At 48.6% G+C, this 71,683-nt stretch overlaps 1 long non-coding RNA gene across 1 annotated transcript; it reads left to right on the top strand.

Moving 5' to 3' along the window:
• Positions 1–18,223: 18,223 nt before the first annotated feature.
• On the top strand, positions 18,224–53,342 carry LOC116583361. The gene is made up of 3 exons (XR_004282695.1): positions 18,224–18,477; positions 51,699–51,988; positions 52,810–53,342. It is a non-coding gene; the product is annotated as an uncharacterized LOC116583361 (long non-coding RNA).
• The last annotated feature ends 18,341 nt before the right edge of the window (positions 53,343–71,683 follow it).

The following is a 71,683-nucleotide window of genomic DNA, read 5'->3' as shown; positions in this document are numbered from 1 at the left end:
GCTGCTTGGGCTCATGTCTCCTTGGGGACGCACTCACTGCCCTGTACCCATTAGTGCCACCTGCACCCCCCAGGTACCTGGGCCCTTCACGGTCTCCCTTACACTGTGGGTGTCACACATTTCTTGGGACTGAGAACGGCCTCATGCTTCTCATCAACACAGTGTGGGCCGTACTATCCATGCAATGCAAGTGAACTTGGCGGGAGTACTTCCCGAGACCCTATGAGGTCTCCCGAAAGACCAGTTATTAACCTCTGGTTATTACTATTTTCTAATATTGATTATTATTGTCTTCTGATTATATATTGATTTTTGTGGCCTTGGGAAATTCGACCTAAAACTTCCACTCGTTTTCTTTCTTGGCTGCAATACGGATATTATATAGGGAATCTCCTTCAAATGCTCCCAGGATTAGATGAGAGGATTCCACAGAGGAAGAGTATCCTCCCCGCCCTCCCCCAGAGTTGACTGCTTCTATCTTACTGGATTTACCCTCTTCGGGGAGGGAGTCATTCCCCTGTGCACCTTTGTTGTCACCCCAGGCCTGCAGCACTGAATCATGTTATCAAGTGTAGGCAAGAGGGGTGTGTCCTTGGGGGCAGGATGGGAAGGGAGTGCGCCCCTGGTGGATGACTGCGGTTGGGCGGGTCCCTGCCACTTCCACTTCCTACTGCCTCCTGCCTCCTGCCTCCACTCCCCTGTGACCTGCGCTGGAGAGGCCTACATCTTTCTTTCCTCCCGGTGATGTCAGGCATTTTAGTAAATGCAGCCCCCACCGACACAATTTGGCCTTTGGTTTCTTGCTTTTTTTTTTTTTTTTAAATCGACCTCACCTCTAAGATTGCCTAGAGCCAGTTTATTTTTAAAGTCCATGGGCGGTCACTTTTACTCCATGTCACTAATTTCATGGACTGTGTTTTTCTCATTTTTTATTTCTGGCAAAGCATTCCCCACCATCCTGCACCTTAGCCAGCCTGCCCGGGTGATTCAAACATGCTAAAATAATGAAATAAATATGATCTCGAGGAAGTGTAGCAGTAAATCAAGGCATTATATTAATTATTGTCATGATTGGAATTCTCTAGAGCTGAAAGGCAATAGAGATGACACATATTTTAACACCTATTTAATGTCAAACTTAGTGCATTTAAATCTACTCTGCATTTCATTTGAGTCCTTTCTCTACAAAGTTGCCCATGCCACGGATAGTTCTAGAACACCTAATTGGGAGCTATCTATCAGTTGCTAAATGCTAGGCTCACAGCAGGTTGCCAGCTGGTATGTGTCCCACCGTGCCCTAGGGGTGGGTGGCAAGTGGCTACGCTTAGCACTGCCTTCCTCATGCCTCAGCATGCATTGCAGCTACTGCCTCCTATCCTTCTAGCTTGGATGCCTTAGCCACTTTCTGGGTATTGCAGGTGTCATGGCTGCCAAAAAAATTACCTTCAAACTTAGTGGCCTTAAACAACCACTTATGCTCACAGATTCTGTGGATCAGGAATTTGGACAGAGCACAGCTTCCAGGAAATGACTTGTCTCTACTTCATAATGTCGGAAGTCTCGTCTGAAAGACTCAAAGGCTGGGGCTGGAATCTTCTGGAAGGTAGTACACTTACACATCTGGTGGCCGGTGCTGGCTGTTGGCTGAGATGTCAGCTGGCTCTGGTCTCTCCACGTGGTCAGGCTGCCTCAGAGCATGGTGACTGAATTCCAAGGATGAGTGTCTGAGAGAGAGCAAGGTGGAAGCCGTGTCCTTTTATGACCTAGCCTGGAAGTCATGTAGCATCACTCCTGCCGGACGCTGTTGGGGAGGGCAGTCATGGGACTGTACTATGGGCATCATTTGGGAAAATAGAGTTGGCCACACTGGGGCTGTCCTTGGGGAAGTCCTGGCCTCTCCCCTGGATGGAGACCTGCTGGTCATCATCTTCTGGCTGGAAGGAAAAGACTCTTGAGCTATCGCCCCAATTACATCCCATAGTGGCAGAAATACGCATCTCAATTCCATAACCAGACTTAAGGAAACTACCTGAATGTTGGTTTATAAACTCACTTCGGATGACAGCATTTTCCTGCTGTCTTCGTTTGGACTCCCATAACGAAGTACCATAGATGTGTGGCTCATACACCACAGGATTTATTTCTCACAGTTCTGCGGACAGGAAGTCCAGGGTCAGGGTGCCAACACAGTTGGGTTCCAGAGAGGGCTCCCTTCTGGCTTGCAGACACTGACTTCTTATGTCCTCACCTGGTGGAGAGAGGACAAGAGCTCTCTCAGGGCCCTTTTACAAGGCACCAACCCCACTGTGGGGGCTCCGTCCCCATGACCTCATCACCCACCTAAGATCCCCCATTCCCAATACTATCACACCAAGAGTTTAGGATTTCAACATATGAGTTGGCGGGGCACAAACATTCAGTCCATAACACCTGCTTACAATGCTTTTGATGCTTTCCCACTGGGCTTACTAAAAAAATGCAGGCTTTTCCGGGAGGCTTATGAGACCTACATCTTCAACCCTCTCTCTTCCTACTCACTGTCCCCCCCACCCTGAGCTCCACTTCGCATCTTCAAACCCACTATCTCTTGCCTGTGGGCTTTGAGCAAAACATTGCTTCTACAGAACGGCGCCTAAATGAACCCTAATCCTTCTCCACCAACTCCCTCCCTCGCCTGGATATTTAATTCTCAGACTTGGATCCATTATTTCCCTAGAGTATACCCCATGCCAGAAGAGTGGGGCCAAGAGAGGCTTGCAGCCACTGCCACAGAACAAGTCAGAACCCGCCCATCTTCCATGGCTTCCTTTCTTTTTAAAATATTTATATTTAAATTCAATTGATTAATATGTAATGGCTTATTAGTTTCAAGGGTAGAACTTAGTGATCTATCAGTTGCATACAACACCCAGTGCCCATTACATCATGTGCCCTCCATGCCCTTCACCCTGTCACCCCACCCCCCAAACTACTCCCCTCCAGCAGTCCTCAGTTTGTCTCCTAGAGTTCAGAGTCTCTTACGGATTGTCCTTCCGTGACTTTCTAGAACAGTGGTGCCAATAGAAATATACAGTGAGCCACAAATTCCAGCCAGGGGAATGATTTAAAACTTCCTAGTAGCCACATTAAAAAGAGTAAAAAGAAATGGGTGAAATTTATTTTATTAATATATTTAACCTAATAGATCCCAAATATTTTTCATTCTTTTTTTGTACACCAAGTCTTTGAAATCTGATGTGTATTTTGCACTCACTGCACATCTGTGTGAGGACTAGCTTCATTTCAAATGCTCAGTAGCCACACAAGGTCACTGGCTATGGTATTGGATGGCACAGATATAGGACATTTCTACCATCACAGAAACTTTCATTGGATAGTCTAGGTCTGGGGTATATTTGCTGTATATCAAACACAGAAGGAATATAATCTCAGATGTACTTGAATTTCAGGTATCAGAACAGTCCCTGAAAAGGTGAGTGTATTTTGCAGAATTAAATAATGCTCAAACACATTATACTCTAAAATACATCAGTCTTTCTTAAGAATATTTTCTCTTATGACCACAGTGCCATTATGAACAATATTGTCCCAATTTCAGTAAATTTATCAATATGCTATTTTAATCTAATTGACCATTCATATTCTCATTTTGTCAATTATGCCAGTAGCATTTCCCTCCCCTGTTAGGATTTAGGATAGCATCAGACACTGCCTTTAGTTGATATATCTCTTTCTTCTCCTGTGTGGGACGTTTCCAGGCCTTGAATAACACAAGTCTGAACCGCGTGGGTCCACATACATGTGGATTTTTTCGATAAATACAACACAGCACTGTAAATGTGTTTTCCTTAGGATTTTCTTTTCTTTTCTTTTTTTAAGATTTTATTATTTTTTGAGTAATCTCTACACCCAACATGGTGTTCAAACTCACGACCCTGAGACCAAGTGTCACAGGCTTCTTCCTGTGGAGCCAGCCAGGCGCCCTTCTTTACGATTTTCTTTTACTTTTTACTTTTTTTTTTTTATGGGCTCCATAATATTCTTTTTTCCCCCTTTTTAAAAAAAAATTTCTTTTCAGCGTAACAGTATTCATTGTTTTTGCACCACACCCAGTGCTCCATGCAATCCGTGCCCTCTTTAATATCCACCACCTGGTTCCCCCAACCTCCCACCCCCCGCCCCTTCAAAACCCCCAGATTGTTTTTCAGACTCCATAGTCTCTCATGGTTCACCTCCCCTTCCAATTTCCCTCAACTCCCTTCTCCTCTCCATTTCCCCATGTCCTCCATGTTAGTCTTACAATTTTCTTAATAACATTTTCTTTCTCTAGCTTAGTTGGTTGTAAGAAGACTGAAAATATTATACGTGACATACAAAATATGTGCTCCTTGACCATTTAGGCCATTGGTAGGGCGTCTGGTCAACAGTGGGCTCTTAGTTGTTTTGGGTTTTCTGTTGTCTTAGGTGGGTATGAGATAAGGGACCCCCTCAAAACCCTCAGCGCCCTTTGCCATTGGGGGGAAGGCCTCAAACTCTAGTTCTGAGAAAGGACCTCAGAATCCAGCCCTTCTGACTCTGGGGGACCGTCCCCTGAGCAGCTCACCTGCCGGAGGTGTCAGGTCCCGGCATCACGTGTTGCAACAGCCCCTGAGACCACAGGGCTAGCCGATCTATTGTCTCCTCTTTCCTTGCCTTCTTGGGGACTTTCAGGAGTGAGCCAGGGAGCCCACCAGGAAGGCAGGCAGTGGCTGGCTGGAAAGCTGACTTTCCCACCCTGTGATTTTAAAACCTGGCCCCTCCACGAGTTCACATAACCTCCCTTAACTGTCTAGATTGCAAAACCAGGCCAGATTTCCCCGAACTCCTGGGAGACCCACACGAATCCTCTCCTTCGCTCAATTATAGCGACGGACAGATCACAATGGAAGGAAACACTAAATTAACGGTGACAGCCATTAATGCGACCTCCTCGGTGGCAGTGATTGCATTGGGGGAGCGCAGATCCGATGGCTATAACATATTGGGGATGAGGCCGCCCGCGTTGGCTCCTCGGCGGGCCTTGAACTTGTTGGAAAAGACCAGGCCTGTACACAGGGCCCCGTAGCCATGGCAACGGGCTCTCGCTCAGCAAAACACATAAAGATGATTCATTTTGTTTTCCTTTCCTTTCTTTCCACCCAAATTTTCATGTGGGTTGGAATCTATTTTTAATTTCTTTCCTTGGAGGAGAGGCTATTTTTAATTTTGTTACCTCCCTCCTGGGGGACTGCCAGGCCCGGATTTGAATGACCCAGGGAGGTAGGCTGTACCAGGCCTGAAGTCCGGAAACTTTTCTGGGTTTTTCTGGAGTCGGGAGAAGGGGCGGGAAGGTACAGTCTGGGCTGGAAATGATGCCGGTGTGGCCTCGGTATTGAGGCTGGGACCTCATGTCTTGGAATTCGCCTGAACTCTTTCTCCCGTTGGTCTCTCTGGCTTCCTGCTGGAGGAAGGCATGTCCTTTCTCATGAGTTGGCCCTAAGAAGACCAAATATGCTTCTGCTCTGACTGGGTGCTTTCATATCCGTGTTCTTATTCCATCTGAGTGGTAGCTAGGTGGGGCAGAGACCTCAAGTGTGGCCCCATATCTGAGGGCCCTCCCTCCTGGAGCAGTGCCAGATGCCACTTCTCAACCCCCTGGCATCTAGGTGGGCACGGGAGTCGTTCCGTCCCACGGAGCAAGGCCTGAAGTGCCGTACACAGCGCCACTTCCAGGCCCCGTCCCTAAAAGGTCCTTTGGCACCCCTCCCTCGAATTCTGTGTTTGCTTGCTGCTTAAGCAGTGTCGGAGATCCCCAGAGGCCCTCGGGAAACGGTGGGGCCACCCACTCCACCAGAAGTTGCAAACCTGTCTGGCTGTAAACTTGGATGGGGAAAAAAAAATTGATCTTTATCTCCACTAACTTTCTAATGAGATTTAGCATTTCCTTCAATTATGAATGTAGGCAACAAACCACGGCGATATTAGCAGTTCCAGAGACCTTGTCTCCAAAAGAAATCACAGACATTTCATATCATATTACCGTTGTTATGCTTATCTCAAAATATCATTTCCACTTATCACTTCTTTGAAATTGCAAGTTATTAGACCTGCCACTCTATCTTATTAATTACTGCATTAATAAAGAAGCATATATATTATAATATCACAACTGTTTTTTTTTTATTTTGGTAACTACATTTCAGTGTAATTGGTTTTCTTTGTAATTTTATTTTATTTTATGCGTTTATAAACCTTGTGAGAAGCAGCCCATAGACATCACAGCGTACCAAAAGAGTCCACAGCACAAAAGGATAGAAATCCTGGCCCCATGGCCCTGGCTAGTCACATAAAACTAAGTTGTGAATGAATGATGACCTTCTATTGGGCTACGCCAGAAGCAGTTAGAGAGTGTTTGTTAAAGCAACTAGCATTCCTTACTTTGACCGATAAACCAGGACAGGAACAGCATGCTACCCAATTGTATAAATGGGGAACCATAGCTCACAGGAGGCAGGAGGCTTGCCGAGTGTCACACATTCATCAAAATGACACTGAGATTCAAATCTCACCCTCCCGACCTCAGTCCAGGGCTCCTTAAGACGCCCTACCTGGTCCCGTCGTCTTCATACCTCAGTCTCAGAACGCTTCTATGTAGAAGTGAATGAAGTAAGAAAACTTCTTCCCCAGCCTACATGTTGGTTGGCTTTCTCTGTCCGTAAGTAAAGTTTCTGAACAAAGCTCTAGAACTTTCTGTAGTGATAGGAATGTTCTATGTCTGCCCTGTCCAAAATGGCAACCCCCAGCTGGGCCTCATCCCCAGAGAGTCTGATTCAGCAGGCCTGGGGGGAGGGGTGGCCCATGAACCTGCCATTCTAATTAGGTCCCAGCTGTGGGTCACTTCTCACCCTCAACACGTCTGTCACTGGGCGTCAAATACATTTTTGTTATGGGGACAGTCCTGTGTTTTGCAGAGTGTCTTGCAGCATCCTGGCCTCTACCTAGTTAACATGAGAAGCATCCCAATACCTCTCCCTCACAGCTGTGACAACCACAGATGTCTCCGGGTATGGCTGATGTCTGGGGGGGAGCAAACTCCACTTCCAGGTGATAACCACTGGTGTAGACAGACTCAAAGACATTTTCTTTTAAACATCAGAGTTTGAGCAGATAACACTAAGAAAATACAGCTGACCCTTGAATAATGAGGGGCTTAGGGGTGCTGACCCTCTTTGCCATGGAAAATCCATGTATAACCTTGGACTCCCCCAAAACTTAACTAAGAGCCTACAGTCGACCAGAAGCCTTACCGAGAACATAAACAGTCAACAAACATATATTGTGTGGGTTCTATGTATCATATAGTGTATTCTTACAATAAAGGAAGCTAGAGAAAAGAAAATGTTGCTAAGAAAACCGTAAGGAAGAGAAAATATATTTACAACACTGTAGTGATTTCATGAAAAAAATCCACGGACAAGTGGCCTCACGTGGTTCCAGTCCATATTGTTCAAGGGTCCACTGAATTGAAATCTGAACTTAATTTCTTCTTACAGCTGCTCTAAAAGTACCCAAACCTGATTATATTCCAACGACACACCAGACTAGGTTGGGATTTTTTTTCCTTCAAAAATAAATCAATCGCGTCTCCTCTGCGCTGGTTGCCGTGCCTCGCGGCCCCCACCTTTCCTGCCCTCTTCCCTCCCGTCCTCAAGCTTCTCCCTCACTGTGTCCCCCCCCTCACTTTCCCCCTTTTCCCTTTTGGACTTCCTGAGGCTTCCCTATTTCCATGTCTTTCCCTTCTTCCCTCCACAGCCAGGGCTTCTCGGCCTCCCTCCCCGCATCCCCCCCTCCCTGCAACAGACACTTGCGCTCCCGGTGCTCTGTGCTGTTTAATCTCCATGGCTGTTGTCTCTGCCGGCTCTGGCTGGGTTTCCCCCGCTTTCTTCCTTTTATCTCCAGTCTGTGTTTGTCTTGCGCTGGCCAAGTTTGGCCTCTGGCCCCAGACAGTCTCGGCTCCATCTCTCTGCCCGCTCCCTGCCCCCTCCAGCCCCCGCTCCCTCACACAGAAGCAGCCCCCTGGTACCGCCGACGGTACCAGGCAGCTTGTAGACAGCAGAGGAAGGAAAGCCCGCGGGATAGGCTTTCTCGGCTTGATGCCAGAGTCACGTTATGCCACCGATCCAGAGAGGGCCAAGGATCTAGTTGGTACTTCTTTTCAAAAAAGCACTTAGAAATTGTTGTCACCCTCGTGGCTAAGAAGGGTAAGGAATGATCTGTGTCGGTGGGACAACGGCACGGGGCTTGGCATTTGTCCTGCGGAGAAGTCAAACATGTCAGAGGCTGACATTCTCATACGGAGGTGACATTAAACAAACAAGGTGGCGGGGAACTCTTTAAATCACCCGCAATATTGCGAGCAGTCTATCAATAGAGCAGTGACAGGCCGGGGCCACAGACTTGCCCATGACCGCTGGGTTTTGCGTCTCGCGGAAATGTGCTTGACAGGAACCGCGCTGCTAATTTGGGGCGGTAAGCCTGTCTCTCTACCTTGACTTTATCCCAGTGTTAGTGCATTTTTAAAAAAGTGACCTTTGAAAAGACACAGCCTGAAGATTATGTCTACTGAGCGCTCACTCACTAGGTGGGATTACTTGGAAATATCAGACTGTTGACTAACGCTTTCCGTTTTCAGCTGCCTCTCCAGGCCGCTGTCAGAGGCACTGTCTCACACGTGCATGGTACCAGTGATTTCAGTCCTTATTTATGAGCATAAGGCCAGGAGCTGGAGGGGCCCAAGCGAGGCTGGCTCCAAAGGAAAACCATGAGGCTATTGTAAATGCCTTGGACAAGACACGAAGTCAACCAGGCTTCATTCTACAGCAAGAGGTTAACATTTCAAACCCAGGTGCTCCCAGGAGAGGGGAAGGACCTGGGCTTGAATTCATGCTAACTTGTAAATCACTAATATTAGAAAGACGTTCTCAGCCCGTTTTTGATTGAGGAAGGCAGGCCTACCTGAGGGTTCTAACTGACCAAGGATGGGGAGACACGTGGGAGGGGAGAGCATCACACTGTTGACGATGGGAGAGGGTCTCACACAAAATGGGGACCCTCTCTGGTGTGAATACAGGCCTGGGAAAAACCACAGGGGCCTCTCTCCTACGTGTGTCTCAGTGTGGTGCGTAGCCCTCTACGGCCATCATGGAAACTGAGAATGTCAATGTTAGGAATGGCGGTGGAGAGGGCTGCTGGTGAGGCGCTAAAACCATCCAAGGGTAGGGGTAGGGGTGCTGGGTGGCAGAGGCAGGAAGCCAAGGAGAGTGATAGGGGCATGGACACTTTAATGAGACCAGTAGTGAGACAAAGGTTCTCAGGGACAGGCGATGGTCTCTCAAAGCATCGAAAGATTGGAAGGACCGTCTAGGTCTCTCTGTTGTCCGTTGTCCTCCCCAATAGGCCTGCCAAGGGGTCCTATTGCTTCTATTTGAGTATCTCTAGCAAAGAGGAGCTTATGACTTCTGAAAACTTGTTCCATGCTAGACAGATTTAATGGTGGGATCTCCCTTTCTCTCAAAAGGTCTTTGGACTCTAAGTGTTATGAAGAGTTAATCCAAATTCTCTTTTACAGGACAGCTTTTTAGCTGTTTGGTGACCACGTTTATGTTCTCTGTGGGTCTCCCGCCCCGTAAATAGTATTGGTGTCATTGATCATTCCTTATACCCTATGGCCTTGTGACCCTTCATGGTTCCCACTGGCCTCCTGTGGGTGCACTCTAGTTTGTCAATGTCCCTCATCAAGTGTCAGTCCAAACAGCACACAGTTCTTGTTTCGGTTAGCTACTGCTGCAGAACAACCAGCCACACAAAAAATCCCAGCAGTGTGCAACAGTGAGCTTACAATTTTCCGGACGAGCTGGGACGTGGATCATCTAGGTCAGGCTTACCTGGGCAATCCTGCTGATCTTGATGGGACTTGCTTGCATTTCTGGGCCCAGCTGATCTAGGTCAGCCTTGACTGGGCCATTCATGTGTGTCTCTCATCCCCCACTAGGACCAGCAGGCTAGCCCCAGAATGTTCTCACGGAGACGGCAGATGCGTAGAGAACAAGCCAGATCATGCAAGTGTTTTTCAGAACTTTGTCGTGTCCAGCTCGTTAACTGAACAAGTCACATGACCAAACCTGAAATCAAGAGAGGAGCGGAACTCTGGCTTCTTTGTGGGAGGAACTTTAAAGTGATATGGCAAAGGGCAGGGACAAAGGGATGGCCGAAGAATTGGGGCCATTAATACAGCCTATTGTAGATTTGATCTGGTCAGGTCAACGCAGAGCTAGATTATTCCCTCTCTTTTCCTGGACACCATGTTTCTACCAGTTCAAGTTAAGATTTAATAACCTTTTCAGGTAGCCACACTGATAGCTTACACTGAACTCGCTGTCAAGTAGAAACTGAAAATGTTTTTACATATGCTTGCTGAGCTCTGGACCTGTGCCACTGACCTTTTAGACCACAGTGCAGGGCAGTATGTGTATTCCTATTAAATTTTTATCTTGACAGAATTGGGCCCCAAAATATTTAAGTAAGAGGGAATCTATACCTCCTTTACTTTCAAGCCTCATATCCGCACATTTCATCATGGCGTCACCGGGGTTCGTTTTGGTGTCAATGAATTGACTTCTCAAAGGTAGCTAGAGTGCTACATCTCACTGCTAGAGACTGCCTTCTGGGTTGCCAGGGATCCATTGTTCTGGTATTTTAAACAGTAGGAATTCAACTGATTCCACCATCTTCTGGCCTCCTTTCTCTATCATGTCTTGGGATGCGAGGAGACATTGTAGAATGCCCGTTATGATCACATAAAGGTCAGGTAGGATTTAGAGAGGAGGTGCCATTTCAGTCTGAGGGAGCAAGATGAGCTAGATCCTTCTATGAGAGTGAGTTGGTATACTGGTGGGTACAATGTCTGCAGGTAGGCATGGAAGGCTCATGAGTGGGGCCCTTGGAGATGAGACCAGAAAAAGAATTTGGCTTCATGGGATGAGAAACCTTGGGTACCAGGATAATGATATTGGAATTTTACCTACGGACACTGGTTTTCAAAAACTTGCAGAGTATAATGGCTCCTTGGAGGTGTCCCTTAGGGCAACCTTACTTTAGTGAGTATGACAAGGACTGCTTGTCCCCAGTTGTCTGTTCTCTTCTTCTTCCTCAGTCATAGCAGCCATGATTTTTAGCAGGGTATACGCCTCTCCCAGAATAAAGACTGCATTTCCCAGCTTCCCTCACATCTAGGTGTGGCCATGTGATCACGTTTTAGCCAATAAGGTTTCAGTAAGAACAGCGTGAGTAACTTCTGGGAAATGTCCTCAAGGGATGAGGTGCAAACTTCATCCCTTCTAGCTGACCAGATGTGCATCTTTGACTCTGAAGTGGCACTGGAAGTCATTTATGGCAAAGTAATAAAATAGAAATAACTTGAGTCACTGACCACATGGAGTTCGACACCATTCATGAAATGACTACTAAGGATTTCTTTTACGTTAGCAAGAAATAAAAAATTTTTGCTATGTATTATGTTGAGTTTTGCTTAAAGTAAACCCAATCCTGATCCCCTTAACTAATACAGAGAGATAGGAGACCAAGTAAAATCTGACTGTGATGTACAAAAGAGAGCCAATGGTGATGTGGGAACAGTTGGCTCCTGGCTGTCCCTGTGCATGCTGGGAAGGCAGTCATGATATAAATGATTGAGAACCGCAGTTACCCCTCTTCCACCAACAAAGCAGTTACACTTGAATTTATGGGCATGTGGAGCTCTGTGGCACTGTTCCTCTTTCCCTGCCCGACTCCTAAGACACAGCTCTGCTCCAGCCACCTGGTCTCCAGGGTCCTGCTGGCGGGATCATCACCCCAGGTTAGGAGATGCAAGATTGAGCCCAGAGTACGGGATATTGTCTGCATGAGTGTTCTTGAAGCAATGGCCAAATATGCCCACCATGTTGGTAATCAGAATGACTTTTATTTCCATTGCTTATAATCACAGTTATAGTTAGTAAATACCTATTTATCCCCCAACGAGTAGCAAATTGTCCCTCTCCCATGTCTTAACAGTGAAGAGGGAATTAGGAAATGAGGCCAATTTTAGTGTAAATTTTACAATCACCAAGTTTAAGTGTAAACAGTTTGATTTCTATGAAATTGAACTGAAATTGACCTGGCAGTCCGTTTGACCAAATTGCAGAAAACTTGACCTAGGCCTCCATATAATAGGAGTCACTTAGAGATTGTTAAAAAGCTCAGTCAGCTCAGGCTGCTGCCCCCAACTTCCAGGGCTTCTAAGCTCTGGTGGGTTGACCATTTTTCTTGGCAGGGGAGCATGGCCTCTGGTAGGAGGCTAGTTTTTGTCTTGCCCTGGTTGTTGGCCAGGCTGTGTGTATTTGATCACCAGCACCTACCCCACCACCTGTACGTGGAAAATACCAGTATCCCTTCTGCACCTGCTGTCTGTACAGGCTTCCTTTTCAGGCAGGGGAAGCTCTGCATGCCTTTCTGACTGCCTCTCAAGCCGTCTGGGCCAAGCTGAGCTGGGCACGTCTCTCTGACATCATTCTTGTTGCAAGCCCCAAGATAGGCGATCCACACACACGTGCTATAGCCCTTGGGCACTGTCTTGGTTCCATGGAGGGCTGCTCTGAAAGACTCCTCTGCTCAGGGATTCCGCCAAACTCATCTACCCTTTCCCTTGGCGTTCCTCTGATGCTGGGGCCAAGGGTCATCAGCTGGGCTTAGGTGCGGGTGCCTTAAGCTAGGGGTGCCGTTTCGATGCTGGGCTCACCAGTATCTAAGTGTGAATCTCCTCCCGGCCAATTCTCTCCTCTGGCCAGCTGGCTTAACCTTGATCTACTTTGAGGCCGGAACACGCCTTCCTTCCTGCTCTGCTGCTTGGAGCTCCGGTGTCTATTCCAGGCCCCTCAGGCTCTTATTCTTTTGGCACACAGACACCCCTGCTCTCTCTCTCTCTCTCTCTCTCTCTGTGCTTGTCACTGAAAGCCCTGCCTTTCCAACTTTGGCCTCTGCTCTGAGTTTTCTAAAAGTCTATGCAGGAACTCCAATGGCTTCTTTGTTTTCAGCTGTATTCTCACCACACACACACACACACACACACACACACACACACACACACGCCATGAATGCCACTGCCATCATGCACAAAAGGCTTGTAGAGGCAAGAGGAAAAATGTAAGGAAAAAAAAAATCCCATTATTAGGAGTGTGATATTATACCATCACCATGGTTTTCTTTTCTAATTATCAACCAAATGACCAAAGCTTAAAAGAAAGTGGCTGGCGGGTGCTGTTTCTAGGTAGGCTCCATGTGTTTATTGTACCTACCTTTCTCTGTGGACATCAACAGAAAGAATCTGCTAGAAGACTGCGTTGTTTTGCTGTCTTTCCTGCTTCTAATATGCGTATCACCCAGGATTGTTAGCATCCATGAGGCACAGCTCAGGGTCACACCTCTGGTGCCACATTGGATCAGCTCTGTATGACACACAGCATTCTTTTTTCTACTTTTCTTTTTTTTAAGTAACGATTTTTATTTATTTGTTTGTTTGACACAGAGAGAGAGAGAGAGAGAGAGAGAGAGAGTGAGAGAGGGAACATAAGCAGGGCGAGTGGGAGAGGGATAAGCGGGCTTACTCTAGGCAGGGACCCTGATGCAGGACTCGATCCCAGGACCCCGGAATCACGACCTAAGCCAAAGGCAGGTGCTTAACCGACTGAGCCACCCAGGCTCCCCTTGTTTCTTCATTTCATATAACACTTGAACAATTCAAAAAACATAGGGCAGGGACAGGGGTAAGATTTTGTTAATTTGAATTTTTTAAATGTCATTCCCCCCTCCCTGCCATATATATGTAGATTGTAAAAATCACAAATTCTTCCCTTCCCTTCAGGAGGGGAGGTAGAGACACTTTCTCTGCCTTTCTACGCTGACCTTGAATGTGTGGTTTGCTTTGACCAACAGGATCTTAGCAAATGTGATACGGCAGAAGCTTATAAAATGCTTCCGTGCTGGGGCTCATCCTCTCACACTCTCGGGGTTGAGGCGGGGAGACCTGCCGCCACCATCACATAAGTAAACCCCAGACTAGCCTGCTGGGTAATGAGAGACTAGTGGCCTAGTCACCCCTGAGACCTCAGCTCTCTTGGCAGCTGACCACAGGTGTGGGAGTGAGCCTGCCCATGGTCAGAAGAATTGCCCAGCTAGGCACAGCACACACCGCCAGCCCACTGATCCTTGAGCTAAACGAGCTGTTCTTGTTCTAAGCTCTTGAGTTATGGGGTAATTTGTTACTCAGAAAAAGCTAACCGTTACAGGATGCTAAACATAACTGAATGTTTGGTGAACCGGCATTTTGTAATTCTGGGGCTTATAGACTGAATATAAATTCTTTCCGTTCAGGAGTATAGATTTAAAAGACAGAGGCTGAATTTATTAAGTGTCCAGGAAGTACCTTATTTCTTTTTTAGAAAAGCTAATCTACATATTATTATGCTTAAAATGCAAATGTTAGAGCAGTATGCTAAGTATGACTATTAGATTAATTAAGCTTATGCTGTATATATGCTCGTATGTCCATGGAAAATTCTAGAAGAACCCCAAAGAAACTTAATAAGGATATCTCTGGGCTTTGGATGAGAGGTGGGATAGGGGTAGGAAGAACTTTAATTTATTGTTTATATCAGGTTTCTATCATGATTATCTGTTAATTTTATAATTAAAATAGTACTAAAATCTAAAAATTGAAGCCCATCACCAAATGGTTCAAGAGTCCAAGCCTGGCTCCAGGAACTGTGCTGTTTATTTCATCTGTATTCTTTTTTTTTCTTAAAAGCTCAGTGTCCAAAATACATCCCATTACTTCAGGATTTTCATCAGTGTAGGCGCCAGTGAATTGAGTTTTTAATCTGGTAAGCATTTGCTGCATGTCAAAAATACTGGCTTTAAAGAAAGAAAATGCTTATTTATTTAGTTTTGTATTAATTTCCCACCAACTTCCAAGAAATATTTGAAACTCCTAAGGTAATGCATTAATTAAACGCTGCTGAGGCAGAATTTCTGGCCAAATAAAAGACCTTGTATTATCATGGTGTTACATTTGCAAATTGGAAAAATAAAACAGCACAAAAATCCAACTCCATCGAGGGCTCCTAGATCCACCAAACACAGTCTGAATCGAGACTAGGATCAGGTTGTCTGAACTGGGAGATGAAGATCTCAAACAAAATGAGGCCCCGGATAGTTGGCATTAGCTGCTGTTCAAGCCCATGGCTGCCAGGGCCTGAGAAACTGGACCACGGGCTTTAGGGTCCCCTTGGATTTGAGTCCCAGGACCCAACAAAGCAACGCAGTAAAGAGCCTGTGGGAAGCTATGCTGCTGAGCTCTGATGGCCTAATCCAGTCCTCAAGTGGGTTGGTTAACCACGTGACCAAATGGCAGCTGAAGACTGTGCCATCAGCCTGCCTATCACACGCTCATTGCGAGAGGCAGTAGGAAGCTAACCCTTGGTTTAGGCTGTGGAAAACATTCTAGGATCAGAGTCCGTAGTGGATGTCTCATAGATGATGCATTGTATGATGAGTATCTTGGCTTTACGGTGCTTAGCCTATTGTGATTTATAAGCAATAGATTTTGGTCATTTGAGTGACCAGAGAGAGAGAGTGTGTGTGAGAGATCACAGAGGCAGAGGGAGAGGGAGAAGCAGACTTCCCGCTCAGCAGGGAACCTGAAATGGGGCTCGATCCCAGGACCCTGAGATCATGACCTGAGCTGAAGGCAGACGCTTCACAGACTGAGCCACCCAGGCATCCCCAAAATATATTTCTCATAGATATTTGGTCTTCATCCATCGTTCCTGGTTTACAGCTCCTAAAACCCTTGGCCTTTCCTGTGTGATAAGAGCAACTGGGGCACCTTGTGTCATATTTGGTGTTTTGTCCTCAGTTCTTAAAAGTGCTTCAGAGCCATAAAAGTAAATGGGTGCCTGCTTATTCACAGTAAATCCCTTTCCATCACTGCTGGGTGTATGTTAAGGGATGACTATTGGAAAATGCCTAAGGTTGGGGGCTGTTGCCAGGGAAACCAACCATGAATAGAGGGTTTGAAATTTTCAGGGTTACCCCCCGATTTCTGGGGAGGGGAGAGAGATGGAGGCTGGTCAATGATGTAATCAATCACGTTCCTTTAATGAAACCTCCATAACCCCCCAAAAAGACTGCGTTGGGAGAGCTTCTGGGTTGGTGAGCTCATGAAGATGGCGGAACTGGAGAGGGCATGGAAGCTTCTCATCCTTTCCCCAGATCTTGCCCTGTGCCTGTCTTCTATCTGGAGGTTCCTGAGTGATGTCCTTTTATGATAAACCAGTGATCTAGTAAGTATGTTTCTCTGAGTTTTGTGAACCACTCTAACAAATGAATTGAACTTATGGAAGAGGTAGTGGGAACCTCTGATTCATGGCCAGTTTATCAGGAACACAGGTGACAATTTGGACTTTCAACTGGCCTCTGAAGCTCGTGTGTGTGTGTGTGTGTGTGTGTGTGTGTGTGTGTGTTGGGGGAGCGGGGAGCAGTCTTGTAAGACTGAGCTCTTTTCTTGCGGGATCTGACACTCTCTTCATGTAGACTGTGTCAGAATGGAGTTAAATTGTAGGACACCCAGCTGGCATTGTTTGATGGTGTGGGGGGAAAATGCCCCCCCATATGAATTGGTACCAGAATCCTTCTTGCAAGCTGCCCACGTACCCAGACAATGCTTCTCATAAGGACAGAGAAGAAGTACATTTGCAGTGATACCTGTTGATCAGGGTCAAAATGAAATGAAGGGCTTTCGGAACAGTCCTACTGTCTTGGAAATCCATACTCTGGTGTGCCGAGCATGAGCCTAAACAAAATAAACTTGGGATGTTGACAGAAGACCTCATAGGTAGCCTTAGTCAAAGTTTTTTTGTTGGGCAGAATATAAGCCTAATTACACTGGCTCAATTAAAGAGATCTGTTTTTTAAAAGATTTATTTATTTATTTTAGAGCGAGAATGCGAGTGGGGCGTGGGGGGAGGTGGTGCAGGCGGAGAGGGAGAATCTCAAGCAGACTCCCAGCCAAGCACAGAGCTTCACCTGGTGCTGGATACCATGCCCCTGAGATCATGGCCTGAGCTGAAACCAAGAGTTGGACGCTTCGCCGACAGCCACCCAGGTGCCCCTACAGAGATCATTAATAAAGACATGCAGGGCATCTTAAGGGACCACAAACTGGTTTGGGGGCTGGTGTTAGCCAACAAGCTGACAGGGTCCAGGTTAGCCAGACTCTTTTTCTCCTTGGGGGCCTAACATTCTCTAATTTCTTCCTTTTCCCACTTAGCTTTGTAGGTAGATTTTTCAGTTTACTCATCAGCGCACCTATAGCTGAAAAAGGTTGCTCCATTCCAGTTCTGTGGGACCTGTCTGAATCCAAACAGACACGCTAAAGGACTATATCCAGTTTGGTGACTCTTGGTTGAGGTTTCTGGTGACTCTGACACAGCTGTGTGTTTCCTTCAGTCAGAAGGCTCATGCCTGGTTAAAGCAGATGTTGGCAGCACCCTGTCTATGGTCTTTATTGTTTCAGTGCCTGCCGGCTGCATTTCCAACTGGCAGCCCCCACATCTGTCTGTCTGGGGGCTTCTCTGGCATGGACTCAGCTGAGTGTCGGCATGGGTGGCTGGCCAGCAGCGGCTAAGCCCATGAACCCCCGGGGACAGATGAGAGTGAGTGTGGAAAGACCCTGATTTCTTTGCCCCCTTGATGGGAAAACCCCAGGGCTTGTCTTCTAGACCATTCTCCAGTGGGGCTGAGCTCCAGTTACCCACAGTGGTAACTTGCTTGACAAGGCATCCGGCAGTCGCTGCTTCCCTGTTGCCATTGGCCAAAGTCACTTAAAGCACGAGGGGAGCAGAACTGTCCATGGGGCCGACCTGGGAAGGTTTCTCTTGTTAGAAAGCAACCATTGTAAGGAGAGGTGGCACATCGGCTCACGATAAAAAGATTTACACCCACATGGAAATCCACAGTGCGGAGGGTGGGGCTGGGCTGGAAACCATGTGGGTGGAGATCAAAGGCAAGGGGAACAGAAGTCATATTGTTCTAGGAGCATATTACAGGCTGCCAAACCAGATGGGGGACGTTGATGATGGGTTCCTGACCGAGACCACACAAGGGGCCTGAAGGCGAGACACCCACCGTTGGGGGGCGCCACCAGCTGGACGGCCGCACAGAACTTCTGAACCAACTCCTGACTTGCCTGGCTGGCCGGTTCACCTCTTGTAAGATTGAACAGTGACAGGAAGGATCGCTACTCGGGAGTTAATTCAAACCAGGAAGGAGGAGCTACTGGTGAGAGAGCGGATGGGGACTTGGGAGGTGAGTCTGTTCTCTCCGAAGGGGGTCATCAAGAGTGGGCTGCTCAGACTTCAGGAGGCTTGGAGCAGGGGTTACGGGGCTCTGGATCCATGCATATCCCCAAGGGCTGATACGGATCCCACCCCCGACTCTGGGCTCTGCCTCCAGGTTTCTGATTGGGTCACTTGGGAGCGAGACCAGGCTTCTCAGGGGTTCTTACTGCAAACTGGGGGCAGGGGTTGCGCAGAGGACCCTTTGAAGAATAGTACTTTAGAGAAAACAGATGTAGGGAGTCATAGCTTTCGATGTTTATACGGACCATCCAGAAGGTCGGAAGAAGGCAAAAAACAAAATTCCAAGTCCATCACCACCAAGGAGTCTAAGGAGAAAGGAACAGTGCATCTGACCAAGAGCTGGGGCTAGGCTCGGAGCCCTGGTGAGTATGATTTTTAGGAATCACACAGAAGAGCTAGCGTAGAGCCAACAATGAACACAAAAACAGTTGCAAGAACAGTTGAGCGTGGTGGCAGGCAGGCGACAGAGCGGACTGGGGTTTCAACAATCTCAGGGCATCCGTGAGGGTTTTTTTTAAGTTAAATTCTGAGTCAGAAGGTGAACTAGAAAAGCTTCTGCTCAGTGCTGGGGCGGCGGAGGGGGGGTTCTGATGAGCCGAGGTTCACACATGACAAGGAAGTGGCCATTACTAGACACCTTTCTGGGCAGACACTACCTCATTTAGTCCTCGAAACAACACTGCAAGGTAGGCATTCCTTGTACCTGGTGGCTTTCTGCTCTTCGCAAGTGGGAGAAATCCAGCTCACACCAACTTAGACGCAAAGAGAATGGATTGATTCTGTACCTGGGAAGCTGGGCAATGGGGCTGATGGGAGGCATAAATGGGGGTCTAGGGTCACAAATGATATGGGTCAGAGTCCTTCTCATTCTTTCTCTCTCTGTTCTTCTCACGGGCCTTCCTTTTCTCCAGTAGACAGACATCCCACACATGGTGGGGAATATGGCCACAGCTGGGTGTCTGCCTTATGGCCTTCTAATACCATGGACATCAGGCAATGGACCATCCCTGCTAGTTCCAGAAGCCCTCTAATTGGCCTAATCATCTCAGTGCTGTTCCTGAGTGGGCAAGTGAGTAGGATATTCTCATTGGCTACCCTGTGTCACATGCCCCGAGGCTGAGTCAGAAGAGGGTGGAGCTTGTTACCAGAAGAAGAGACCTGGAGTGCAGAGTTCTGATTAATCCCAAACAATCACAACCATGTTTCCATTCCCATTTTATTGATGTGGAAACTGAGTCTGAAAGCGGTAAATGAAGTTGCCCAGATGATATTACCTGGTATGCTGCAGAGCCAGGATTCAACCCCCACACTGTCGCTTCTGCCAAACAGAGGCGTGCAGGATTGGAGAAAGAAGACAGAGACCGGAGCTGGTTTTCTAGAAGGGTGTTAGCGAAGAAGCTACTCACGGCCCAGGCTCCCTTTCCGGGGCCGGTGAACCCCTCTCCCTAGTTGCTGTGAGGGCTGCCGGCTGCCCCTTCTCTTGACAGTTGCCTCCAGCTAGATGGGGGCCACCCATCCGAAATGCCTGGGAGGTCCCCCATACCCTAGGGTGTCCAGCCGCCAATGGCCAACTATGGTGAGAAAGTCTGGTTGGTCCCCTCACAATGCGGAGCTCCCTGTAGAGCTAAACCCAGGTGAGACTTCACCTGAATCCACAGCTCCGTTCTCCCCCTTCTCTTACTCCCTTAGAGATTGTCCTCATTCGTTCACTTGCCTAAACCCCTGTCTCAGCTTCCGCCTCAAGGGAACTTGACCCAAGACTGGTATTAAAAGTTAAAATCGTGATAGCAAACTAGCTGTCAATCCATGGGTGCCTGGAGAGGAGCGGGAAAACAGGTGTAGAGCTGGCCGCCTTCCAGCCGTCAGGAACACCAGACGCTGGGAGAGGTGGGAGGGGAAGGAGAAGAGGGGACAGGTGCTGGAGGCATTTATTTAAATTCTGGCAAAATGTACGTCACCTAGAATGGACCACTGTTAATATACAGCACAGTGGCATCAGGTATGTTCATATCATTGCACAACCTTATCACCACCACACACCTCTAGAACTTTCTCATCCTCCCTAAGTGGAACTCTAGACCCATTATACAACAGCTCCCCATTCTCCCCAATTTCCCCCAGCGCCTGGCAACCACCATACTTCAAGTAGATAGACTCACATCGTTTGTCCTTTTGTGACTGACTTATGTTACCCAGCATAATGTCCTCAAGGTTCATTTGTGTTGTAGCCTGTGTTGGAATTTCCTTCCTTTTGAAGGCTGAGCACTATCGTATGGAGAGACCCCATTTTGTTTATCTATTCCCCCTTGGACAAAGCCTTGGGTCGTTTCCACCTTTTGGCAATTATGAATCAGGCTGCTGTGAACGCGTGTGTGCGCATAACTGTTTGATCCCCTGCAATTCCTTAGGGCCAGCCCTCAGAAGTAGAACTTACTGGATCCTCTGGTAATTTTTTATGTGTTTTTTAACTGTTTGTCCCAGTGGTTGTGCCACTTTACCTCTGCACCCCCAGCGTAAGAGTGCCCATCTCTCCCCATCCTTGCAACAATTGTTAGTTCTTGTTTTGTTTTGTTTTTTGTTTTTTTGTTTTTTTTTGTTTGTTTTTTTTATAATGACCATCCCCATGGGTGTGAAGGGGAGGCAGGTGTTTGGGGAGGCCAAAGCCTGCAGAGCGTCCCCATGTTTCTCTACAGCAGCTGCTGGGATGATGGGGCTGAAAATGTTCTGCCACTAAAGGCAGCCTCATGGCGTCCAGGTCAGGGGAGGGGGGCTGGGTCCCTCTCTGCCTTCACGACAGGGGAGGGGAGTGGTGAGGTGCTTTATTGCTTCGGTGTTTAAGATTTTCCTCACCGTTCTCTAAATCTTTTTGCCCATGGGTGCACACAGAACCCCGCTGGGCTGGGGAGGAGGAGGAGGATTTTAGTGACAAATTGCTCTGTCCTCAGATGCAGTTCTGTGGTGTGGGGCCAGGCTGTTGCTTGTCAGTACCCAAGGCTGACTCTCTCCAGAAACACTGGAGACATGGGGTGGGAGGGGGAGGCCCAAAGTTCTCCAACCCCCCGGGGGTGCCCAGGCACCAGGAACCCCAGTGTGGACCCCACCAAGCCTGGTGGGATTTCCCTCTGCCTGTTGCTCATGGTCTTAGGTTGAGTTCCCCTAAAAGCAGACGCCCCAGAGAAGGATTTCAGCCCTGGTCATTGACATGGGAAGTGAGCCCAAGAGGCACAGCGAGAGGAAGTGAGACAAGGCAGGAAGGAAGGCCAATGAAGGTGCTTCCTTGAGCGCGTTTCCACCATGGCCAGTTCAGGGGGAGTTCAGTGCCGCAGGGAACCTTCTCAGAGACTGTCTGGAACACGGCTCAGAACTGCCCAATGGAGAGGTAAGGAAGCTGGGCATTTCTCCCGGCCCCCACTGTCGGACGGCTGTTCCGGAAGGAGCTGATTCCTTGGCTCTTCCAGCCTGCCGGGACCTGGTGAGAGCACACCCCTGCAGCCAGAGACTGGCCTCGGACAGAGGGACAAAAAAAGCAGCTGGTGTGTGACCCCTGGGGTAGGCTGAGGCGATACAGGCAAGGCGCTGACAGCATCTGTGACATTTTCCTTGACATTAACGTGTGTTGAGGAAGGCGCTGACGTCAACCTGGTGGAAGGTGGGAAGGTCACCATGGAGGGTGCGGTCCTCAGCCTGGACGGAGTGAACAATTTCAGACTCTCAATTTTGTGTAGTAGTTACTGGGCCCCTACTTCATACCAGGCACCAGACTATGAGTTGTCCTCTACAGTCTCATACTTGATCCTCACGGCAACCTTGTGAAAGAAGAGATGAGTTGAGTGCCGTTTTTTCTTTGTTTTAATTTAGAGAGAGAGAGTGTGTGCGTGTGTACAAGTAGGGAGCAGGGGCAGAGAGAGAATGTCAAGCAAACTCTGTGATGAGTGTGGAGTCCGACTCGGAGATCGATCTCACAATCCTGAGATGGTGACCTGAGCCAGAACCCAGAGTTGGCTGCTTAACCAACTGAGCCAGGCGCAGATGAAGAAAAGGCTCAGAGAGGTTAAGAAAATTCCAGAGGGTCACACACAGGCTTGTCTTGGTATGTCTGGTGTTCCACTGCTCCTCCCAACAAAGTCACCCTTACCGGCTCTGAGGATGGCTTGGAACTGGGTGGACTGGGACTTCTGCTGGCTGATAGTTCCAGGATCCCCAAATCGCATTGTGCCTGCGTAGATGTGTGATGCTGTCTGTGGTCCAAATGATGTTGCCCCGGGGGTAGTAAATCGGTACAGCCACTCCGGGAAACAGTGGAAAGGCTCCTCAAAATATTAAAAATAGAACTACCATGTGAGCCAGCAGTCCCACTTTTGGGTATATACTGAAGAGGATGAAATCAGTATCTGGAAGAGATATCTACATGTTCCTGTGCATTGCAGCCTTATTCACAACAGCCAAGATATGGGAATAACCCGTGTCCATCAGCAGATGGACAGATAAAGCGGATGCGGTATATATACCATGGGATATCATCCAGCCAATAGGAAGAAGGGAATTCTGTCATTTGCAACAACCTGGATGGACCTTGAAGGCATTACACTGAGTGAAATAAGTCAGATGGGAGAAGATAAACACTGCACGGTATCATTCCTAGGTGGAATCTAAAAAAAGAAAGAAGGCAAACTCATAGAGACAGAGAGTATGAAAAGGGTTGCGTGGAGGTGGGGGAGCTAGAGAGGGGCTGGTAGAAGGGTCCCAACTTTGAGCTGTGAGATGAATAAGGTCGGAGGATGATCTGATGTATAACAAACATGGTAGCTCTGTGTTGCATGGTTGAAGTTTTCCAGGAGGGTGGAATTCTGATGTTCTCACCCAAAAAAGGGGTGGGGGGAAGAAGGGGCTAGATATGTCAGTTGACACAAATGTTAATGAACTAGAAGGGGTAGGGACCCTTTTACAACGTGTATGTAATATACACACATGTGTGGGGTCACCAGCATGTGCATTAAAGATCTAACAATTTTGTTTCTCAATTACACTCAATAAAGCTGAAATTAATACAAACAAACAAACTGGGCCTTGCCCTGGGGAAGCTGCCATGAGCCATCCACTCTCTGAACACCCTGCGCCACAGAGTTATCCGGTGTCTCTGAGCTCTATCCCACCTCCCTTCAGCTGAGGAGTCCGGATCAGGCTGCCTTGTGTCTAAGCCTCCGCCCGGCTCTGTGAGTCTGGGATCCTGTGTGAGGTCAAGGCATGGCTCTGAGCTTCGTAGGCTCAGAAACCCAGTCTCACGTTTATCTGTGTGAGTCACCTCTGAAACCAAGTTCACACGGCGATGTTAGACGGAGCCAGAAGGTTAATGCCGTCTTTGACAAACAGAAACTGGTTGGCTGAATGCTGCCGTTAGCTGGCCTCTGACCCTGGACATTAGTCACAGGGCTGTCCAGTTTTCTGGGGTTTGAGTGGAGGCACAGACTCTGAACGTGCTCCCATGGCCCCTTCGTAACCCTGGAGTGGGCCACACCTGTCAAAGATGTGGCTATTTGAGGTGGCCTGGTGGAGGGTGACATTTTCCCTGAAAAGTGCTCCCATGGACATTCCTGATTCCTGTTTGTGCCTCAGTTTCCCTCAGGGTTCAAACAGCAAGTGGTGGGCCTACTCAGAGTAAGATATTTTGAGGAAGGATTACTTCAAAGGCCCTGTTAACAGAGGAATGACTCAGAACATTTCGAACCTGGCTGGAGAAGGAGCCTTATGGAGGGGCCATGAGTGGCCTTTGGGTGTGGTCAGCCTGAGGTGCCCCTGAAATAGGGAGCCAGGCGAAAAAGTAAGTTCACCCCACTCCCCTTCGGATCACCTTCAGGGGTTTCCATTGGCCCAAGTCCAGTGGAAACCACAGAGCTCAGCCTGCCTGGGGCCAGCGCAGGTGGGAGGGAGAGAATGATTCCAGAGGGGAAAACACAAGGTGCCCAGCTCGGCCCTCGCAGCTCACTGTCTGATGGACACATTCTAATTTCCTAACAACTTAAATTAGGCTGCTGCCAAGTCTCGCTGGCCGGGGCACTCCATCCCTCCAAGGTCACTTTGCTGTCCTGTGTACAGTGTTGATGGCCTAGTTTACTCCTCAGGGGCAGGCTTACTGCCTTTATTTTCAGCTGTCGGGGAGGAGCCACTTTCTGGCCCTGGACGGGGACATAAATAAGGCTGACTGAGGGGTATTTGAGAAGGGGAGGTGCTCTCAGTGGAACTGAGAGGCAGGGAGCAACTTGGATCTTTCCTTTTGCCACAGTGGTGGCTGTGAACGTAGGAGGGCACTGCGTGCCATGGGCTTCTTACTTTTTATTGTGATTGTTTTAGATTGGGGAGAAAATTGTGTGATTCCCTGGCCCTTCTCTCTTCCCTCCCCCCCACCCTCCCTCCATCCTTCTTTTGCTCCCTCCTATCCGTCTCTTACTAAGAATTTCAAATAGGGCACCAGGGTGGCTCAGTCAGTTAAGCGTCTGCCTGCGGCTCATGATCCCGGGGTCCTGGGATCGAGCCCTGCATCAGGCTCCATGCTCAGCGGGCAGACTGCTTCTCCCTCTGCCTGCAGCTCTCCCTGCTTGTTCTGTCTCTCTCAATCTCTCTCTCCCTCTGACAAATAAAAGAAATCTTAAAAAAAAAAAAAGAATGTCAAACATACACATAAGTAGACAGGCTAGGGAAGTGAACCCCATGTACCCATTACCTAGCTGTAGCAGTGATGAATTCATGCCAGTTCCGTTTGGTTTCATTTCTAGCCCATTTGCACCCCCCTGCCCCAGAATGTTCTGAAGCAAATCTCTAATGTCCTATCACTTACATATGAATATTTCAGTATGCATCTCTAAAAGAGCATACTCTTTCCCCAATATCCGTATTTTAAACACATTTTAAAAAAGATTTAAGTTATTTATTTGGGAGATAAAGAGAGAGAGCGCATACAAGTGGCGGGGGGCAGGGGGAAGAGAAGCCAACATCCCGCTGAGCAGGGAACCTGATGCGGGGCTCGATCCCAGGACTCTGGAATCAAAGGGTTGGGATCAGACCTGAGCTGAGGGCAGACATTGAACTGACCCAGGTAAGCCACCCAGGAGCCCAGGTTTTGTCCATTCTGAAACTTCATACAAGTGGAATCATCAAGTGTATACTCGTGTATCTGACTTCTTCCGCTCAACAGCGTATCTGTGAACCCTATTGTTGAGAAGAGCTTGATCTTTGGCCTTGCTTGATAGTAGTCCATTACGTGACCAACACCAGAATTCGTCCATTGTCTGACTGACAGACATTTCAATTGTTTCCAGTTTGGGGCTATATGACTAAAGCTTCCAGGAACATCCTTCTGTGTGCCTCTTGTTGGAACAGGAACTCATTTCTCTCCTGACTCCCTTCTTGAGTGTGAAACTACGGCTAGGAGGGAAGAACACCTTTTCTTTCCTCACTGACTGCAGGGTGACCTTCCATCTCTTGGTCTTTTCCCCTCACCTGCAAGCTGGTGAGGAGATTGCCCTCTTCCACCAAGCCACCCCTCCTGGTGAAGCGGTGGCTCTTGGGTGAGGGGAGACCTACCTCACCCAACCATCCGCTTACCTGTCCCACCAGTACATTCTTTCTAGGACAGTCTTCCTGTCAACTCACCTCCTTCTTAAGTAAAAAAACAAAGCAGGACAAGATCTTACAAACGAAACAGCTTCCCTTGACTCTACATCGCACTCTAGCTAAGAACCTGTATCTCTCTTGCCCCTCAATGACCAGAGTCTTCAAAGTGTAGTCTGCGCCCGTCGACTCTACTTCCTTCTCTGCTCTTCACTTTTTATCTCCTGGACACGCAGCCTCAGCCACCATCCCCTCTCAGAAACTGCTCGGTCCAAGGTCATTGTTAATTCCCTTTGCCAAAGCCTAGCTTCACGTGTCTGTACTTGCCTCATGTATTTAGATATCTGTGCTGGGTCAGCCCACACAGTTCGATCCCAGTTAGGGGATGGGTGAAAGTGATGACTGGGACCCAGGTCAAGGTTGCTTTTAGTTTGGTTGACTTCCATTTTTTTTTCTTTTAAAGATTTTATTTATTTATTTGACAGACAGAGATCACGAGTAGGCAGAGAGGCAGGCAGAGGTGGGGGGGAAGCAGGTTCCCTGCTGAGCAGAGAGCCCGATGCGGGGCTCCATCCCAGGACCCTGAGATCATGACCTGAGCCGAAGGCAGCGGCTTTAACCCACTGAGCCACCCAGGTGCCCCAGTTTGGTTGACTTCTAAAGCAATGCCTAAACCATGCAAAGGATTGGAACAAGACGTTGATACCAGTAGTGGGTGGCTCCCCATGACACTGCAGGATCAACTGAGGCATTCCCACAATTCAATGGGCCAAGCACTCCATGGGAACTGAGAGAATCTTCCAGATAATGAATGGTGAGCTCACTGCCTTCTATATCCATGGTCATGCCAACACCCCAAAACAGCTTTAACTATCCCATAAGGTGACTCTGCTCCCCAGAAAGCCAGAGTGTTCCCTCTGGACCCTAGATCTTATAGTTCTTGATGTGCCCGCTCCAAACCATTCTCCCTTTACGGTCACTTACACTACGGGCTCTGGGATATTTTATGATGTCTACCAGAGGGGTTTCTGCGGACTGACCTGGCCATGACCTTCCCTGGCCATCCTGCTCCATTTGGTGTTATTTCTGGCTCTAGGTTTCCCCGAAGCAGACTGGGAGATGGGAACTTGGAGCAGGTAGCTAATGTGGCAGCTGGTGCCAGGAAACACAGGGGAGTAGGGAGGAGTGAGGTGGGAAGGGGGCAAAGCCAGTACACTGGGTTGCTGCAGTGGGCAACTGGAGCTCAGTCCCCTCAGGAGGTCCTCTGAGAACCTGCGTGGGATCCAGCTCAGGAAAGAGAATGCTGGGGCACTTATCCAATGGCTCCTGCTCCCCTCCCAGCCCCTGCCAGACTGGGTAAAGGGGATGAGGAATGTAGACATGAAGGCAAGAGCAGTAGCAGCCATCTTGTAACCATGAGGGTAGGGCCAAGAGAATTGAAGACTAAGGGGCTGACATTTTCAGACCCATCTTTGCCTACCTCCTTTCTTGTCCTGTGAGCAAAACGCATCTTACTTGTTTAAGCCACCATAATGAAGTTTTTTGATACATGTAGCACGAAGAGAATGCACTGCTTGATTCTTCCTTTAAGATGGAGGCACTCATTTCCCCAGCTGCAGACAGTGTTGAATGCTGGATGTCACCCAGTCCAAAACAGTTCATAATTTCCATAACTTCTTCCAAGATTCCACATCCTGATTTAGCCACCTCTCTCTCTCTGGTTTGTGTGTTTATCTGATGTGCTCACTGGGCTATAAGTTTCTGAAGGGTAGGACCATGCCTTCCGTGACTTTATGCTTTCGGTACCTGATCGAGGGACTGGCCCATAGCCTACTATGTATGTTTTAGGCTTCATGATCTTTGACTATCCAGATTGTTCTCTTCCGAATGTCCCATTTGCCAATCATCTCTCAAAGTCTGATTTTCAGAACTAAGCTGAATGTACCAGGAGTGGTCTTGACAGGAGTGAGGGCAGGATTTTTTTTTTTTTAAGATTTAATTTATTTATTTGACAGAGAGAGATCACAAGTAGGCAGAGAGGCAAGCGGGGGGGCGGGGGGGGCAGGAAGCAGGCTCCCCGCTGAGCAGAGAGCCCAATGCGGGACTCGATCCCAGGACCCTGAGATCATGACCTGAGCCGAAGGCAGAGGCTTAACCTACTGAGCCATCCAGGTGCCCCGGTCAGGATGCTTTTAAATTTGTTTATTCAAAGTGAGCTTACTGCCCACTACATTTATTTTTGCTAAAGCAACATTTCTCACACCGTATACCAGGGCCCCTGCTTTCTAGATCCGGACAGAACTTTATGATTCTTCTTCTTCTTCTTTTTTTTCCCCTATGAAATGTCACCATTTGCCCAGGCGTTGACTTCCATTCCTAGTTTATACTAGAACGGAACCTGATTCTTACCATTTCATTTTCATATTTGAATGGATCTGACTTTGAGTTCTGCAAATCACCAGAAACCCTTCATGGAAGAGGTTGAGGGGACATAGAAATAGTAAGTGAAGAGCTTACTATTTTGACAGACTCACTCTCTTGCAACAGTCCGTTGAAACATGATTGGAATCCAAGTGGATTATCCAGTCTTTAAACTACCGCACCAGCTTGGGGGCAGCCTGGAATTTGATAGGTCTGTGTCTTTCATTGGTCCACCTGCTCCCTGCATAAAATTGTTGAAGGGGCCTGGAGGGGAGTGTGAAAGTGTATCACCTACTTCGGAGTTTATGAGATTGAACTCAAGCCTTCTTCCATCACCACACCACCTGGCTGGAGCAGGGCTGACAGTAGGCAAGGGAGAGAGAGGGTCAGATGGGGCCCGGGGAGGGCTGGTGTGTATCAGTCCCTGCCCTTACATCAAATCCAAATCATTTCTTTTTGGATGGCCTACTCTTTAACGTGCTCAGTACCTCTTCTCCCCTCCACTAGTGCAGAAAATGGACAGCAGGTTGGCTCCTGGGTCCAGACATGAGTTGCCGCCAGCCCTTCACGGGGATGGTGGTCGAGCCTTGCCCCTGCCAGCTCCGCGGGCCCTGCCTGCCTGTGTCCTCTTGGTCCGGACGCATTGATGCTGGGAGCATGTTTTATGATTGTGTGCTTTCTCTTTCTTCCAGCATTAAAATTTTATTCTCCACATGTCAGCCTGCTTATTAAGAATCTCCCAGGTGCTCCCACCTGGGCTCCGGCCCCTGCTGCTGTTTTCTCGTCGACCCTGGGCACGTGCTAAAATGTCCTGCTTGGGTCTCGGCTCGTTTATGTCCCAACTAACTCAAGCCATATGGAAATTTCTCTGTCCTCTACTCCAGGGGAAAACGTCAGGGTTAACCCTCCACTCCCCCTTACGAATGGGGGCCCTCCCTTTCCTTAACTGAGAGCAGGAGCTCTTAACCTTTTCTGTGCCAAGCACCCCTGGATCCCACTTCTCAAACTTAAACATCGACAGGGCATTACCCCAGAATCTCATTACAAAGCAGATTCTGATTCAGTAGGTCCGGGTGGGGCGTGAGATTTGCATTGTTAACAAGCTCCTGGCTAATGTAGTTGGTCCAGGGACCACATTTTGAGTAGCAGAGGTTTTCAAACTGGGGGGGGGGAGCGCGAGGGGGGCAGGGGCTGCCCTCACGCCTTCCTTCCTCCTCACTCGCCCTCCCCAAGCGCCAAGGGAATATCTGTGGCCACATTTGACGCATAAACAGTCTCCGGCAGGCGCGGAGCATCACAGGTGCGCTTCCGGCCCGGGCCCAGCCCCGCCGCAATTCATCGGCTCCCAACAAATGCTTCTTTATAATCGGGAAATAGAAACCCGCTCTGCCCGAGCTGGGAGCGCTGCCTGCGCTCCTCCCACCTTTCCGGGCCTCTGCGCAAGGGGCGGACTTTAGGCGGGGCGGCTTCATAAACCAGAAAAAAAAAAAAAAAAAAAAGAGAGAGACGAAACAATTAAACCTAGCGAGCCAGGATTGCTCCAAGGAACAGGCTTTCAAAGGCAGCGGAGTCTGGCTTTTTTCCAGGCTGTGGGATCAGCCAAAGGGCGCAGGCCTCCTTCTCTTGGCGTGACAGGTGCGCTCCGGGGCAGGCACTGGGCTCGCCCTTTGCCCACCCCCCTGCATGAGTGAAGAATGACTCGCCGTTGGTAGGGTAACCGATCCCATGTAATAGGAAAACACAGAGAAAAGCCATGTTCCTTTTTAGTCCAGCGGAGCTGTGCCCACTCCCAGACTTTTCAGAGCATAGATTTACAATCACACCTTCCAGAGATGTTCTGGAAGCTGCCTGTTCTAGCCACGTTCCTTCCTCCCTTTCTTCCCTCCTTTCCCTCCCACTTTGAGGCCTTTTACCCTTAACTGGAATCGTTATCATGCTCATCGACTCCAGAGCTGGACACTGGACAGAAGCTTTTAAAATCAAGTAAACAAATGCCATCAGGTTCCACTTTCCAACCTGGTACAGACACTAACCCCAACATCCAATTTGTAAAATTTTTTTTTAAAGAAAAAAAAGGTCTTAGAGCAGTGTTTTCAAAGTGTGGTCCTGGGATAAGCAGGCTTGGCAGGGTCTGGGACCTCCTTAGAAATGCAGATTGTGGGACCTTAGCCTAGAGCTGCCCAATCAGACTTTCTGAGGGTGGGGCTTGGCAAGCTCTGTTTTATTAAGCCCTCCAGGCTGCAGTTTGAGAAGCAGCCCTCTAGAGAAAGAAACGCAGAGCCCATACCCAAGATCTATAGAATGTACAAAGCAGAGCGGGAGAGCAAACACGCTCTCTCCTGGGTTGGAGGGAAGGAGGGACAACAACCTAGAAGGCGGCCTAAGGTCTGGCTGCCTGTGCAGACCATCCCAGGCCACACGTGAGCAGAAGCTGCAGTGAGGTCATTGCTTCATTGGAGTGGTTTGAGGCATAACCTCAAGTATGCCGCTTTGGCATGTAGATTATTTCCAGCCGAAGGCAATCAACACCCGGCAGACTTTTATAAAAACTTTTATCTTTTTCTTAACTACCTAAAGGAATTTAGATAGGGGTCTTGGCCCAGAAAAGAATGCTATTACCAAAGGTAAATTTTTATCAGAAAGACCTATCTTTATGGCAGGGCAAACATCTAATTAGTAAACACCTGCTCTTCTTATCATCCTGTGAATTACCTTCCTCCCCTCTGAAGCCCCCAGGCTCCTATTCCATTCCTGAGGATGGCGTATGAGACCCAACTGACTTGTCCTTTGCGCTAATATTCTTATGTGGCTCCTGTACTTACATAATTAAATTCATTTTTACCCTGTCAGTCTGTTTTATATTGGTTTACCTGCCAATGAATCTAGAAGGGTAGAGAAAAACTGTTTCCTCCCCTACAGGGTTGGAAAACCAGCCAGGAGACTTCACGGTTTGGACGCTGCTGGCTCTGGGGCAGTTGCAGCTGAGAAATCCTGGGGTCTTTGACAAAAGACAGCAGAAGGCAAGAATTCTTACCATGTCAGTCTCCTGGATCTCTATCTGCAGGGTTTGGTGAAAGTGAGAGTCCTTTTTTTTTTTTTTTAAAGTTTTAAATTTAAATTAGCAGGAGAAAATATTTGGGTGAATTATTTCCTCGGGTATAGCAACTTTGCTAAAGATTTTTTATGAATACTTTTAATTTCTACTGATCCTGTTCCTCCCAGAAATAGCCATTATTTTGTTTTGCCTCTGTGTCTTTTGAGTCTTTTACCATGAGAAGGAAACCATAGGGTAGACCGCAGGCATAGGCCCAGTAGGCCTGTAGTTTGAACCCACCTCACAGCCAGGTGAACTCTTGGTTCTCACCCATCCGGCATCTGTTTAGACACACTTTAAGTTTCCCTGTGTAAAAACTGGGTGAGGTTTTCCTTTCATCTTGTTCTGTGTCCTGAGAGTTTGGCTTTGTGATCAGTGAGAATACCTTAGTCTCCACCATTCGGAAGATACATCTGATGGCTAGTCCAATAGCCTGGGATTCAAGGACAGGAATCAGCATCCTCTGTATCCAGCTGTGTCAGCTCTCAGAAAAGTTTTTCAGAAGGGGTCCCAGTCCATAAGGAACCTTTGTTGTGTCAACCTTCATTGAATCATTAGTGCTGGAAAAGTCCCATTCACGTAGTGCCTGCCCGGTGTCACAGGTTAGTGGGTCTATGACTAGAGGTGCCTCCTGTTCCACGAGAGACTGGATCTTGTGAGAGCCCCATATTTTGTGCTCTTTTGTGGGACACCTCTTATGTCGGAGGCTAAGCCATAAAAAAGTGTACCAGTTTGAGTTACTATTGAGATGGATAGATCCTGCTTGTTAATTTCCAGATGATAGATATTTTGCATTGGAAAAGTTGCTATATTTGAGCACTCTTTTTTTTTTTTTAAGGGAGTTCCTATTCTAAACAATTGTCTTACTGGTACTTATAGAAAGACCTAATTGAAAAGTGGATACGTAGAAGTGTAACAGCTAACCTCAGGGACTCCCACAGCAAGATGAAAGAACAGAAATTAAACTTAGAACAAAATTAAAGTTCATATCCAATGTAAATTCCCCCGCTTGAAATCCAGCCCCTCCTTAGCAAATTCCCTTAGCTCCCCAAACTCCTGCACTTTCCCCAGAAAATCCCTTACACACTCAGCTGCTTGTTTTAACTTCCCTGTCCCTACAAGATTTACAGAGAGCCCTCCAGCCTAATCTCCAGGCCCAGGGTATACAGGTTACTCATGGAAGTGCTAAAAGCCAGGAAGTAAATTTAACAGAAGCACCTGGGATGGACAATAAGGTTCATTTTCTGGGCTGCATAATCAGGCACTGCCAACTTCAGGCCTTCCTATGCAACATCCTTTGCAGCCATATCCAACACCCCCCACCCAGAGAATTCATGTCCCCCGGACAGCAGCAGATTTTTAAAATTATAAAGTCCTCTTTACCTTTCAGAGGATCCTATCAAATTTAGAGAGGAATTTACAAAGATGAATTGTCACTTACAACCTCATTCATGAGGACCTCATTTGGCTGCTAAGGGGTATTCTTCTCACCCATGATTATATCGTAGTTATCAGACAAGCCGAACAATTCCCTGAAAACCTCCCTTCAGAGAGGAAACGACCAGAATTTTTCCTAGGCCCTTCTACAAATGATCAGCTGAGGGCTGCTGTTCAGGGGCTGACACAGTGGCTTTTCCCCCCTAAGGTGAATTGATCCAAAGTTGAACTGCATACTCAAAAAGAAGGCTTTTTATCAGAAAGCTTGATACTTTACAAAGACATACTGCATTAAACCCTGAAAAAGTTTGCTGTGTGTCCCAACTGAAAACTGACAAGATATTTACAAGGATTTGCAATAGCTCTGTGGTCAGAGAGATTGGTTGGATTGGAAGCTGATATTCACAACCTGTAGGAATTATTTTTGGGAGTCCTCCCCTAAAAAATAAAACTATGTACCTAGAGGGAAAGAAAAAAAAATCTGGATTTTTGTAAAAGTATTCATAAACACACATACACATACACACACGCACATTTGTGTCTGTGTGTGAAATGGGTAGATTAAACTATAATGTCATTTTGGCTGTGATTCAGTTCTTTCGGGAATCGAGAGCAACTGTCCTTATCTTACAAATCTTTACCAAACTAAACACGCAGCTGGAGAGGCTGTTCAGAGTTCACCTATTCTTGTTTTTTTGTTTTTGTTTTTGTTTTTTAGTTCAGTCCCCAAAGTCTTGTAACTTCCATTCTTCCCTGTGCTTTCGACATGTAAATATTCAAGTACAATTTTCAGGAAAGCAGTTCTTATCAGAAGAAAAACAAAAAGGGAGAGAACGCATTTGAAATTTAGGCTAATGAAAAATCATGTGTTTTCTGCACAAATAATTGTGCCAAAAGCTTTAGCTGTCTGAGCAGATAAACTGAACTTACTCCAACTGTTGTTTTAAAACTAGTGAATTTCCCATTGTCATACCTTTCCCATGACAAACATTGTAAAATGAAACCATAAGGTCTCTGTGTCCATCTGGATGTTTGTGTGTGTCTGTATATTTATATTGTGCGTGCATGGTGTTTTCCACCACAGGACGGAATCGCCGGAATGAACTCATGCATAAGAGAGCTCTATTTCATTGGCTTAAAAATTAAGTGCTTCTAAATACGGAATATTCAGAAATAGAATAAAAACTAACCCAACTCCTTATTCAGTTCACAAGATGTGGGATAATCTTGTGCAAATAAAAGCAAATTTAAGGTTCGTTTAAGTAAAATAAACATGACTTTGGAGTCACCAGCACTAAATGTCAACTAAGTTTGTGTTAATCTGTTACAGGGTTTGTCAGCAAGAAAGAGAACTTCAGATAATGGTTAGATATTTAATACCTCGTGAAATTTTCATGACTAATCTAAACATAACTATTGAGACCAAGCGAATTAAACAGATGCAAGTAAGATAAAAGTTTATAAATAAACTTTTCAACAATATTTATGTTTTATTGTATGTCTACCTAAATTAGTGTCTCCAAACACTTTTGCTAAATTAAAACCTTAGAGTTTTGCTAAGTTGAATTAGGTGTTGGGTAGTCATTAAATACCTAGATCGTTTCCAAATAAGAGACAATATTGAAGCATCAATTACTGAACACAGGTTTATCTACTTTTGGCTACTTATTGCAGAGAACCTATAAGACACTTGGATGCATCAGTGCTGCATTGATTGGAAAATTGATAAAGGCATATGCTTCTAGAAAATTGTGTGAAGTGTACTTATTAATTTGCCAATCTAAAAGATGTGGATGTAACAGGTTGTAAGTGTTCATTTTTTTAAAAATTTTCTTTGTTTTTCAGTAATCTGTACCCACAACGTGGGGCTCGAACTCACGACCGGCCAGATCGAGTCACACGTTCTTCCAACTGAGTCAGCCAGATGTCCCCTTTTTACTTTTTAGTTCTCACTGGAAATTAAGGCTTCTAAGAATTAAGCATTCTAATCAGTGAAATTTAAAGTTTTAGAAATAATAAGTGTAACAATTCTGTAGGCAAGGAATTGTTTTTGTAAAAAGGGGTATGAGATATGAAGATGCATTTTTGTTAAGGGAAAAAAAGTGAATTTGCCTTAAACTAAAACTAGTATAGAAGTGCGGGCAGAGAGAGAGAATTTTCCCTTGTATAATCAAGCTAGCTAAAACTGAATTGTTTATGATGTAAAGTGAACTTAATTTGCTTTCATCTGCTGAAAGGACAAGTTTTCTTCAATTGTGGGTCTGCTCTTAGTAAGAAATTATAAACAAAAATTTTGGTTTATCTTTTAAGTAATGTGCCTAGAAAAGAAAGATTTTTATGTCTTGTCAAAATAATTTCCCATGTTTCATACCAAGTCTTTGATTACTTAAGAATGCTGGGTCTTCCCTATCAAAAGAACTAACATTTTTTTTTTTTTAACAACTATGTAACTTTCTGTATTAGCCTGGGAAGTCTTTAATTGTTACTATGGTTACATGAATAACAATAGTTTCACAACGACCCAAGATCCTATTTGACCAAGTGTTTTAAAACCTCTTGACATTTTTGACAAGTTTCCCCCAAATCAAATTCTAAGCAAAGTCTTTTCACCTCAAACTAATTCTGGAATTTTCCAGAAGTCCCTGGAAAATTGCCAAAGATTTGTTCTCTCTCTTTATATATAAAATACGGGAGATGTTAAACTAATTAGGCTTATTTGATAGGCTAAATTATGTGGGAAGCTTTGTCAAATAAGAAATAATACCAAGTCTTCTTCATGTTGTATTGTCTAGGTACATGATGTAACTGTTCTACAAATTGTATGAAATTCCTAAATATCTAGTGTGTCTTGGTTTAATATTAGCAATCATAATTCTAGTTACCATCTTAAAATGTATGTCACAAAGGGGCACCTGGATGGCTCAGGTTAAGTATCTGACTCTTGATCTCAGCTCAGGTCTTGATTTCAGGGTCATGAGTTCAAGTCCCACATTGGCTCCTAACTGGGCATGGAACTTATGTTAAACAAACAAAAAAAGTGTCCTCTAGTCATCTGTGCTATATGTCATCAGCACAAAGATAACCAAATTTCCTTGTCAGTTACACTGTAATGAGTTCCTGACACATCTTTTTTTTTTTTTTTTAAAGATTTTATTTATTTATCTGACAAATAGAAATCACAAGTAGGTGGAGAGGCAGGCAGAGAGAGAGAGGGGGAGGCAGGCTCCCCGCAGAGCAGAGACCCCGACTCGGGCCTCCATCCCAGGATCCTGGGATCATGATCTGAGCCGAAGGCAGGGGCCCCAACTCACTGAGCCACCCAGGCGCCCCTCCCGGCACATCTTTAAATAACCATGGCCATTTTTAAGTCTTTCGTCATTTACAGTTACTGTTTCACTGAATGCTTTTGCAAAAGTGTTTATAGTAGTGTTTACTCTTCAAGGAGATTCATGGAAAGTGCTCTTGAATACAGATTTCTGATAACTTTAAGATAAAAAAGGAAAAACTACCTGAACTGGGTAGGAATTTCTAGAACTAATGAAAAAACTGGCTTCAAGCAGAGCAAGAATTAAACATGGAACAGAACAAACTGATGAGGTTGATTGCTATTTTTATGACTTTTGGTTTAGAATATTGCTGGGTCTATTTTGTAGTTCCAGATTTAAGCAAGCCTTTTCATCTTTTCTCTTAAGCTATCAAAAATTTGGTAAGATATACCTTCGTGAACAAGGATGAAACAATTTTCTCCCTACCTGATCCCTCCAGAATTGGGAAACTCAGTGAGCATTCTTACTTTCCTGGCAATATAGTTATTTGCATAAGTACAATAAGAATCTGTTCTCCTCCTTGTAACAGGACACAACTGGACGCATTGCTTATATTGCCAAGGCTTTGACTGGAATGTCATATTCGAGAATGTGCACAGACTCAGATATGACCAGACAGCTTTTAGAAACTAAGGTTGACTTAATGGAGCCATTAAAACCCCTTGGAAATCGCAGCCTGGTACCTTGGTCTGCAGGGTTCTTGGCAGCCTTACCCCGTGAGCAAGAAAGGTCACTTCCTGGTAGTCTCATGAACTTCAGGATATTTGGGGGATCCTGAGAAGAGAGGCATTTACCCAAATCTATAGATATTGCAGGGAAAGGCTATTGGCAAGTCCTTGGTGTGGTTTCTTGGCCTCGAGAGGCTTTTGAAAGTTTAATCTGAGATTCCTTATGAAAAAGTCCAACAGCACAGACTTAAAGAAACTATATGGTCCATCACTGTTCTTGCTGCACTTGGGCATATAATCAGGCCAACTTTATCGAAGCTAGACTTGGTTTTCAGGCAAATTAATCTTGTTGTGGTTCTCTTTGGAAAAAAAAAAAGGGGGGTTAATTACAGACAGAAAAAAAAATGTCTCAGTAATATACCTTTGTGGCTATCAAATTCCAGTGTTCTGTGTCTTTGAGGTTTTGTTTTTTTACTGATAAACTGGGCTAGATCTTGAATTCTTCTAGTTTCCTCCAATATTTGGCTATTACTCTTCAAGCTAACATTTCCAATTTCCTCCCACCCCTCCGATTTGGAATCACTGAGAACTAAAACTGCCCTTCTTTTGAAGCCATGTAAGCTAACATTAGACAACTTGAGATAAACTTAAGTGAAATCACCACAAATGTTCATGTATGGACAGTCTTGGTGTCGGTTGCTGTTCGGGCCACGCAGAAAGATCTCCAGAGATGCTCACACTGCAGAGTAGGAATCACACTGTCAGGCAGCCATGGCCCGCCCTCAGTCCATCTGAAGATGCTTCAAACTGGACATCTACATGTCTTCCCGACTGTCTGTGTTCGCAGCTCAGATACGGGGATTATAGTCTGCTCCAATCATTAACCATTGTTTTTCTTTGTCCATAAAATGTTTTCGATTAAATATCTCATTGCTTGCACCATAGGCCTAACTTTGAAAGCCTCACCTGCATCACCATTCCTGAAGTAAGACACAACTGTTTAACTGAACCGATCTATTCTCAGCACTAAGCAACTGGTTCAATGAGATGGAGAAATCTACCAACTCCCATTTCTGGTCCATGGAACTTCTTAGGGAAATCTCAAAGTTGGGACTGAGGGGGAGCAAAACACATGACCGCCCCAAATATGCTACTTTGGTATGTGGATTGTTTTGAGCCAAAGGCAATTGAGACCCAGCAGACTCAAGAAAAGCTTTTACCTCTCCCCTAACTATCTAAAATAATTTAGGGGCCCTGGCTCACAGAGAAAGAGAGGGCTATTACCAGAGAAAACTTTTATCTGAATGACCCATCGGTACAGCAAGGTAAACATCTAAATTACCAAACATCTGCTTTTCTTATCATCTTGTGAATTACCCTCTTTGCCTTTGAAGCCCCCAGACTCCTACCCTATGCCTTGACTCAGAATGGAAAAGGAACATCATCTGTCCTTGGGTCTCATAGTCTTAAGAGATTCCCATATGTCCATAATCAAATTTGTTTTCCTCCTGTTAATCCGTTTTGTATCAGTTCACCAACCAAAGAACTGAGAAGGGTAGAGAAGAAATTTTTCCTCCCCTGCAGGTTCCTAGCGCTCCATTTGGTAACCCATCCTCCCACACTCACTGGCTGGAAACAGGACCATCTACTTTGTACTAATAAGCTGCCTCAGTTCTAACAGGCCCAATATGATAAGAGTGTGGAGGAATGAAATATCTGGAGTAGTTAAGTAATCAAGGCAGGAATAATTAGGTAGACTAAATCCCAACAGAAATAATCCATCTTTCGGAAAGAAATGACATTTTGAAAAATTTAGAAATCTTCATCAAGCTATTATGTTGCTGAAATACATAAGCACTTTGCATTATGTTTTCTTTCCCCACAACGCACAACACATGCGAGAGTAATTAAGGGATTTCACTCTGTCCTGAGCACTTCATCTCAATGATGGCAGCACTGGACACTGGAGACTCATATAAATAACCCATCAGTTAACTTTTCTAAAGAAATCGTCTGTCCTTTAAAGAGAATATTATTTTGTATCCAGGTATCAAAAAGAATTTTGCCGAATGTTACAAACCTTTGGGATGTTTTTATTTTTGCACGAGCAGGGGAGGCAAAACAGGTTCCATTCCAAAAGTTTCCCCGGACCGAGGCTTCCTTCTCATCTTTGCCCTTCTTCCCACCTCATCCATTGATATTTGTGATTAACCCACTCTGTGAAATATGGGAGCTCTTACCCTGGAATGCAGGAGAAGATTTTAGCAGATTATATTCTCCCATGAAAAATGGATTTGTCATCAGTGACTCGCAGAGGACATCGTGGTGTGCACAGATATATGGATTAGCGAGGGGCACTGTGCTGTGAAAGAAGAAGAGACTGCTGGGCTGTGCACAGGGAGTCTAGCGGTGTGCCCTTGAACTCAGCAGGGAAGAAACGTGAACCTCGGTTTTCTCGTCTGTACAACAAGCCTGGGAGGGGCCTCTGCTCAAAGTTCTCTTGCTGCTTTTCACTCTTGATTCTACAAGGATGGATTTCAGGTGCTCAAAATATCTTCAAAATGGCCCCAGAGGAAAAATCACAGGGACGAGGTCTCGTGTTTCTATGGGGAGGGTGGGCGTGGGTATGTCGGGAGCCGACACTTCTGTGTCCACTCTGGCACACCTTTTGGGAGGTTCGCTGCGCCTTTTCTTGGCTCAGGACTTGCTCTTCCTGCCGGGAGTTTGAAATCACTGTGCGACAACGATCCACCTGGCCTTAGGAAGCAGAGCACATTTATTCCCAGTCATTGCTTGGAGCAAGTGGGGCGCGGAGTTTAAATGACTTCCCCTAAGCTGCTGCGAGAATGTGGAGCGGAACAAGCAAGAGGATCGTGGACCTGGATTCTCCACTCTGGGAGGCCACCTGCTGCCTCCAGTCCTTGACCCCCTCCTCTACCTTTCCCCCCCGCCTCCCCTCCATGCTCCCTGCAGCTTTGGGGGTGGGGGGGTGGTCATCTGAGGTCAGAGATTCTCCTCCCTGAGGTGCCTCTTGGTGGCTGGCTCTCCCTGGTGACGGGGGCAGAGGCTTCTTGCTAAATCCCACACCAGCCGTCCACAAGTCTGGTAATTTTCACAAGAGACCTAGTGGTCTCAGCCCACCTTTCAGCAAGATTTAATAGCACAAGACTGTTGTGGGGCCTCAAGCTACCGGGAAGAGAAATGTTTGCAAATCTGTGGTTTGGAGAAAGCTGCGTTCAAAACAACAATTCAGATCTTAATTTACAGCCTGCGGATTTGCAGGGAAGAGGATTTCTGGTAAGATGGCAATTAATGGGGCTTTATCCCAAAGCCTAGTTCATTTCCTGCCTTTTAACTCCTTTGCTGCTGTCTCTTGGAGCCACTGCCTTGGCTGGCAAAATCATTTCACGAATGAGCGAGAACGCTCATTCATTCGTTCATTGAACCAACATCTGCAAAACAATGTACAAGGGGGTACTAGGTTCCTGGAACAATAGATGAATGCCACTTTGGTCTCTTGAAGTCCTTGAGGAATGGGGAGCCCAGTGAGGAGAAGCGGGTGGTAGAAACATGCTACGTAGCATGACAGGAGCTACAGAAGACGTGGACAAAGGAATATTGGTTTTGCAAGCAACAAAAACAATAGTTCAAGGACCAAATCCCAGCCGGAAGACTGGCTTTCTTTGGCCCGCAGGTCATTTAAAAAAATGTATCCAACATTTAGACACCGAAGGATTTCACAAAATAAGTCATGCTTCTTGGCTTCTCTGGAATCATTTGAAGATCAGGCAATTTGGAGACAACAGTATCGCGACCGATGCTGGGTTGTGGCTGCCCCGTTTCCATGGGACTTGTGTGGTCTGGCTAGACACAGTGCTCCAGGTGGCCATGACCTGTGTCCATGTCCTTTCTCACCCCAATTCTCCCAGTAGCCAGCAGCATTTAGGTTTGCAACTCTTGGAGGAATCAAGAACAACGGAGGGGCAGAGATAAGATGAGTGACTTCACTGCGGGGGTGGGGGTGTCTGTGTCGCTGTGGGGGGTGAGTGACCCAGCCATGCCCACGAGCTCCTCTGTGAGCTGGTCTCTTTTTTTCTTGACTCTTTCCAGTAGCTGTTTCAGGCACCTTAAGCTTCTGCTTCCCATGACCACTGGCACTTCTGGGTTGCTTTGTGCCTCGGGAGCTGTTCTGTTCTACTCCACTGGCCGCTGGCTGTGCGTGCATATTTAAGTTTAAGTTAAAATGACTCAACATGAAATAAACCTTAAAATTCTGTTTCTCAGTTGCATACGTGCTCATTAGTGATTGACCACCATTTGGGACAGTGCAGATATGGAAAATTACCATCATCACAGAAAGTTCAAGTGGACGGCACTGCTTTGGGGTTTTGCTGAAACTGACACTCTTTCTTCCGTGGATGAAATCTCACACCTTGCCTGCAAGCAGCCGCCCTTCTTTTAAGAGACCATGCAAGCATCTGTCCTCCTTTGGAAGCCTCCCCAGACATTTCCTTCTAGATGGACTGGTCCAAAGCCATCTTTCTGTCCCCCATTGTTTCTCTCTTATGAACCCGTCACGGCACAGAGCACACCTGGTTTTGACATCTGCAAGCTCCTTTCGGTGGGGACAATGTTATTCATGGCTTGTTTCAGCCAGAGCTTAGACCAGAGGTAGTTCCATTGGCACATGGTAGATGCTCAGCAAATGTCTGGAGAATGAATGAGGGCCTGGCGTTCCAGGCAGTGGGAAGGGTGGGACTGGGACCTCGATGGAAGAAGCAAGAGCTAGGGAAGCCTGGGAGTGAGATGGGACAGTTCTTATCTAAAACCTCATCAGCTCAGCCTAGCGGTCAAGAGCTTGGGGGCAGGGTCACTGGGGCTCAGGGTCAGCCACCCCCAGCGGAGCACCTGCTGTCCCAGACCTGTCAGTGAGGCAAGGATGCCAGAGAACTCTTTTTACAAGCTCAGCCTCGGGTGGAATGCACATTCACAGCAATTTCCAGGTCGAGCGAGCTGTTACCGCAAACCTCTAAGAAGTCAGTGTCTCGCAACATTGAGCAATGAGCAGCCAGCCTTGTGGGGATGAACTCGGAGTCCTTATTTATCAACTCGTCTTTTTTTCCCCTTCCCTTCTCTGTTTCCTGGTCTGTCTCACGGGCTCATTCCTGCCAACCCGCTGACCCTCGCTCCCCACCCAAAGCGGGCAATTTATACAACCAGTGTTTATACCTCAAGGTATCTGGGCTTTTCAGGCAAAAGAATTATGCAAAATGGCATGGAGCAGAAACATTGATTAAAAAAGAATTTATCATTAAAAAGGATGAGAAATGGAAAGATGTGCCTCCATAAGTCTGCTCCATGTGGGTAGGAATTCAGGCATTTTTCCTTATGGGAAGGAGTTCTAGTCAGTGCTGGGTCCTAGAACCCATGTCGGCGAAGGTGGTGGTGGTGACGGCTGGGCAATAAAGGCGAAGAACTTGAAAGGGGTATGTTTGTGTGTGTGTATGCGTGCACGTGTGTGTGCACACACTTGGGCACACTTTGGGGCTTTTCATCTTGAAACTACAATTTTCCCAAATTTGGCCAGGGACAAAAAGTAATAGGCATTTCTGTTCAAATGCAGCATGTGTTGTCTTTGATTTGGTTTCAGGGAAACACAGCTTGAGATGGAGATACGTAGCAGAAGGTTTTTTTTTTTTTTAATTCAATAAGCTTTATTGAACTACTATTTACATTCGGTAAAGTTCACCTGCTTGAAGCATACAGTTCAAAGATTTCTCATAAATTCGCACAGTTGTGCAACCGTCACCACGATCCAACTCTAAAACATTTCCATCACCCCAAGAAACACCTTGCGTCCATCAGCAGTTACTGCCCATTCCCGCCCCTGGCCCGGACAATCATTAATCTGCTGCCTGTCTCTATAGAGTTTTCCTTTTCTGGATGTTTCACGTAAGTGAAATTATACAGTACATGGTCTTTGTGTCTGGTTTCTTTTATGAGGTATAATGTTTTCAAGCTTCTTCTGTGCTGTAACACATATCAGGCTTTTCCCCCTCTTTATGGCTGGATAATATCCCATTGTGTGGATGTACCACAGGGTATTTTATCCATCTGTTGCTAGGCATTTGTGTTATTTCCACCTTGGGTCTCTGCTCTTGCTGTTGACAGAGGTGGGAGGCAGGAGGTCCAGCCGTCTACAGTAGGAACTCATAAGGAGCCAGCACAGAATCCAGAACATTATCCACCTGACCTGGAAAGTCAGTGCTCCTGTGAAAAGTGAAATAAAACTAAGCAACGATGATGACCCAAACCTTACTTTGATTTTTAAAATTTCAGGTCGATCACCTGGGCTTTAAAGGGTTGCCTAGTACCAGCAAAGTTCTGTCCTAGGCTTTAGGTGGAAAAGAAAGCACTCTCCAGCTTACTTTCCAACTCTTGGGGGCTGTAGTTTACGACAGCAATTGGCAAACCACGGCGCACGAGTCCAATCTGGCCGATGGTAGGGACTGAGATCATGCAGCCCAAGAAGGTGACAATTTTTAAGGTCCAGTCCTCCGCAGAGCAAGGTCAAGGGCTTCTGGCTCAGGAGGCTAGGCGTGCAGCTAATCAGATAGTAGCCCCTGTAACAAACAAATCCAAGGCTTTAGGGGCTTCGTGGGTGGAACAATAAAGGATGACTTCTTGTTTAGGTCACAGCCAATGCATCTGGCGGGGAGGGGCTGTGCCCCACGCAATCAAGCAGAGACCCATTGTAGTGGATGCTACAGTAGTAGGTCCTTTCTCTGTCCCCTCTCGCACCTTTTGTAAATGTTGGCTGCTTACCCTCAAGCCACGATCCAGCTGTTTGCCCCGGGCGGACAGGCAGCCACTCTACCCGGAAAGGATAGGCAGCCCCAGGGGGAGCCCCCAGCCAATGACCAACCAACCCAGAGCACAGATGCCTGGCTCCTTGGCCTCCAGTGGACGCAGCTTTTTGAGGCCATCCGTGCTCCAGAGCTCCCCAGGGGATCGGAGACTTAAGCTCATCTCAAAGGACCCATTTGCTTAGATTCTTCCTTGCCTTCTCCTGTTCCTCTCACTCCTCTGCGGGTTTCACCCAGGAGCTTTCTGTCACTAAATCCCGTGCACGGGAGCTGTCATATGGACCTCTGCTTTTAGGGAAACTGACCTACTCCTAACGTGTAGCTGTGCCATCTGCAAAGCCTGCCTTCCAGGTTAGTCCAGCATCACTGGTTAACAGATGGGAGAGAGAATGAGTGAGTGAGTGAGGGAGAAGACACTGTCATTCTGAACTATTTCAGCCCCTCTGCTCACACGGGATGGGTGAAAGCTAGTCTCTCATCCAGATGAAAGATGGCTTCAAAATTAGTTTAACCGTGTGCCCAGGAAGAGGAACCAGGTTTGGGGGCCATCTGGCACGTCTCTGTCCCAAGACATCTGCCTGAAACGATCGCAGAATGAAATCTCAGATCAAGACAACACTGTGGGCCAGGTCACACGGCAGAACACGGCTACTTTCTCCGCGAGTGGAGGAGCCATGGAAGCCTCCACTTCTTCGTGGCGCTCCTGTCCATACCGCTGTCCCTGGCTCCCCTTTCAGGTCAGTGACCGGCAGAGACTTGTCTCCCCAGCTCCTCGCCAGGGCCATGCACGGGGAATAATAAGGAACGGAATAAATGCTGGGTGAATGAAACCGCTGTGGGTCAGGGCAGTCCCACAGAGGGCCAGGAGTCGGCAAGGGCCTGGGGGTGGCAGAGCGGTGTGCGGGTGGCTGGGAGGCATCATCACGGACAGCTGGGACAGCTGATTTTCAAAGATGGGCTCCCTGAGTAAGCAGAGCCTGCAGGGCACAGATCTAACCCTCTATGGCCTGCCTGTTCTCTCCCCAAAGGGCAGCAGCTATAACCTCCAAGACCTCCAAATGAGCAGCTCCCTCACCTGTAAGCAATTGCAAATCTTTGGATAGTATTAAAGTCAATCCCTCTTCTTGATAGCGCTCCTAGTTCGTCTTGGTGGCCTCTCTCCCCAGTGCTGCACTCCACATTCTTCGTCTGTGTCGGTCTCTCTGCCAGCTCATTAGTTTCTGAGTCTGGATGTTTCTTGGCTTGATAATCAGCAGCCCCCTTGGCTAGGGGCCTGCCTGGCTCTCATTAGCAGCTCCAGTCCTCATAGAGATCACAGGGAACCCCCATAGAAGTCATATTTGTAAGTATCTGCTGGAATGATAACAACAAGACCGTACAGAAAGGGAACGGGAACACGGTAATTAAAAACATCGCCTGGTCACCAATGGTGGCTTGCCCTTAATGAATCACATCAAGACAAGATTCAAAGGAGATTTAAGTTTGTGTTGAGAGCTAGCAAGGGGGTTGAGTGGGTTCTTAATGCAAACCAGGCGCTGTGGGGTTAAATGCGGCATTATCGTCTTCAGGATCTTGTACTTAATTTCCCTAAAATCTCCGCGTGTGTTGTCTTATTTGTCAGAGACAACTTGCCACGCATTCCGTATATCAGGTATCATAATTTGCATGTTGGGGATCGGCTCACATGTGTCTGACTATTGGCAACATGGTTTCATCGCCATCTTGGAAATTCCTGATGGAAGCATTCTGGCTGCCTTGGAGATGTCTCCTCTGTATATTCTTAGAAACAGAACAATAAACACGGACACTTGGGGGGGAAAAGGGCAACATGCTCTTTTCTCCAGCGTATTAAAAAAAAAAGTAAGACGCCGGCTTCAAATTAATCCACAGAACTTTGAACTAAAATGAGGTTCCTTTCTCAAATGGGAACACTAGAAAACAACACAGCAGGCTGCTGGAGGCCAGAGTAGGGGAAATCAGAAGGGCCGTAGTTCCTGCATGGAGAAGGAAAAGTTTTGCGTTGCCATACCGTCCCATTTCTCAACCCCGGGTTCCCAGGCACTGGTCTCTGTCAGCCCATCAGAGGTGACTCACTCTCCAGGATGTTTTGGGAGACCATACCCAGTGCCTCACAATCAATGTACCTCTTGGAGTTCCTGAGGAAGATTCAGAATCAGATACTCTGTCTTCTTTTGCCTCAATCACTTGTCACTTTCTTAGGTATGGGCCACCGGGAAAGACTAAGCAAGGCCCAGGTGCCGTCATTTTGAACAGACACATCTGCCTGAAGGGGGTTTGGAAAGGAGAATGACGGAGAAAGAAGATTCTAGAATGTTGCGTCATGATATCTATCTATCTATCTATCTATCTATCTATCTCATGGGTTATAATGTAGTACCCACTGTTCCAATATGAGTTCAGAGCTGGTCCTAGAAGGCTTGTTTGAGAACAATTTGAGCAGTGATTATCTTCTTGGGAGGTCTACAGGTCCCTGCTTGCCCTAAAGAAAGGCCCTAAGGATTCGTCATTCATGAACCTCACTTCCTCAACCTTCTCCCACAAATAAAAACTGGGTTAGAGAACCTGTGTCTTCTGTTCACTGAGAAGCGGGCTGTGGGACTCCGAAGCATGCGTGTGCTAGGCGTCCTTTGGAATTCCCTCTCTGGTCTTGTTATTCTCTGTGAATCTTCTGACAGCCTCTTCCTCCCTGGTGATGCCTGTGCCCATCACCCCCGGAGCAATGGAGTGGATATGTAAGGGGCCAGGGGTCAGCAAGGCTTCAGGAAGGCGGGGAGAGGGAGGGAAGAAGGCTGCGCATCCCAGGCTTTCCGTTTCAGCCTCCCTCCTCCCACCCAGTGGCAGGGTGGCGGGGTTCTTAATGATAATTTTTAAAAGTGTCAGGCCTCTGCTCATTTGCAAATCATTGTGTCTAATTTGCATACCAGATCCAGGAGGCCCCCTGCTCCGCATATGGAAAATGGAACACGGTATAAATAAGATAAATGGATTAGGTCAGCTGACTGCAACCGTAGCCACAGCCGCCCCACGGGCCCTGTGCGCAACAACGACGGAGGAGGTTTGTCAATCCGGCAATTTATTCTGCTCCTGGAAGTGGAGAAGCAGAATGTACACGCGCGCACGCACGCACACAGACTCGCCGACCACCCCTGCAGGGAAGTAGGCCATCACAGAGTCCCCGCACGCGGCCCGGGTGGCCTTCTGAGCCTCCCGTGGTGGTGAAGGGAAGCTCGGGGACACCTCCTGCCCTCAAGGACCACCGTCAGAGAGAAGGTTTGTGCCTGCAGACCGTGGGTGGCCCATCGAGAGCCAGTCTCCTTGAACTTGCTGACAAGTGAGAAAACATTTCGTTCGAAGGAGGGGGCTGGGATTCGTGCAGGCTCTCTCACCTGGGTCTGTCCTCAGAGGCCTGCTCTCCCTGGGGCCACAGGGAGTCTTGGCCCTTTCTCAGCTGGAGAAACAGTTGTCCTAGCAGCTAGCCACTCGCTCCTGCTCCTGTGCACCTGCCAGCCCCTATCTTCAGCCTGACCCACCCCCCATCCGGATGCAGGCCATCCATCACGGCAGGGCCATCCAGGCGAGCAGCAGGCGCCTCGCCTCGTCCTTTTTATCAGCACAACTGAAGCCAGGCACGGGGCGGGGCGGGTGGCCGCCATGGGATTATGGCGATGGGATCCGTACCTTTTGCAATTAGTTAATGGCTTGGCTATGAGGGGTACGCTTCTTTGGCCTTCTGTTTTGGGATTAATGACCTAGGATGACAGATGGAAACTAAAAATCGCACAGGAAAGGAAAACAAGCGTGGGGTTGGGGGAGAAGTGGGAAATGTGGTCCAACTCCTTGGGGTGGGGGTGCTGGGGTGGTCGTGGGGACACGGAAGATGACATTGAGTCTGGGCACAGGGAAGGGGTTTGGTCCAGGAAGCGTCCCTGCGGTTGCTTTAGGAGCTGGGGTTTTGCAGGAGTGGTAAGCAGGTGTGTGAGCGTGTGCACACAGGCAGGCTGTGTGTGCATATGTAATTGTGAGTGTGTGCCTTTATATGTGTGTGTGCTGGTGCAGGTGTTTGCGTGTCTGCCTGTGTAGTGTGCCCGGTATGTGTTTGTGCACGGTGTCTCTGCAGTATGTGTTTCTGTGGAGTGTGCAAGTGTGTGGGGAGTGTGCATGTGCGTGCACCCAGGCTGGGTCTGGGCAAGCAGAGGTTAGGCAGGCGCCGATGAGGGGTTGAACCCTTGGGCCCTCCTCGGCAGGCCACCCTCTTGCCTCAGGACCCCTTTCTGTCTACCAGAGGGCCATCTGTCATGCCATGTGTCTGTCTCTCTCTCTCTCTCTCCCATCCTCCTAGGGCTCAGCCCACTGCCCTGTCCCTGTGCTGGGTCACCCTCCTTATCCCGCCCAGCCCAGGGTTCAGGATGAAACCACAGTCTCTCCTCTTTCTCCTCCCTCCTAGAACGTCTGCTGTCAGGGTTTCGTGGCCATCAGAAATGGGAGAAAAGTTGGGAGGGGAGGGGTGATAACTAATGTGTGGCAAACGAGGGGGACAGTCACGATCAGGAAAAAGATTGGGGGAGTGACCCCGAACACAAGTAGACACTTCAGAAAGCGTCAGAGGTTCTCAAGGGTCTAACGCTACCCGCCTTTGGGGCTGGGACTACGAAGGATGCCCTGGAGGGAGGGGCTTAACAGGTGGGCTCTCCAGTGCGGTGCGGTGGCTGCCGGTAGCTGGAAGTGCACCGTAATGTCCCCTGGGATGCAGGCACTGTCATGCCCTTTCTCAGCTACAGACAATATGGGGGTCTTCTGTGACTTGCTGGCCCTGCTCCTCCCCAGAGGGCTGGTGTGCCCAGCTGACCTGGGCCAGCAGCACTGGCAGGATGGGTTCATTTGGAGACCTCCAGGCTGGAAGGGAGCTATAGGAGAGGAAACTTTATTTTCCCTCTAATCCTTCTCTCGGCTGAGATCCTCCCCCCTCCGCCACCCGCAATAGAAGACTAGCAGGAGAAAAACAGACATTTGATAATATGCATACCTCCAAGGTACATGGGAGACACCCCGGAAAACTGAGTAAGTTCAAACTGGCCCAAGCCACCCCCTTAAATACTATCTCCAGCTAAAGACCATAGAAGATGTTGGGGGAGGGGAGGCAGGTTCTGGGAGGTTTTCCGGCAAAGCACAATAATCAAGAGTAAAGGTGTTACACAGATTTAGGCTGTTGCCTTCATCATCGATAAGAGTTTCTAGAGATTTCCCCGTCATCATCCTCTTCCTGGTACAGAAAAGGAGATACTCTTAACGAATGCGAAGTTCCCTTGTACGAGGAAATGTCTCTACAAAAAGGTAGCTTCTACGTGGTTTTTAGAGCTTCTCCTGTGTCTATTGCTCCTTAAAAATCATCAGCCTACAATTAATCCTGATGCCAAAGAGGCATATTTTGGGGTGGCAGTTTCTGCTCCCCCAGAGGGCCAACTGTAAACACTTGCATCCTAAAATTCACAATAATGGAAGCCAGAGGGGTCCAGCTGCAGCTTTATGATAGTGACAGTGGGGGTGGTGAATTCTCTGAGCTTGTTGCCCAACCCTTGGGGTGCCCCTGCCCCCACCGGCTGGAGTCATGATACAGCCCTGGGGAGACATATCCTAGATGCCACACATTCTGCTTGGCAGGGGCTGATCGGGCTCCGTGCCCTTCCATCCGGGAACCATGAGAAGACTGACTCCTTTTTGGATGGAGAAAGCTTGTCTTTTTGTTGGTGACCATCTTAGGAATTCCCAAGTGGAAGATAATTTCTCCCAAGCCCCATTTCAGGCAGGGCTCCTCGGGTTGCTTGAGGGAAAAACCCAAGTCAAACGAGCTAATGCAATTTTAGTTTTATATACCTGGGGTAGTTTGGGGTTTAGGCATGGCTGCATCCAGGGGCACACACTGTAATGTCAGCTCTCTCTTTCTTTGCATCATTCTCTCTCTCCCATTATTCTTGCCTCTGCTTCTCCCTACATTGTGGTCATTCTCTGCTGTAGCTCACAGCACTCTCTGGGTAGAACAGGAAGTTCTTGCCTTCACAGCCTTCCCATTTAGCCATCTCATGGAAACAGAGCTCCTTCCCCAGCAGTTGTATGTTGGTAAATGTCTCACAACTGGCTCTTGGAATAAAAAAGCTTGGATTTGTAGCATTTGCCAATTTCTCCATGGTACCAGTATTCCCACGGGTGGGCAATTTCAAGTCACGCGAGAGTTGCGTGTCTTTGGCTCTCCTAAGCTGCTGCTCTGGGCTCTGCACACCTGTTCCAGGATATCAGTCTGATTGCCCCTGTCTGGAGTTCAGACCCAGCCCAGGACTGAGCTCCATGTCCAGGGGGAATGGCTGTGCTGATTGGCCAGGACTTGGTCTCTTGTGGTTCTGAGGCTGGGGTTGGAGGGAGGGGGCACAGGAAGGTGAGCTCAAGAGCCAAACTGTAATGGTAGAGAGTGGGGGTGAGGACCACCAGAAGGAGCTCCCCCCCACACCTGGCAAAAGCATGTGTTCCCGGGAGGCCTTTCCCACCGCTGACACTCTGTGGGGTGCCTCATATGTGACTCTAGCCAGAGTGACACTCTCCAAGCAGGAAGCTGAGATAAGGGACGGGTCAGAAAAGGAGCCGGGTGAGAACGGGAAGTGGGGGGGCAGCTCTCTGATGGGTCCCAGCCTATCGGGGGACCCATGAAGGGGGCATGGTTGACCCAGTTTGGCAGGGACCCGGCCGCCTTCTGTGTTCATTTCCTCTAAAACAAAGATGTCAGGGGAAGCTGCAGGCTGGCAGGGCTGCCTGCAGAGAGGCAATGTCGCGTGACCAGGAGTTGTGACCTCCTGGCCCGAGCACAGGATGTCGCCTGGCCCCGAGGAGTGGTTGACTCATCTTCCCCTAGGAAACGGGCCAGGCATCCAGGTGCAGCTAATCAGTGTGTGTGTGTGTGTGTGTGTGTGCGCGTTCGTGCGCGTGTGTGTCTGTGCACGCCCACGTGTGTGAGAACTGACAGGGTTGGGGCCCTCTGGCTGTCAGCTGACGGCCGCTGCGGATGGCTGTCCAGGGTCCTGCGGGCCCTTGGAGCTGTCCCAGGGCCCAGTAAGAGCCAGTTCAATGTTAAGTACAGGCAGAAGGGGCAGCTGCTCGCCAGAGAGGCTGTGCTGTAAAGCAGCAGACTTCCAAGTACGGTCCTCAAATGGGCAGCATCAACCCCACGTGGGAACTGGTCAGAAATGCTGATTCTCAGGCCCCACCCTGGCCACTCTTCGGGGTGGATCTGCAGGTCCGCTCTGATGGGAGAAGCGCATTTGTCCAGAAACAGCTGGTGCTTAGCAGGATCTTAGGAGCCAACATCATGGTACAGGTGTGTGCTCTTTGCCATCCTAGATCGACTCTTCACCACTTTCCATGACGTTCTGCGTTCCAGAGACCCAGCTCTGTGGACTGACATCATCGGGCTTCTTGCCCGCTGACTTTCCTTTGGTCTTGGCCTGTCCCAAGCCACAGATGGCAGGTGGGAGGAGGAAGAGGTCAGGGTGTTTCTCCTTCAGCCCCTCCCTGCTACAAAGAAGCCTGGGTCCTCCATCCCATCCTCCCATCCCCGGAGCTGCAGCTCCTGCTCGAGGACCACCCCCACCACCCGGTTCAAGGTTCCACCTCCCCACCGGACTCTCCTATCACGCCATTCCCTCTCCTTGTCCCTAAGGGTGCTAACGGCTTCCAACTGCTCCTAGTTTCAGAGTGCCTCGGTATCCCTGTGTGGTTCCTGCCACCTGTCAGCATCTCTGCGCGTGTCGTCTGCATTGAAGTCTGTTCATCAGCCTCTCCGGGGGTGAAGGTTATCTCCTGGCACCTGACAGATACCAGGGAGGGCATAAACAGCTGGCCTTCTGGAGATGACGATCCATTCCTCCACTGCTTGAAGGAGAAGAGAAGGAGCTGGGATAGGCACAGCACCCACTACCTATGGGGCATGTTCTCAGTGCTCGTGTCCTTCAGCCCTTTCCCTACTCCACCATTGTAGGTACTGTGCAAAGATTTTATTTATTTATTCGAGAGCCAGAGAGAGTGTGAGAAAGCATGAATGCAAGGGGAGGAGCAGAGGGAGAGGGAGAAGGTCTCTAACAGTCTCCCCACTGAGCGCAGAGCCCAATGTGGGACTTGAATCCATGACCCTGAGATCATGACCTGAGTGCAAACCAAGAGTTGGACGCTTCTGCACTGAGCCACACAGGCGCCCCTGTAATTTCTGGTTTAATAACAATCCAGGTCTGACAACTGGTAGAGCCAGAGTCGGGATTGAAATTCACGTCTGTCTAGTACCTAAGTCTGCATTTCCCACAATACGGGGTGCTTCCGCTTAGATTACAACAAAGGCCTGGAATCTTCTACCGTAAGATGATGTTCTTGAGATAGATACAGACCAAGAAGACCAGGGGCATTACTGAGGAGCCACAAGGAAGATGCTTCTTCTGAGCATTCACTGACTGGGTGGTTTTTGTTGGTACAGGCAGGGACTGTGGAGGGCACATTCACTGAGGTCCTCCCAGGTGTTATTAGTCACTTTAGCTAGACTATCTAGAGTAATTTATCAAGGGAATCCGATGAGAGGGAGATTATTCCCCACTTCACAGAGGAGAAAGTCGAGGCTTAGAAAGATGAAGTGATTTTTCCAACAGCAACTCCCTCCTCCAGTCCCTATGGCTTCTCTCTATTTAAAATTTTTCTTTCATGACACTTACCTGTAACTGACATTGTATCTTTTATTGGTTTATCATCTGTCTATTACCCACTAGAATGCAACTCCAGGGTAAGCGATTTTTTTGGTCTATTTTTTCCCCACAGCTGTATCCCGGGGCTAGAAGGATGCCTGGCACATAGTAGGTGCTCACAAAATCATTACTGGATGTGCTGATGAAGGTACAGGTACAGTCAGTGAACTGCAAATGTGGGATTGGAATCTGAGACTCAGAAGGCAAGTTTTAAGTCTTCCACATTGTCATCACTCTGCTTACCCCCAAACCGATACCTAGACATGTACATTTATTGAGCCTCGACCGTGCGTCCATCTCTGTTGTTGGTGTGTTTGTGAGCAACCGAGATAATGTTCTTTATGTTCCTCTAGAACTTAAATCATTTTTCCTAAAATATTTTAATGTTGAATTTCTTTTATCTAATGGATTTTAATGTGGTTATGCCTGCTGTGCATGTCGGGTGGAGTTTTTACCCCTGTGTCCCCTTAAAGGTAACCCCCTGCCTGTACCCATGTGTCTCAGATCTCATGGGGACACTTGCTACCTCTTGTGCCATGATGGCAGCCACTGCCCTGACCTACAACTTCAGGCACAGCTCAGGGCTGCCCAGCTCATTTTCCTTAAATGTCCATAAGGCGGGGAGGACCCTGTCTACGTAGTGGACGTATAATGGGTATTCAATAAACCATGTTCAAGAGAGATTTAATAACCTATATTATTGAACGATCACAGCAACATTATGCATTATTATCATGCCCATTTTGTAGATGGGGCAACTGAGGCCCAGTGAGTAAACCAGAAGCCAGCTGATTTCCTGAGCCCCTCTTCAACCTCCAGCATAGACTCTCTACATGTTTCGAAAATTTCGGTGTAAGATGTGAACAAAGGATCCCAGCAACTGCTTTCCACTCCAATGTGGCATTGGAACCACCTTCCAATGTAGCTAGCTGGCAGCAACTTTTGCTACGAGAGGCTCTCAACTGGAGAAAAAAAAATGCAACTTGACAATGCATTTGTAGACACAGGGGCTCCTCACCCTTGCACGCAGGCCGGACATAGGGGGAGGGGCAGCTCTGGGAATGGGAAGTGGCCACCTTCGACTTGATGACTTTGCTGGGACATACTGCAGGATGCGTTTCCTGTCACATGGCCTCTTCAGCCGTGAAAAGGTGCTGCCCACCTCTTGAGTTCAGATGTGGGAGACTGGGTTCCGTTTCCTCAGACCACCTGGGAAGAATCGCACTGAGCCGGAAGTTCAGGGGCCGATGGCTGAACAGAGTGCTAAATTCTCATCTCTGTCACAAAAGTATGTGTCTCCATCACCGCCCTGGTCTTTGAGGAAGGAGGAAACTTAAAACCACCAAACCTCTTTACAGAGGGCTTTAAGGAGATCCAATAAATTAAAGTCAGAACCTATCAGTTGAGTGAATTAGGGTGTAATTCCTCACATTCCAGTGTAGTCGGTCTAATCTCAGAATTCCTTTAAATGACGAAGCTTACCACTCCCCCTTTTCCCACCCTCCATTAAAAATACAATTGTGCATTTATTCATGCGACATTGACTAAGTTCTTATCATATGACAGGCACTGGGCTAGGTGCTGAGGATTCAGAAATGAAAGAAAATGTAATTTACACCATTTAAAGAAGGTATCTCTAATGGTTAATTGTAGGTGTCAACTTGAATGACCACAGGATGCCCCCAAATGTGGCCAAACATTACTCTGGGTGTCTCTGTGAGGTTGTTTCTGGATGAGAGTGACATTTAAAGCAGTAAATTTTGGCCAAAGCAGATTATTCCTCCCACTGTGGGTGGGCTGTACCAAAATAGTTGAAATTCTGAATAGAAGAAGATTCATTTCCTCGAGCAAGAGAGGATTTTGTAGAAGGTGGTCTTGAACTTCATCTGCAACACTGGCTTTTCCTGCCTGATGGCCTTCAGACTGGAACACTGTCTCTCTCCAGGTCTGCCTGTGGCTTCACCTTACAGATTCGACTAGCCAGTCTCCATAATCACACCAGTCAATTCCTCGTATGAGAGTCACAGTCCCCCAAAATTCAAGCTCATCCTATAGCAGGGCAGGCATTCTGCATAAGATGACCGTACCCCTGCCACAGCCAATTGGCTGGGGGATAGGCACCTGACTTGACGGGGTCAAGCAGAGCTGTTTTTAACCTGGAGGAGGAAAAGCATCAGAGCAGCAGACTGAGAAGAAGAGGTAAAGCCCAGGAGTCACTGGTAACCATGTTTCCACCCAGGGGAGAAAGCCAGGCTGTAGCGAGAGAGGGCAATGAAAAGGAAGTGGGAAGCCAAAGTGACAAGTGGGGGGATCGCGAGTGGTCCCTCGCTCCAGCTGTTTCTGGATCTTACCACATTCCTCTTTCACGGGACACTCCGGTATTCTTGTCATCAATCTTCCTTTTTTTGCTCAACATAGGTCAAGTTGGTTTCCGTCACTTTCAACCAAATCATTTTTTAGATTGAAGGGAAAACAGAAATGAGAGTAAAAAATGAAGCTAAGGTTAAGGTTAGTGGATGAACTTGAGGCTCTGTGGCTCTGTAGACATATGACAGAACGGGGCCACATGGTTAGCCCTGAGCTTTCCAGAGGCCAGCCCAAAGCAGGAGACATGATGGATAAGATCCAGTGTCTGTACAAATCAAAAGAAAGCAATTGGTCAGAAGCAACACTCATTGTAGATTAATACGGAGACCAGACAGAGATTTCTCTGGGGTCTTTTTAGAGGGCGCACTAGGCAATTTGCCTGTATGCCTCAAAGTCTGGACCACCAGCAGCAGCTCCTTGCTAGGCGAACTTGTTAGAAATGCACATTCTGCCATTTGTACTCTGGGGGTGGGGCCCAGCAACTCAAGTTTAAATAAGCCCTCCAGGTGATTTGGGAGTTTGAGAAACACTCCAGCCCAATAAGCCATGTTCCCACAACATCCCGTCCCAGCAGCCAGCACAGCAGCGAGCTTCACAGGGCGCTCTGTCTGGTCACAGTGCTCAATAATTGGACCCTGCTGGGTCAGCCTGTCGTGCTCCACTCTCTAAGTTGCACAACACCTGCTCTGCCATCCCCGGGCCATTTGGGAGGAGATGATAGGTCCCAAGGCCCCACCAGTGCTCGGGCCACAGAGCAGTCAGGTGACCGTGGCCTGGCCAATCATCAGGCCCAAGCGATCGAACCGAGGGGATCATATGACCCAACCGGGGCCAATCAGAAGTCCTTCGTAAGATTTGAGAAATGAATGCCAGTGGAGAATGGAGAGGAGTTTTCTTCTTTTCTTCTAGCAAGCGGAGAGGCAGGAGGGATAGGGAGATTGAGAGAGAGATATGCAAGGGAGAAAAGATTGATTTGATCATTTTTCGGCTCCTGGCTCCAGAATCTACAATCTTAACGATTATACCTGACCGCTTCTCGCCATAGAAATGTCCTAAGACTTTCCCAATTGGACTCAGGCCAGAAATGAATCTTTGGAAATCTGTGGCTTCCTGGGGCAACTGACATTACCACGGCTGGTCCCCTCTAGCCGGCTGTGGGAGTGGAGGGATAGAAGTGTGGGCTTCCGGTCACATCGCTGGAGTCGCTAGGACGAGGCTGGAATAGAGGGGCAGAGGCTTCGTCTTTAAAGAAGACCCCCTACCCCCTTGACTTGGAATCCAGCCAGGGGTGTATTTTGCCTCAAGTTGTTCTGGAAGGGGATGCCAGGAATTTGCGTGGTTCAAGTTAAACAGCCTATGAGCTCCTTACTGAAATTTGCAGACCTGAAATGGACATCTGCTTTGGAAACTGTCCAGCCTAAAATTGTTATAGCCCGACCTTACTGCAGATGGGACTGGTAGGAGTGTCCTTCATTTTCATCAGTTCTCCAAAGGTCTGTGACCCCAAAAAGTTTAAGAGGCCCTACTCCATGTTAGGCAACTCTGGATTGCTGCTTCTCCTCTGCACTTAAAGGACCAAACTGATTTTCTGTGTGAAACTCAGCCCCGCCTGGGGTGCTGCTTTGTACCCCTCCTCAGCAATCCCCAACCCCCACAGCAGGGAGAGAAACCTTCCCATCAAGCTGTGTCCTCACCAGGTTCTTCAGCTTCCTCACATGTCAAAACCCAGCGCGGCTAATTGTTAAAACATGTGGCTCCACATCCAAATAACACTTAATTCCCAAACTCTGGGTATTTGACTGGGAGTCTAACCTTGAATGCACTGTGGCTTAATGCCTGCCAAAGGCTGGAAGAAAAAAGTATTTATGGAGGATTTCCTGCAGGAGACACAGTCCATATATCCCATACTCTTAGATTTATCTTTGGATTAAGCTAGAGCTAAGAAGTGAAATGGTGAAGGGGAGCTGGTAAGAGCAGATGTTCTGAGGTCAAGTTCTGGATACACCAGTTACTACCTGGGCTGCCTTGGGCAAGTATCTTGCACTTTCTGGGTTCATCTTGCTTATCTGTAAAATGGGCTTAATGGTCATACCTGCTTCCTTGTGGTAGATTACCTTATTGGTCTTGATTCTTCTGTCCTCCCTAAATCTATGCCCTTTGTCTTGTAATTTCCACTGCCTTCCTGCTGTAGCAGATTGCTCTGCTAATGCCTCCCTGTACCCCCCTCCCCCAACGCCACCCTCACCTCCTTGATTCTGGGCTCAGCTATGTGACATCTTTGGCCAGCAGGAAGTTAGCAGATGTGAAGCGGCTGATGCTGGAAGTTTGGGCTGGGGGCTTGCTTTCTTATGCCTCTGTCACTGCCATAAAGACACACCTGCTGGACAATGGGATAGGTGGAGCAGGGCTGAGTTGCCCCCTCAGAGCGGAGGTCAGCCTAGATTGGCTCACCCCAGGCGCACAGGCAAGTGCAGGCAAGATCAGCCAAGTTGCCCAGCCCCGCCCGCATCAGCTGAATCCTGTAAATACAGAAAAAGTGTTAATTGTTGTATGTTACTACAGTTTTGTGATTGTTACGCCGCCAAAGCTGGCTGATACAGTCACGGTGTTGTTGTGAAGATTAAATGAGTTCATACACGTGAAATGCTCAGAACAGTGATGAGGATGTATGCTTCGAAAGTCCTGGGCATGGCACGCACATCCGCCTTGCCTGTCTTGGGTTCCTTTCCCAGGAGCCTGACGCCTGTGCTGTTCTGCCTTCCACATTGCTGCGAGCCGCCGTGTGTGGAGAGAGCGCTGGGGACTGCGGGGAGCTGAGCTGGAAGACTTCACGCCACCCACCTCAGTGCTCAGGATTTGAATGCTTTCCAAACTCTCCTCTGGGATAGCTCTTGGCTCCTGCTTTCTCTGGCTTCAGTGTCTTTGGCTCAGACGTTAGAATGGGAGCACCACAAGAACAGACTTGGTCTGTCTTGCTCACTGATCTATCCCTAGTGTCTGAGGCAGTTACGGACGCATAATAAGTTTGGGATGTGTCCAATTGGTTGACTGATTACGGGCTTCTTGGGTCCAGTTTGTTGGTCTCAGCTGGTCTCGCCCAATTCCAGCGAACTCCTGCTAGCTCTTTCTATCTTTTCCTAAGCGTGCTTGGAGCCGGGGTTTGGGGGCAGTCCAGAACTCCATGGGTGACTAATTTAAAGACCTGGGAAATGGGGCAATGCCCATCAAGCCTCCCACCCACACCAGGAGCCTCAGATAGGCAGCCATACTTAGAAGTGGAGTAGAAATTTGTCTAACGGTACAATTTGAGGAATATGGGATAGACCCTCTTTTCTAAAATAGCCACCCATCAGGGATTCCTAAAATTCTACCCAGAACTTCTGTTTATGCTAAGCTGTGCCCTTTGCCTACCATTAGCTTAAAAATGCAAATACTCTTGTAAGGCATGCCATTTTGATTATTTAACTCGTTAGTATGAATGTATTTCTAGAAATATTCCTTCTTGTAAAATTATATAATTATACTTACATAGTTCATCCAGAAAGTATTTTTTCGAGCTTGCTGGGTACCAAAAAAAAAAAAAAAAAAAAAAAAGCAAAGATAGCCTGCCCTCCAGGAGCTCTGGGCTAGTGAGAGAGCAGCTTCCTGTCCCTAGTTTTACAGAAGGTGGGCTATGATAAGCACCTGAAAAGAAATGATGCTAATGATGGCCATTTGCAAAAGTGGCCACAGATACCTCCCCTCCTTGAGTCTATGTCCTTGCACTGTGAATTCACGGATCAGGAGGTGAAGCTTTCCTCCACCCCTCGAATCCGAGCTGTCCTTGTATCTCGCTCCGGCCGATGGGGGCTCAGCAAATGTGTCGCAAGCACGAACTCGAATGACATTTGCACACTGAGGCTTGTCCTCCCGCTACACCTGGATGCCACTGTGTTCTGGGCTTGGGAGAGTCCACTGGGAGCTGAGAGACACATGGTCCTGTCATAGCCATTGCCAAGGCCAGCCAGCCTTCGGACATGTCAGCAGGGCCGCTCTGGACTAGCCAGCCTGGAGCTGACCCTTGACCCCACAAGCCCTCATGAACCTAGCCAAGATCTGCGGATTCCAGTCCAGCCCTAAAGAAATGGCCACCAGGACCATCGCTGCTTTAAGGCACTCACTGCTGGTTTGTGGATGAAAGCCCTTTCCTGGTGAAGGGGCCAGAGTCTCAGAGAGCAGAGGAGGTGGGGTGTCCCCTCTGCCTAACTTTTAATTTGGTCCAGGGCAAGCTGATGCTTCAGGACAGTAGCCCCCATCTGGAGGAAAGGCGGGCAACCTGTCCTGACTCCGTCTCCCAATGACTAATGTCCTCCTGTCTCCCCTTGCCATGCATAATCAGCTCCCTTCTGGAATTTCACCTGAGCTTTCCACAGTCCCTGGCTGTTTCTCCAGGCCCAGGGTTGGCCCCAACATTTCTCAGCTGCCAATCCTCTGTGACAAGCTCCCCACCTCAACCCCCAACGGCCGTTAGGGTGATTTGTCAATAATAAATTCTGAAGCAAATTGAAATATTTTGCGACAGCATAAGAACAAATGGGAGAAAACGGTTCCCATCCCCAAATGCTGATTGAATCAAATATTGCAATATCGATTGTATGATACATTTTCATATTTAATTCAATGAAAACCATGGGGTTTGAATGCTTTCCATTACCCTACAGAATTTTTCAGTTTGCTGGAGAATTTATTATTGGTGTGCCACCAAATCAGATTACTATTGAATCAGAACCCTGCCATGTTATTCAATCAAAGACCGTGATTCTAACCCCAAGAGTCGATCATTACCACTTTTCCCGAAGTGTATTTCCTTCTTCCTGTTTGACACCAGAACGGTCAGTCCCCTTGCCTGTCTGTAGATTAACCCCCCCCTTCCCGCCCCACCCCCACTCCCTGGTGCTCCAAGCCACCGCTGGCGAAAAGCTAGCAGACACAACTGGCTTTTCAGCATCGATCTAGGCTTTTCTGGGAGTGAATGCTCTCATCTCTCAGGATTTGTCTCCCCTTCAGGCCCTGGGGTGGATGGGCATGTGTCCGCCATCTGCGAGAGGCAGCACAACAAAGAGGCGATGAGTGACTTCTGGCAGAGAAGGAACTTGAAGGCTCACGACAGGTGCTCCCAGTGCTCCCCATGCCTCCGCGAAATCCTTCTTCTGTTCCCGGGCACCCCACTTTCCAGGGGCCTTGCTTCCCGACAGCCAGCATCCTTGGGCTCTGGGCTCAGGGAGGGCTGGGAGTGCCTACGAACCAACAGCCTTCTGGGGGTTTCTTTTCACAGATACTCTGACTCCTTTGTCTACTGGTCGGTCGGGCATGTCTGAAGGTGACCTCCCTCTCTGGTCCCCAGGAATGCCTTGTATAGTTGAGCCCAAGTTCCCTGCTGGGGGACCCCTTGTGGCACTTCACCCTGCCTTGGTCTTTTTCCTTTCTTCTTCACTTCCCCACCTCCCATTAGGGGTTGCACTGTGACCACCCCTGCCCCCCAAATTCCTACACTGAAGTCTTAACCCCAGTGCCTGAGAATGAAAAAGTATAGAGAGATAGGATCTTTAAAGAGGTAAGCAGGTTTCAGGGATCCTGGTCCAATATGGCCAGAGTCCTTACAAAGAGACGAAATTCGGACACAGGTGTGGACTCAGGAAGACTGCACAGACATGAAGGCAGACATGGGGGTGATGATGCCACAAGCTGAAGTACATCCAAGACCACCAGCAAACCACAAGAAGCTCGGGGAGAGGCCTGGAACAGCTGCCCCGCTCACGGCCCTCAGAAGGAAGCAACCCTCCAACACCTTGATCTTGGACTTCTGGCCTCCAGAACCATGAGACAGCGCCTTTCTGTTGTTTAAGTCTCTCAGTGGGTGGTTCTTTGTGACAGCAGTCCTAACGAACGAATGGACTCCCTTACCCCTTTCTGCTGGTGGAATTTGTTCGTGAAATCCCTCTCCCATGAATCGTCATCCCAGGGTCGGCCATGGAAGGCCCTGGAAGGCAGGAACGCACCAGGTCCTTGGAACCCAGTGCCCCGACTTGTCGATGCAGTTTACATGCCTGCTTGAGATGGAATTTCCGAAATTGGATTAGAAAGCCCCCACCTCAATCAAAAGCCGGAGCAGGCCAGCGTCTCCGTGTGGCAGGTGGCAGTGGGCCAGGACTGGCCGAGCCGTGTGGGGCTCGCTGGCTGCCTCCTCTCACCCATCTTCCTTCTGTGTCCCTCACAGCTGTGGCCCTGGCTGCTTCACCAAAGTTGAATTGAGTGTCCCTGAAAAATATAGCGTAGCATCCTTTCCCTGCCGCGAGACACTAAACCAATAAATTATAAATCAGCCAGCAGCCCCGTGACATGCGGATGTAATGAGAAATGCAAAATAAGAAAAGACACGGGGAGGAGAACATGCAACTCTCTCTCCCTCAGCTCAGCTCCCAAGCACCGGGGCTGCTCCCTTTGGGGCTTAGAGAAAACCATTGTTTTCTCTGTGTGTCTCTGTTGTTACATAGGCAACACACACACACAACACACACACACACACACACACACACACACACACACACAGCGTTGCTACTAACGATGCACCAGAGGCTGCCATCAGGAACCTGGGAACAAAACCCAGGATAATAGCATTATCTGCTTCCTGGGGCTTATGAAAGTCCTGAGAGAAAGGGCTGGGTTGCTCCCCCCAGATGCCGATGTCCTTGGCAAAGGGGTCACCCCACCCCAGCTCTGCTCCCCTCCGGCCTGCAGTTGACAGCCAGGTGAATACTCAACTTGACCAGGCACCTCCAGCCCGGACATCACCAGTGGTCCTTCAAGGGCACCTTCTGGAATGCCTGGGAGAAAGGGGTGTCTGACCCATCTACCTCTCCTCGGGTGTGGACCCCAGCCGCTGTCCTCTCTCCTCTCTGTTTGTTTATTTATTCATTGCCTTGCATCCTTTTATTCAGCTATATAGTGGCTGAGAGAGGGGGTCTGGGAATGAATATTTTCTAGGCGTCTGGGGAGTCAAATGACGCTACTCAGAATGCAGGAACCGTCTGTCTTCCTTTCCCGCCATCCTCTGCCTGGCGGCCGGTTTCCGACTCGCCTTCATCCTCTCTCTGCCCCTGGAGGGTGGTCGTTAAGCCCCCAAAAGAAGAGGCCTCTGGGCAACCCCCCGCTGTCCCCCTCACCCCCTCTCCTACTCCGATGGCCTCCGTCTCTTCTCTTGTGGTCTGAATGCTTGTAACTTGCTAATATACCCATTTATCCTCAGTACTAATGGTCCCAAAGCTCTGAACCCAAAGGTTGGGCGAAAACTCATTTGATGGCAAAACCTGGGCCAAACACAGGTGAGGCTGTTTAGAGCCTTATTCCATCCCAGGGAATGTGACTATTCATACACTTTGCTGCAAGGAACATTAGTGTGTTTGAGTGTGGGGTATATGGGGTTTCATGTACTATATGGTGAACGCATCATAAGACCTTCCTAAAAAATGACAAATTCAGAATTCTGAACCTGTTGGTCCCTGTGATTGTGGACCCACATTAACTCCCATCTTTTGAGTTAAAGCCAAGTGCTAAGAGCAGGGCCAACCTTTTTCTAAAGTGCATCCTATTGGATATTATCAACAGCTCTGCATGTGTGCGCGTGCACACAGTATAGTGATCCTATTCCCACTCTATGGATGATGAAACTGAGGCCCAAAGAGTTCAACAACCTGCCGTGGGAATGTGACTATTCACATTCCCAGCTAGTAAGTGGAGGAGCCGGGAATTGAATTCCCCTGCTCCAAAGCCATGGTGCCTCTCAGTGGCTGCCCGGCATGAAGTCTGTTCAAACAGTCCCAGTGGCTAAGGACCCCAAACTCCTGATGTTTGCTCACCCCAGGTCCCAGCACCCAGTCAGATTTGAGAAAGACTGGTCAAGTGGACTGCTGGTGGGGATGCTATTTTCTAATCCACATGAACTGGGGGGCCGGCAGGTAGGACACTTACAAGAGGCGGGCAGGGCTCCTGATAGAGACGGAGCAAAATGCCTTCCATTCAGCCCAGGGTTGGGTCAGGGAGCGGGCAGGTTCCTCTTAGAACACTGTTTCGTTTTACTTTCACCGGCCTGTCTGTATGTCAGGAGTGACAAGCATCTGTGCTTCTGCCCCTTTACCAGATGACTTCCTCCCCTACTCCTCCCCCTCAACCCCCAGCCACCTGTACTGCCTTCCTCTGCCTAATATAAGAATTCTATTCCTGGAAAACCTCATAGGGTGACTTCTCATCAGCCTAAGTCATAGTTACGAAAGGAAAAAAAAAATCGGGGGCATTCCTGAGCCCCTAAACTAAAACCACCTTAGGCTAAAACAATACAAAAATCCTATTAAAATGGATAAAATAATCTCAGTAGTTGTCATTAGTTATTATAACACAACCTAATGAGGAATTTTCTTATCATTAATTATGCTCCAGTGTGGCCCTCTAATTCATCTGCTTCATAAGTAATAAGCAGCGTACCCTTAACGCTGTGTTCCAAGAGCAAAACATACATAGGACACTTCAACGCTTATTTAATTCTACATTTAGTAACAAAATAGTGAAGATGGAAGAAATTAATGAGAAGTAGGCACTCGATATGATACTCACTGTGTGAGTTACCATCCTAAGGGTCAGAAGAGTTGAGGCAATCACTCTTCAAAGCAGGAGGCTGGCATGTGACTTTTTGGTACCCCTCACAAGATCAGGGAGCCACGTACTTCCCTGCGTCTTGGTAAGCCCATGCAGGGCTTAGCCAGTGGCCTACTTTGTTCAGTGGTATGTAGGCAGGAGTGACAGGGGGCCAGTCTTGTGTTTCTTCTCAAACCTTTGTACTTCTGCTGTCTACAGGTCTGTTCCCACTAGCTACGGGTCCAAGGAGAGTGAGAGCATATTGAGTGCCGCCCCCCATGGCCCCCAACCTACTCAGGAGCCTGAAGCAGAACTTCCCCACATGACCTGTAGACCCAGCAGCAGAATAAATAAACGTTTGTTTGGTAAACTACTGAGTTTAGGGATGACTTGTTACGCAGCATTATTGTAGACATAGCTGACGATTATACCCAGTAAAGCAGAATGCTTGAACCTGGATGAGCCCACATTGGGCGGATCTGAAATTTCTTTGCAATAGATCCGGGTTAGGATCACTAGTGTTCTTGAGTTGTTTAGCCAGCTAAAGTCTTAGTTAATCCTGGAGAGTCTGAGCAAATTCCTTCTTAAATCAGTGGGTTGGTTTGAGACCTGAGTACTTGTAGAATTGCTTTACTTTACTGCCCTACCTCCTAATGCCTTCTGAGTCATCAAAATGTCTGCTTCTCAATATTTGAGGAGTAGGTTTCATTTTCTATTCCTTTTGACATCAGCTGTTGATACCACTAGCAAGACCAAGGCTCAGAATCCCTGACCCATCCACGGCATTCTCCCGAGAGAATCCGGCATCCCAGGTTCCAGAACATCCCAGACATGTCTCCAGGCCAGTGCCACGGAATACTGTCACCCTTGCATGTACCGACTGGACTGGGGGGGGCGGTGAATGGATAGTTGCCCAAGGATGACCAAGTCTCAGACTGGCCAGTGGCCCATGAAGTGACCTGCTTCCAAAGCGCCATCAAACAGAGGCATAAGCAATGGCTTTGTGCAATGGAGAGGGGATGAGCCTTATGGCTGAGGTTAATAAGAACCAAGTCATGGGACATGAACTCAGGCCTATACGGCATTTTCCCTCTCTGTTCTTCTCTGACTCTCAGGCCTCACAGAGAATCGCAAGTCCTGCTCAGATGGGCGGTGGGACTCAGAATCAGGTTGGTGGAAACCAACACCCATCAGGCCACGAGAAGGCAGCGTAAAGGTGTTTAAGGCAGCTGCTTTGAGAAGGGGGAGGCCCCCAGCCGCAGCCCCTGTGGATGTCCCACCCACATCTGGTCCAGAAATCTGAGCTCATCTGCTGCTCTGGGGAGCATAATTCACATGCTAACAGCTTAACTCCCTGCCTGCCTCCCTGGGCTCCTCTGTCTCAGGGCCTTCCGAATTGGGGGAGCAGAGCCAGCTACATAATTTGCCAGGCACCCTGCAAAAAGAAAATGGGGGGCCCCTTCTTCCAAAAGTAGAACACAGTTTTTTTTATTCTCTTCGGCAGCATCCCTCTCTTTCCCCCATCACGGCATTTTCATCTGCTGCGTAACATCACGCTCCCTTGGGGAGGAGTTTATTCACAGGACAAGGGCAGACCCCTCATGGGAGCCCCCCACCCCCTAACTTGGCCCACACCCAGCCCTGCCAGGGCCGCTGCCCAGCTGGGACCCCAGAGCTGGCAGAGGGTTCCCAAAGGCAGTGACATGGGCTGGGGGTGGTTGGGAGAGGGTCAGGTGGGGCAGACCATTGGGACATGTGGGGGGAGGTGTGAGGGGGATGGGAAGGAGATAAGGGAGGAGGGGTGGGCCGTGGGGAGGCTATTCATTCCTCCTGTTGGGGAGGTCCGAAGGGGCCACTTTGGTGCCCCAGGTCTAGTGGTGCTTTTATCCCAACGGCCCCAGCTGGCTCAGAATCCCTTCCAACAACCAGGCCTGAGGACAGCCACAAGCCACGCAGGCAGGGGGACAAGGTACCTGGTTGTAGCATAACATTGGGAGTCGGCCTGCCTGGGTGCCAATCCCAGCTCGGCCATCCGTAGTGACTCTGAGCAAGTTCCAGAACCCCTTCGTGCATCAGCACCCTCACCTGGAAAGTGAAGGTATGAACAACACCCACCTCGTTGGAGGGGGCGCAGGGCCCCCAAGTAGTTAACACATACGAGGTGTTTGGAACGGTGTCTGGAATGTAGCCCGTTGTGTATTAGAACATGAGGTGTCCTTTCAGTGCAGCATGAGAACTCATGCTAATGACCTTCCTCAGCTAACCCCTTCCTGGGAGTTGGCCCAGGAGACCATTGGGTTCACCATTTTTGGCCGGGAGCCCTGGAGTTCAAATGTCCTACACCGGCATGGCCCTTGGGGGTCCTGTCGTCCGGGAGTTGGATGTCAGAGCAGAGGAAGAGGGAAAAGGCATGAGGCAGTCTTCTCAGCATTAGTAGGCACGGGGCTGCCCAAAAAGTAGTAGGGGAGGCAGCCGCTGCTGAGCGAGGCTGAGTGAGGGCGGGGACTTGGCTAATTCTCTGAGTTTCGGCTGGAAGGAGGGTTCCGGGAGGCCAGACCTTGAATATTCTCCTCTACCATGCGAATGGCTTTGGACCCCGGGCAGTGGGGAAGCCCTGGGGGAATTGTAATGAAATGCCGTGAAAGAGGCGCGATCAGTCATTCATTCATCAAGCACTCACTGATTAGTAAGCGTGCGCCATGCTTAGTTTTAGAGTCTGTCGACAGAGTGGTGAGTAAGACAGGCATGTCCTGGCCTTCAAGGAGCTGAGGCAGTCTACTTGGGGAGCCGAGGGCGGGGTAACAAGCCCCAGGCCTGTAGGGACACAGCCCCTAATTCCACAATAGCTGCATCTGGGGACCATGGGTTCCTTGAGGTGCTTCTTCGAGTTGCCAGATGCTAGGTCTGCACTGACCATTTAGGAACCCCCTTTTGAAAGAGCTTCCCACCTTCCCCGGGGTTCAGCCCCAATCGTTCAATAGAGCTGGTCCCTGACCTTCCTGGTCTTCAGCAAAGCACCTGGTATATATTTGCATTAAATAATCACCAAACAGGCACGAGGGTGGTCTTTCGAGCTTGAAAAAGCCATCTTGTGGCCAAAAGGGTGGTCTCAGGTTGAGTGGTCCGGGGAGCAGCTGCCGAGATGGAGTTAGTGATTTTTGAGAGCTGACTTAAAATAATAACCCAGGAGAAGAGCCCATGAAAGCAAGGGGGAGGCGGGATGGGGCAGGGGGCGGTGGCAGGAGGCCACACAGTTCTGATCCGTCTCCACCAGCCCGGTGGGATACTCTGAGCAATGGATGCCCGGTGGTGTTGGTGCCAAAGGGCCAGTCCGGAGGGACACCACCTTGCTCAGCTGTTGGTGGGGGCCACTCGGAGACGGATGTGACCTCAGCTCCAAAGATGTGGCCGAACCTGCCAAGGCTAATAGCTGGAGGCAGCTTACCACACTCCGGGGAAGCCGGGCAGAGTCCCTTCGTGAAGGTTCTCAGTAATGCCTCCGTGTGTCTGCCACGAGCCCTGGAGGAGAAAGAGAAGCAGACCTGGGACCGGTGTGCATCCTTGAGGCAAAGACTCTCTCTGCCTTCAAGGCTCCCATCGGCCAGCAAGAACTTGTGAGAATTCACAATATCCCTAGAAGGAAAATCCAGGCAAGAAAAGCCCAGCTCGAGTAAGTTCAGAGGAGGCTGAGCCGGTATGTGGGAAGCTGCCTGGTTTGCCCGCTGCTCTGGGGACTTCCCCACCCAGGCCGATGAAAAAGATCCTTCCACCGGCAACGGAAAAAAACCTTTTCTATTTTCCTCTTTCTTAATTTGGTGGAGAAGATGCAAATGCATATAGATTCCATCAAAATGCTCTCACCAATGATAGATATCCCCTATTTTGTTTCGCTCCCGTTTGGGTTGTTAGCATGGCAGCAATTAAACTTGACAAAATAGTGATTAAAAAACAATGAAAGGCAAATGCGCCAGCATACCAGCGTGCATCTAGACCATTCTGAAAATGATCTCTTAAGTGTTTGAAATCTGCTTTATTTTCCTACCGCAGGAATGAGTTTTCAAAAAAACAGCACTTAGGAAGGGCAATTTGCCACCAGCATTCCACAGCCCCAACAAACAGTATTTCTTTCTAATGGACTCCCCCCGCCCCCCCCCCCTGCAAATTTTAGCTGCAGTTCCCAAATCAGATTCATTATCCGAAAGAACAAACGCACGCCACAAAATGCCCAGAAACTGAGCCTTTTCCTGCCACTTTTAATAATGCAAAAAGCAAACGAAACTTCTCCAAGGCAACTTTGCTTCCCCGGGGCTTCAAGGACACCAGGTGCTTGGCTGCCCTGATCTGGGAGGTCATGGCCACAGCGGCAATGGGAGGGCTGGCTGCCATGCCCCCCCACCCCCAGAGTCAGCTGTTGCTGCCTTGTGTACAGGGGCTCCATCACATCTGGCTGCTCTTGCAGGGCTGAAGCGTGTGACTCACGGGGAACCTTGTAGAGGGAGGGAGGAACAACACGCGGCACTTTCAGCCGAGGCGTTTTTGTTTGTTTTGTGCAATCCTGATGCGTATCTGGCTTTAGCGGAGCCACGGTCATGTCTTTCTCGCTCTTTCTGATGCGCAAGCAGCTTTCTGGGTCTAATTATAGATGTAGACTGTGCATTCTGATCAATAGTCCTGAGTGTCCTCTTGCTTTAAGAGCTGGTTAGTTCCTGCCGCTGGGTTGGGTTGGCATTTCAACCTCTAGCTCTGAGCAGGGGCCTTTAGACTCCTCGAGCCCATCAGCCAAACCCCAGCTTCTCCCTGAGCGCCCTTAGAGATTTGCAGATTGGGGAGTGGGGGGGGGCCTTCCCACCCTAGGAGAACCCATCGTGGGGAGGCCTAAGGAGGCTGCAGGCCAGCCTGATGATGGCAAAAGATCTAGGACACAAGACTGGGGTTCAAAGGCGACAGCTAGGACCGTCCTGGCCATCAGAGAACATTTCCTCTTTCTTAATTTGGTAGAGAAGACGCAAATGCCATTGTGGTCCTAGCTTTGGGGACTCAGAAAGGCCCTCTGTCGGCTTTCTGTTTAATCATGAGAGATGTACAGCACAGGGCTGGCAGGGAAACTAAGAGGCAGAGCGCAGTTTGACCTGCAGGGCACAAGAGACCATGGAGCAGAGAGGTGCTTCATAAGGGTTTTTTTTTTTTTTTTTTTTTCTGGAGGGGAAGGAGTGGCTGCCCTGTGTGGCCTGGTGCCTCGTCTGAGCTATCTGAATTAGCTCTGTGTCCTCTGCCTGGCTGGCGGGCCCTGTGGGAAAGCTGAACCGGGCGCTCTGTTGAGTATCCAGTGGAGGAGGGCAGGGATTGTGGGGTAAGGCAGGCTCCAAGCAAGGTGTTGTCTCAGACTCTCCGAGCCTTGGAATTTCGGGGTGTTCCGGGGGGGTCCCCCCAGCTCCCCTGTACTTGGACACTTCTCCAGGCTCCTGGTCCTTTTCCAGGGCAGGCCCGGGCCCAGGCTGGGCAGGCTAGGGGAGGTCCATGGAGGGACCACTTGCAAAGCAGCCAGCGTGGGTAACGCTCCCCAGGCCGCCAATCCCGGGCCTGCCCGTTCCTATGGAAACAGGCGCCAAGAGAGGAGCCAGTGGCTGGGTCCCGGGCGGCTGTCAGGCACAGCTGCCGGCTGCCCGCTGGGACCGGGAAGTGCCCTTTTCCCAAACCATCCCTGCTGGCTCTGACTCAGAGGGGTCTCCTGGCATCTGCTGAGCTAGAAGCCGGGATGGAAGAGGGGAGGGAGGAGAAGGAGGGGAGCGAATAAAAATATTTACACTTAACAAACACTTTGATGTTTGAAGACTGTGTGTACAAATGAGGGCTGGGAACATCTTTGGTGAGGGTTTGGTGTTTCCAAGCAAATCTCTTCATACACACACACACACACACACACGCACACATGCACACACGCACGTGCACACATGCATGGGCACTCGCGCGCACACACACACAGTCTCATGTTCGCTCTTCCTCTTGATGGGTTTCTGTTATCACCGTAGCAGAATGCAGAGCAGGTCTTGGGAGGGCTGTGGGTGGTGTTGGACCGGGACCCAGGGACCACACCCGTGCGCCTCGGTGGGCCTTCCTCTGCGGTCGCGAGGTGACCTGGGGTGGCTGGCTGTGGGGCGCAGGAGGCAGCTGGAGCGGCCTGGCCAAATGAGGCATGCCGGGAAGGCTGCCTGTTGCAGCTGTTGCGTGGCTGGGGGGACCCAGCATGGTGGGAGGCCCACGTGCCAAGCTTAGCCACCGTGTTGGGAAAGCCCTGAGGCCTGGCGTTCAGTGGCTTGGGTGAGCACAAAGCCTTCTTCGGGGAAAATGGGCAGTAGAGATTTGGGTTGGGATGACTTTTAGTTTAGGGACCCTGTAAATTAGAGACGGGGGTGGGCTGTGTTCAGGCAGAGGCAGTGGGCGTGAGGTGCCAGACAGCCTTGGTTTCTATCCCCCAACTGTCCTTTCCTGGTTAACCTTCCAGATCCTTAATTTCTTACATTGTCCCTAATACCAGCAACTCCATGGTGTTACTGTGTGGGTTAAATGCTTTTTAGAAAAACAGAATTCATAGTATTTGCTCAATAAATGTCAGCGAGGATTATCGGGTTCACCCAGCAGCTGATGATGGAGCTTGTCTGACATGCATGGAACAGTGTTATGCCTGCAGAGGACATGATAGTTCCTCAGGCATGTAACTTTCCCCTACGGAGTTTATAGTCTAGTGAAAAAGCCAAGATAGGGATGTTAATAATTACGAATGCAGGCATGAAATAAAAAGTGGAAACTCAATAGTGTCCACACTGCTCTTCCTCAAATAGTTCTTTCCAGGTAAAAGTAAGATGACAGAAGTGTGTACTGCACAGGGAAGTCTGCCTGCTCTAACAAGTAACCCTTAAATATCAGTGTGTTTCACAGGGAGTTTCCATGAGGTGATTCAGGAACCCATCTTCTGGTTCTTTTACTTTCTAGAACCTCGAAGTCCTCCATTGGATCCCGTCCAGCCAGTGGGCAGAGAACGCAGAGGACTGTGTGGAAAGTTTTACAGACCAGGTCTCAGTCTGTCCCCATTTTACTGCTCGGAACTCCGTCATTGACCCCACCCGCAAAGGCTTCTGGGAAATGTGGTATTCCTATCTACCCAACCGGTAACTAAAGAAGGGTTTGGTGAACACCTAGCCTTGTCTCAGCCACAGGTGGAAAGGGCTAGGGGCTGGGGCAAACAGCCCCTGTTGGTCTTCCGTGAGTTTCCCAGGCTGCTGTAACAAAGTCACAGGAGCTGGTGGTTTCAGAGGACCCTCTCACAGTTCTGGAGGCTGGACGTCTGAAATCCAGGGCGGGTTCCCTCTGGAGACTTCGGGGGAGAAGGTGATCCATGCCTCCCTCCTTCCTAGCTTCCGGAGGCTGCTGGTGATCCTCGGCTTTCCTCGGCTTGTAGACGCATGCTTCCCATCTCTGCCTCCATCTTTGGGTCACCTTCTCTTCTCCGCGTCCTCTCCTAAGGATGCTCGTCATTGGACGGAAGGCCCGCTGTAATCCAGGATGATCTCACCTCGAGATCCTTAATTTGATGCATCTCGCAAAAGCCCTTTTTCCAAATAAGGTCACATTCACAGGTTCTGAGGGGGCCTGCCTTTTGGGGAGGGCACCATTCAATCCATTGTAGTCTTTGATGTTGGCCCTTTGAACTTGGACTGAGGCTTACAGAGATACCGGTTGCAGATGGACGGGAGGGAAGCTGTTCTCCTGAAAGGTTTGATGATGCCAAGTGGGGCACCAGTGGGCTGCCTGGTCGGACCTGGGTCTGAGGTGCGGAGGAGGGCAGGCACCCTCCCCTGTCGCAGAGCCCAGTTCCAGAGGCAGGAGTGGGGATGCTGGCCAGTCACCACCTCCCG

This window comes from Mustela erminea, chromosome X (assembly GCF_009829155.1).
Source record: "Mustela erminea isolate mMusErm1 chromosome X, mMusErm1.Pri, whole genome shotgun sequence".
Lineage (NCBI taxonomy): Eukaryota > Metazoa > Chordata > Mammalia > Carnivora > Mustelidae > Mustela > Mustela erminea.
This window is presented reverse-complemented; position numbering and strand designations above follow the sequence as displayed.